Source organism: Cydia splendana, chromosome 3 (assembly GCF_910591565.1).
Source record: "Cydia splendana chromosome 3, ilCydSple1.2, whole genome shotgun sequence".
Lineage (NCBI taxonomy): Eukaryota > Metazoa > Arthropoda > Insecta > Lepidoptera > Tortricidae > Cydia > Cydia splendana.
Window position 1 is genome coordinate 27,589,888 of NC_085962.1, and position 72,089 is coordinate 27,661,976.

The following is a 72,089-nucleotide window of genomic DNA, read 5'->3' on the forward strand; positions in this document are numbered from 1 at the left end:
TTTGTGCAGGCTAAGTATTGTTGTTAGTGTGCCCCAGTGTCGAAAAGACCACTTTCGCAGTAATCGTTTGCTGGCGGATACCTAACGGTGACAACCCAAGCCCAAGCGTTAGCAGTGGCCGTTTGTTTGGCGGATACCTAACGGTGACAACCCAAGCCGCAAACGGGGCGAAAGCCCGGACACATCCGGCGCTAGCCATACCAGCTTGTATTGTACTCACATCTGTCGTTTTCCAGGTCAACCGACGCCGACGCCGCACACACACGCCCTCGCCATGGTCATCAACAGGACGCCTACCAAGACGACGGAGGCCGTTCAGGAGGAGGACACAGCGGTGGCACCGGCTCTGGCGCATGTGGTGGAGCTCCCGGACGTTGACCTGCTCCTGATCGCCGGATTCGCGGGCGAACCAGACAACGATGGTCCAAAGCGTCTGCCCGCGTTTGGAAGCTTTACGGGGTCAACAATGTCAAGCCGCGGCTCGGAAGAGTTCCTTGACGTTGTAGGCTCTATGGAGGATTCTAACGAGTGCTCAGACGCTGAGGACCAGCGAAACTCTGAGTCACCCGTGACCGGAGAGCCGGAGCGGTCAGCCGACTACGGGGACCAAGCACGTGGTGATTTACCACGTGGCGATTTATCGCCGCTTGATTTATCGCCACGTGTTAGGCATTCACCACGTGCCGAGAGCCCGCTGCCGCCCCAGCCGGCCGACAAGTCTCGACTTGTCACGCCGGCCAACTCACCGCAACGCCGCCGCCAGTCGCCTTGCCGGCCGCAGGCCGGCCTCGAGATAACCGAGGGCGCCTGGATAGCGATTTTCGGGAAACTCGACAGAGTAGCTCGGGGGTCGCTAGACAGTTGCGTCCTCGGGCCGCTCGAGGCGGCCCTACTCTCAACCCTGTTGGCGCACTCTGGGGCGCGCCAACAGAAGAGACGGCGGGAAGAGGACAGCCCGCCGGCACAGGAGGAGAAGCGGGAATGTAACCGCATCACTCCTATGTCGCGCGGTCTTAATCAACCCGTCGCCTGCCCACAGGACTCGCAGCAGCAGCAGCCGATGGACACAGCCGTGCCATCCACACCAGCCGCCGGAGGCGCACACCAGCCGCCGCCACGCAAGATGTTGCTACCTACACAGGTAGCAAGCACCGACACGTACGCGGCCGCAACAAAAACCGCACCTAAAGCCTCCGCCTCTCTGCCCGCAGGTCCCAAGAAACAGCCAGCCAACCACAAGCCGCCCCAGATCCTGGTCGAGGACTTCCCAGACTGGCGCCAACACCTGGCCACCATCAACAAGCGCCTAGGGTTCCCGGCCACAACCGAGGCCGCGGCCCCAAACGGCGTCCGATTCTACCCCAGGTCCGGGGTAGAATACATCAGGGTCACCAAGTACCTGAAGGAGCAGCGCAAGCAGCACAAGCTCGAATTTGTCGAGCATCCAGACAAGGCCTCTCTCCCAATGAAGGCCGCTATCCGCGGCCTCCCCTCGTCGACGACGGTGCAAGAGGTCAAAGACGCTTGCGCCGCCAAAGGATACAATGTTTCTCACGCGAAACTTATATCTACAGGTCGAGGACGCGGAGGCAGCCTGTTCTTCGTGCAGCTCGCCGGGACGGAACGAGACAACCCAGGATTCCTGGACCTCACCGACCTGGCAAACATCAACACCAAGGTCTGGGTTGAGCCTTGGAGAGGCAAACCCGGTCCGCCGCAGTGCCACCGGTGCCAGGGCTTCAGGCACTCCTCGCACGGGTGCCACCGGGCAGTCCGGTGCGTCAAGTGCGCACTGGACCACCACTCGAGCGAGTGCACACGGCCCAGGGACCAGCCGGCCACCTGCTGCAACTGCTGGGGGGACCACCCAGCAAACCACAAGCAGTGCCCCGAGTACCTCAGGGAACTGAGGAACTGGCGCGCAGGCACGCGCTCCCACACACGCCGCCCGCCCACACGCCGCGGCCCTAACACTAGGGCTGCGGACAGTCCAAATCTGGTAGAGGAATCTTCCGCAGGTTCCCTAATGGCGCCAGCCAACCAGCCGAGGACCAGAGGACAGCAGCAGCGGAGGCAGCCACAACATGAACTGCAGAGGAAGTCGCAACCGCAGCCCGCAGCGCCCCCCGCGCTCAACACCGAAGCGTTGCACAAGGACGTAGTCGCCGCGGTGCAATCCGCGGTAACTACGGCCTTGAAGCCCACGCTAGACGAGTCGGTACTAGCGATTAAGGCTCTGTCTAAGTCTGGCTAAAAGTCAGACTTAGCCCACCCCCTCTCACCAGCTGCACACTCTTACGGCCTTTCAGAGAAAGAATTAAGAGTTGTATACTGGAATGCGCAGTCATTAAATGGTAAAACTAATGATCTCCGCACTTTTCTCCACAGCCAGGACATCGACGTCATGCTGATCTGCGAGACGCTGCTGAGGCCGTCAACGAAACTCACAGCCAGCGGGTACATTGTGTACCGGCTGGACCAGTCCAACCCCGACACTGGAGTCATCTGGCGAGGCCTCGCCATCCTCATAAAGAGGACCATCATCCACCAACTGGTGGACATCGACCAACCCACGGCACTATCCGCGCTGGGGGTAGATATCAAACTGCAAAGGCATAATCTGCGCTTGTTTGCTATCTACAGGCCCTGCGGACACTGCCGGCCGGCAGAGATGCGCGACGACCTCAAGCGGCTGCTGGTGGACTCCCCCGTGCCGACCATCCTGGCCGGGGACTTCAACGCCGAGCACCCCGCACTCTAAAAAATGAATAAGTGTATCTGTGATTGAGCTAATAAAGTAGGTATGTTATTAATCCTAACAATTGTATACTTTGCATCTATTATTAACTTGTTGGCATAATTATGTAACGTAGGTTAATTCAATCCTTAACAAATTAATTAAAACAGATAAATATGTTAATAGTTATGAACATTTTAATAGTTTATTTCGGGTTAAAGAATTTTTATTTTCTCAAAAAGAAATTTACATTTCACTTATATGAGAAACATTTTTCTATAACATTTGATTAATAGGTATATAAAATTCATATTATTTATACATTGCGTAGATAAAGTATTAAAATTTTACAATATTTAATGTTTGCTTCGACAAACATGCATTATTATAATACGATAATTGAAAGCAATAATAATATAGATTTATTTCTAAGTAGGTACTAATACTATTTCTAAGCATGCAGTATCACTAAAATTACATGTTTTGTAATTAAAGGAATTATCATACATAACTATAAGGTCGAGAGATCCAGAAATTACACATTTAAAAATGAGGTAGGCATAGAATTGCAACCGGCAAGTTACACAAACAAGGTGTACATAGTGGAACAGTAAGACAGTAGGTCAGTTATAAATCAGAAGGCTTTCGTCATTTAGGATATGGTGTTTTAAGTTATTTTTGAATATTTTGAAGGTGCGTGCATTTTTTATAGTATCAGGTAATTTATTATATACCTGTACTCCTGCAAAAGTTATCATTCGTTTACCCTGAGCGCTTTTTATTTGTGGCAGAACAATGTGATCCTTTCGTCGGCTATTGCGTTTGGATATTTGGTGTTTTTTAATAAATGTGATTTGGCTATGAATCATATTAGTTTGGATTTTTTTTATTAGTATACATGTACTGTAGTTATATAGTTGTTTAATATTCATAATTTTTGTTTCCTTATAGATTTGTGTACTGGGTGTTAGATAGTCGTAATGAAAAAGCATTTTTATGATTTTATTTTGTGCAATTTGAAGTGGTTTCAGGTTCGTTTTACATGCATTACCCCAGATTTCAATTAAATACATTAGATGGGGTTTGACAAGAGAGTTGTATATTGTCTGGCGTACTCGATGCGGAAGGCAGTGTACTATATTACGAAGGGAGCCTAACAGCGATGATAGCTTTGATCTTACTTTTTCAATGTGTGTTGTCCAATTTAAAAAGGTGTCTAACGTAAGGCCTAAGTATTTTTCGGTTGTTTTTTGCTGTAGTACTTCTCCATTGATTTTAAGAGGCAAATGTAACGGTATTTGTTTATTTTTCGATTTAAAAATAACGTAAGATGTTTTGGAAGTATTCACTGTAAGAAGATTATAACGAAACCAGGAATATAATTTATCAAGATCTTCTTGTGCTTGAGTAATCAAGTCAGCGATCGAAGCGCCAAAATAAAAGAGACAAGTGTCATCAGCGTAAAGAGATAAGTGACCATTGAGTTCTACCTCATGTATATTGTTAATGATTATTTGATTATTTTGTCTTTGTTGATTTACATAAGATTTGGTAGTTCAATCAACTAAACATACAATATTTAGAACAACGAAGATAAAACATTCAATCCCATTATGATCAAATTATTGTATTAATTACGAAACTAATATTCCATTCTACTAAGAATTATTTGTTAAATCGATTTTCTTAATAATTAAATTAAATAATCGGTTAATCCGATCAATCAAGAGATAAGCGGGGGGAGCGCCTGTACACCCACTCTCCGCCCCGCCCGCGCCCCTCTCGCGGCGTGTGCCACCGTGCGAGCGAGCAGTCGAGTCTCAGTAGCATGCAGTTGCGTTAAGCTCATTCAATTACTTATTCCTCTGGAAAAACCTGGTGTGTACAAAGTTGAGTGCAGTTGTGGTAGTTCGCACATTGGGCAGACCAAACGCACTATTGCCTGCAGAATTAAAGAACACATCGCTGCGGTCAAGAACAATCGGGTACAATAATCACTGGATCGAGTTGCATAGTCCCAAGGTCATTTCGACACCACTATATACCAAGATTGGTAAGAGAAGCCATTGAAATTCACAAATATAAAAATTTCAATCGTGAAGATCGGGTTTTAAACTGTCAAATGTGTGGAATCCTGTGATTTGTTTGTCTAAAAATAACCAGTGAAATCTGAATCAAACTCGCGTAGTGACACTGTGAGTGTAGTGTACTTTCAAAATGTTTAAATTAATAAATAACATCTTATTATAATATTTTTTTGTTTTATTTATTTACCCCTTTTCATTAAACTTTACGGGCCTGATTTAGTTTAATTATGTTTTATCCCTTTCTTTGTTGTTATATTTTATTAACTACTTATTCGTTTAAATTTGATAAATTTCCTTTGTGCTAGTTTTTATACGCGTCGTGCTGAATAAATGCTGGTCCTCGTACTCGTATTATACTCAAGGCATTAGTCTTAAATACTAAGTAGGTAATACAGATTACAGATTTATTCCAGATTTTTTTGAGGATCGGCCTAGACCGGTATGGCTTCACATTTCACAAGCACGCCTCCTCCCGTGTTTGTAAAGCTAAACCGGTCTAGGCCGATCGCCAAAAAGATCCGAAATAAATGTATATCTTAGTATTTAAGACTAATGCCTTGAGTATAACAACGAGGACAATCAGCATTATTCAGCACGGCGCGTAAAAAAACTAGAGATCTGAAAGAAATGTATTAGCATGTATTAGTAAATGAGACAAAGTAAGTCATAGTACAATTGAACAAGAATGGTATTGTACTAAACAAGCTTCATAGTTGAAATGATTAAACAATTAAGATTCAAATTGAACAATATCTTAGTTCAGGCTAATAAAATGCATAAGTCGGTGTAATCATGTTCTTAGTTGATCTTATTTGGGTCAAATAGTTAATACAGTAATTCTTCATGTTAACATTGATTTACATCTTAGTTGAAATGATTAAACAATAGATTCAAATTGACCAATATCTTAGTTCAGGCTAATAAGGTGCATAAGTCGGTGTAATCATGTTCTTAGTTTGGGTCAAATAGTTAATACAGTAATTCTTCACGTTAACATTGATTTACTTCTTAGTTAAACTAACTTGTTTGTTTTAGTTGTTACAGTTACGTATCATGATAATAATTATCAAGCCCTTAGTTAGTATAATTATTTTTCATGTAAATATTGAACAAGATCTTAATTGGTTCAGTTACATAACAATAGTAATAGCAATCAGAATTACCTTGTTTGATGTGTCTAAGTTCTTGTTAGGCTCGTATGGAATCAAGATGCTTGATTACGACTGTGGGCTACTTTCCCACTTACACTTATACCTACTCTTATACCTACACTACACTTAACTAATATTAATACACTTATATAAAACATAATATTAATATATACAAATATTTATTTACATACATTTATTTACATTTACACAATAATAATATACACGTTATATTTACATATCGTCCGTCAATTCTTGACGTTGCCAACAAGTCGGGTGCAATGCACACGCGCACCGCGATAGCATTCCTTTGTTCAGAGCGGCCGGTTCTGAGACCCGCTCCTGTGCCGGCCGGCCATCGCCGATCGCCGCGCCCCGCTTCAGTCTATGCACATTACTGACGCGAAACGCATGTCGCTTGTGACAGTTGTGACCGCTAGACGCATTACGTTCGCTATCGCTTTTGCTTTTGTTGACGCTTTATTTCTATTTCTATATTTCTTCCGTACTGTTACCTTCTGTGTTTCTATCTTCCGAACTTTGGACATTCCTTCTGTGTTGTATATATTATTGACATTATAATATTTATTGGAGAAAGTGGACGTTTGGATTACTGTGGCTGAGATACGTCACGCACCCTATCTACATCCCCATACTGGTGACCCCTGAAGAACACAGTACCACGAGGATTTTATCAGAAAACCGTACGTAGAAGTGTCGAGCAAAATAGACAAAGGAAATACCGTTATGTCGCCCATCACACAAGTACCGGCGGGAGTGCCTGTTCCCACTGCACCATCCGTCACAACTGCGCCGCTCGGTTCCACAACAACAACGACTCCGTCATCCGAAGTTTTTAGAGTCTGAGTACGACTTCCACCTTTTTGGCCGGAGGAACCCGCGATTTGGTTCTCGCAGGTTGAGGGTCAGTTCGACATAGCCGGCATCACCAATGACCTGACAAAATTTCATTATGTCGTCAGCCAGCTGGATCGACAGTTTGCAAAGGAGGTCAGGGATATTATCACCAATCCACCGGCAACTGACAAGTATGTTAAGCTGAAGAGCGAACTCATTAGTCGACTGAGTGATACCACCGAGCGACAGATCCAGCAACTCCTGCATCACGAAGAGCTGGGAGATCGTAAGCCGTCTCAGTTCCTGCGTCACCTGCAGGCTCTGGCAGCTAAGCGCATATCGGACGACGTTTTACGCATGATGTGGACCAACAGATTACCCGCTAGCATCCAAACTGTCCTCGCAGGGCATCCAGATGCTTCGTTGGACATTATCGCAGACCTTGCTGACAGGGTCCACGACATCGGCCCACGCTGCGCTTGTTCGTCGCACGTCGCTTCTGCAGGCTCCGAGCAACCTGGCTCCAGTAGTGACGCCTTGGCAAGGGAGATAGCTGCGCTCAGGAGAGAGGTTCGAGCCTTGAAGATGGACCGTGAAGGAGGAAGATCCCGCTCAAGGAATCCCAGCCGCTCCAGAAGGCAGAGTCGTTCCAGCACCAGGTCCCAGTCCAGTTATAGGAAATTTCCCATCTGCTGGTACCATTCAAGACATGGCGAGAACGCTAGCAAGTGCGTACAACCCTGCGACTACAAGAAGTCGGGAAATGCCATGGGCAGTCGGTAATGGCGACTCCTGACCGCCCTGTCACATCGCGTCGCCTGTTTGTCACCGACAGAAGGTCGAAGCTGCAGTTTTTGGTCGACACCGGTAGCGACCTCTGCGTCTTCCCCAAGTCGTTACTGCACGAGCGTCGAGCACCGACGCGGTACAACCTTTCCGCAGCCAATGGGACACCCATCGAAACTTACGGTTACGCGCATCTTAACCTGGACCTTGGACTTCGATGCGACTTTCCGTGGCGTTTTGTGGTAGCTACGGTTACTAAACCGATTATAGGGGCGGATTTCCTAGCGCACTATAATTTATTTGTAGATTGTGGTGGTAAGAGGCTAGGTCGTATTATAGATAACATCACTAGTTTATATGTTAATGCTGTTTCTGCTGTTAATACTGGTGATATATTTTCTGTGAAGGTCATGAACGGCAGCGATTCCTGCTACCATCAAATATTGTCACAGGAATATCCTGAGATCACACGACCTGCTGGCATACACCGCACTATACCACATAACACTCAACACCACATTCGCACCACTCCAGGTCCCCCGGTATCCTGCGCTCCGAGACGTCTTGCCCCTGACAAGCTGAAGCTGGCGAGGCAGGAGTTTGAAGGTATGTTGGCTAGCGGCACGGCACGACCATCAGAGAGCCCTTGGTCTTCACCACTGCACCTGGCGCCTAAAAAAGATAATGGGTGGCGCCCGTGTGGTGATTACCGTCACCTCAACGCCCGTACCGTCCCTGACAAATACCCCATCAGGCATTTGCATGATTTTACCCACAGCATATCTGGTTGTAACGTCTTTAGTACCATTGACCTCGTAAAGGCTTACAACCAGATACCTGTATGTCCGGAGGACATACCGAAGACGGCCATTACTACACCCTTCGGTATGTTCGAGTTTCCGTTTATGACATTCGGACTCCGGAACGCAAGCCAAACCTTTCAGAGGTTCGTGGACGAGCTGACACGCGGGCTGGACTTCGTCTACTGCTACTTGGACGACTTTTTAGTATTTTCCAGAGACGAGGAGCAGCACAAACAGCACCTACGTGAAGTTTTTACCAGACTCCGAGACTACGGCATGGTTATCAACGTGTCTAAGTGCGTTTTTGGGGCTCCACAGGTAACTTTTTTAGGTTACCTGATTTCTGAGACCGGTACCAAACCCTTAGACACGAAAGTCCAAGTCATACGCGACTTTCCACCACCCAAGGACGTCAAGCAGCTGAGGAAATTTTTGGGTATGGCCAACTTTTACAGGCGATTCCTGCCACATGCCGCCCAAATCCAAGCACCTCTCAACGCACTCCTGGGTGGAGCAGTCAAAGGTTCCAAACCCATCAACCTGACCGGCGATGCTCTGAAGGCTTTCAACGAGACCAAGGAAAGCCTATCCAACGCAGCATTACTTGCTCATCCCGATTGTCGGTCTAAGCTGGCGTTGGTCACAGACGCATCAGACGTGGCACTGGGTGCAGTACTGCAGCAGCAGCTGCAGGACCAGGTATGGCAGCCGTTGGCTTTCTTTTCTCGGAAGCTGAGTCCATCCCAGACCAAATACTCGCCGTATGATCGCGAACTGCTTGCGATCTACGAGGGTATTAAATATTTTCGGCATATGCTAGAGGCGAGGCACTTCACGATTTATACTGACCATAAGCCGATCAGTTTTGCTTTCCATGAGAGGAAACATAACTGTTCGCCTAGGCAGTTTAGACACTTGGACTACATATCCCAGTTCACCACCGACATAAGGCACATATCTGGCAAAGACAATGTCGTGGCCGACACCTTATCTCGGATTGAAGAACTGGCGATACCATTCGATCTTGCCGACCTAGCTAGATCTCAAGTGTCTGATCCCGAGCTTGCACAGTACTTGGCCTCGTCATCCCTGCGCTTGGTAAAAATGCCATTCCCGGGTAGCCCTGAACCCTTGTACTGCGACGTCAGTACGCCGACTCCCCGACCATTCGTTACCAAGCAGTACCGAAAAGCCGTTTTCGACAGTCTCCACTCCTTAAGTCATCCTGGTGCCAACACAAGTGCTAAGATTGTAGCCCAGCGTTTTGTCTGGCCCAGCGTAAGGAAGGACTGCCGAGACTGGGCACGAGCTTGCGTGCCATGTCAACGGTCTAAGGTGAGCCGTCATGTGTCTGCACCTCTAGGCACATTTGAACTCCCTCGGGCTCGCTTTCAACAGGTACATATTGACCTAATCGGTCCCCTCCCTGTTTCACAAGGCTTCCGCTATTGCTTGACGGCCATAGACCGCTTTACGCGATTTACGACCAGAGGTCGTACCAATAGCGGACATCACGGCAGAGACGGTGGCCAATGCATTATTGGCTGGCTGGATATCCAGGTTTGGGTGTCCTGTAGATATTGTCACAGATCGTGGTCGACAATTTGATTCCACACTGTTTCAATATCTATCTAAGGCCATCGGCTTCCAGCATAGACGCACGACCGCGTACCATCCAGCATGCAATGGCATTGTGGAACGCTTCCACAGGCAGCTCAAGGCCGCCATTACATGCCATGCTGACGCCAATTGGTCCGAGGTATTGCCTCAAGTGCTTCTCGGCATACGCAGTGCTTTTAAAGAGGACTTACAAGCGTCCTCAGCCGAAATGCTTTACGGCGAGCCGCTGCGACTTCCAGGCGAATTTTTTGACCCAAGCGTACCCGGTACCACTGATGTCACCGATTTTACCGCACGGTTACGCTCATTCGCCTCGAAGTTGAAGCCTACGCCAGCTTCACGCCACAGCAAGGACAGGATCTTTGTGTTTAAAGAGTTAGCGACAGCTGAATACGTCTTCCTTCGCGAAGACGCTTCACGCGCTCCCCTAACGCCTGTATACTCAGGCCCGCACAAAGTCCTGGAGAGGACTGATAAAGTTTTTAAACTCCTCATTAAAGGCAAACCGGTTACCGTGACCATCGACCGATTAAAACCAGCGCATTACCTGTCCGAGGACTTGAAGCTCGCTGATCAGGGGTCGACCACACCTGCCGCACCAGAAAACATCCTGCGCGGGAGGCAGCATAGTGACCCTTATCCAAGTCAGGCTAACGTACCTAAAACTACTCGTTCGGGAAGGCAAGTACGTTTCCCAGATTATTATCGCCCTTAACCAGGTCTCTGGGGGGGAGTGATGTGGGCTACTTTCCCACTTACACTTATACCTACTCTTATACCTACACTACACTTAACTAATATTAATACACTTATATAAAACATAATATTAATATATACAAATATTTATTTACATACATTTATTTACATTTACACAATAATAATATACACGTTATATTTACATATCGTCCGTCAATTCTTGACGTTGCCAACAAGTCGGGTGCAATGCACACGCGCACCGCGATAGCATTCCTTTGTTCAGAGCGGCCGGTTCTGAGACCCGCTCCTGTGCCGGCCGGCCATCGCCGATCGCCGCGCCCCGCTTCAGTCTATGCACATTACTGACGCGAAACGCATGTCGCTTGTGACCGCTAGACGCATTACGTTCGCTATCGCTTTTGCTTTTGTTGACGCTTTATTTCTATTTCTATATTTCTTCCGTACTGTTACCTTCTGTGTTTCTATCTTCCGAACTTTGGACATTCCTTCTGTGTTGTATATATTATTGACATTATAATATTTATTGGAGAAAGTGGACGTTTGGATTACTGTGGCTGAGATACGTCACGCACCCTATCTACATCCCCATACGACTATCAAGATATTGATTGGGCCAACCAAATTTTTTTTAGAGTGCGCTTGGAATTCGTCCGCCCACTCCCTGCCGGGCAACACCATCTACCAGATCGTGGATGACCTCGATCTGGTAGTGGGCGGGCCATACGAGCCCACACACTACCACGACGCCACCCAACTAACATTAGGCGCTAAATTTAAGGGTTAGAAGAGATTTATATAAGCGCCTATTTACTCTTTAGGGGTTGTTAGTGCTCTAAAAATAGGAGTTATAGCCGGCTATAACCCCGTTCTAACCCCGGATTGGGCACAAATTTTATCACCATAAGATTTATAACAGTGCTACAGTAGGGTTAGCGGATAAAAAAAGAGACATAAGAGCGGTATAGTGGAGCTACAATAGTGTTAATTAATTCTTTAGGAGCTAGATGGGTTGCATATAGGTGACTACAAACTGTTGTAGTAGAAGAGCGCTAAAGTAGTGTTGTAATAGCGTTGATTAAGTACTTAGGATTTAAAAGGGTGCCAAATAAGCGAATACTAACTATTTGAGTAGTAGTGTAGGGCCATATAGATGATACTTTCAGCTTTAGATGGTATATTAGCATTTAAAGTCAATATTTGTAACACTCAAGAAGGTAATTGCACATTTTTTCCTTAGCCTTATCTGCTTTGGTTGCAGATGTTTCCATTTTGTATTATTATTCGTAAGCTTGCTCTGTGACAGCTAGGGCTTGCAATTCGAATATTCGAATATTCGAATATGTCGAATATTCGACCTGTTTTGATATTCGAATATTCGGCCGCTCAGGTTTCGAATATTCGAATATTTTTTATTACTAGGTAAAATCTATTTTCATCCGTTATAGTTACAGTTTCTGTGTATTTTGCCGGGTATTAACAGTGAATGAGGAACCGTAGGTACCCAAATGCGAAGGAAATAATGTTTTTACTGTATTCCTCTCAATAGGCTTCGTGAATACAGTTAAACCTAAGAACCTAACTCAATTTCAAAGGAAACGAAATCAAAAAGTATGTTTTATTACGGTGCGGCTAATGCTTTTTCTAGGTACAAGTAACTTTACGTAAGTTTTAAGATAAAGGGTCATTTTGTTTATTGAGTAAAAGCGTACCTTAAGCGAATATTCGAAGTCTAAACCTTGCCCTTTATCGCAATTCACAAATTTGATCATACCAAACCTACCGAACTAGGTAATCTAACCATGCACCTTTAGCTAACGAATAATCCACCCCGTAGTCAGCCAACTTTTTCCCTTAAATATTCCAATAACAATTATATAACTTATTATATAACAGCCGACCATTAGGAATCAAAACTAAACTTGCCAAGACTAATAAAGTCAATAAAGATTCAAAATACAATGGAATTAAAGGCCATTTTACAGGCTTCTTAACGACAAGAAGTTAATTTAAATCAGAAAATGATTAGTGATTACCTACTAAAATGTTTTCTCTCTTACATACGTGTTTGGATGGTTAAAGTTATATTAATTCACGCAACGACGCATTTATAATAAAAAGTTTTATCAAGAAATATTGAAAATGTCTAATTTTTGCGTTTTAGGTACTTACTTGCTTTTATAAACGTGGGTATTTCAGAGTAGGATGATAAAATCTAGTCAATAAGTGGATTTCTGCAAAATATCATTAATTTTAGCAATATGTGAAAAAAGCTTTTGAATAAAACGATAATAAACCGATTTTTCGTTCCTTTTCTTATTTTTTTAAATATTCGAATAATTATTCGAATATTCGAATATCTCGTCAGAAAAAGTCGAATATTCGAATACCTGAAAGTTTCGAATATTTGCAAGCCCTAGTGACAGCTTGAAGTGAAATGTAATGGCGGATAATTAAAAGCAAATAATTATTTTAGTTCACTGATGCAGGAGTTATCTGCGGATTTATGATGGCGAAATTAATTACACTGTCAAAAACTATATGTATTACTAACAAAATTTTAATGGGCCTCTGATCCTTTGCATATTTATCTGAATATAATATTTTTTTATTTGTGGTCCACCGTATTTAATTTTCGAAAAATTAATCAATATACGTGAAGTCCGGTTTTAAATATAACAATACTAACATTAGGTCAATATTGAGTAAAAGTATCGATTTTTATGAAGTATTTACGTTCTAATTAATAGTTTTTGTTTTGCTTATTGATTCATCGGTCAATTTAACATGGCGCTATAGGCTTAGGTTCTAAGTAAGACTCTAATAACAGTATAAGATGTACTAAGGTATTGAATAACGCTCGTCTGCGACTACATGATCGATAATGGTGACTCATAACTTCTCTTTTCGACTGTAAGTGATACAAGAGAGTTAAGTAGCGATTATGATACACGGAGCTATAAAAGACTTTTTATCGCCTGTTTAGAACCTTAAGTGAAAATTGCAGCTGCTTATCACTCATATAGATATTAAGGTGGTAGAATTCACTTTGAGCTATAACACTAGCGGCTTAAGATACATTATAGCGGCCAAAACGGCTACTGTGGATGTTCAAGTTAATTAATATACGATTTGATGTTTACGCCATCTACTATGTAATCACAATAATTTTAAAGTCTTAATTTTGCATGTGAACCGTTGAACATATCAATATTATGTATTAAAACTCATTACTGCGAATAGATGGCGTTACGGGTCCTAAAAATCATCAAGCATAGTTGTTTACTTGAATAAATTGTCTTGCACTACCTATCTGCAGGAACGCTGCATTTTTAATTCTCCCACACCTCTCATCGACCGGTACAAAAGTGGTCCTTCGAACCGGATATAAGAACTATATTAGTGTGACATTGAAATTAACCTCAAATGCTGTTTACGTTTTTACAAATTTAAATGGATTTAAGAAGAAATTAAAGTGAAAAAACTGTATAATAAGTGATAAATAGACTTGATAAGTGTATACAAACGTTGGTGTGTGTATATCTTCACTATGGAAGACTATATAAAGGAACAAGAAAACGTGTACGCGTTGTTGACGAAAACTATTTCAACTTATAAGAAATCACCGAAACAAAGATTAACTAGTGGTTATGTACAGTTACGGATGGAAATATTGACCGAATATTGGAATCAGTTTCACAACAATCATATGGAAATGTTGAAATTGGTACCTAAACAAGATCGCGGACAGTATGAATATTTCACAAAAGATTATTTTATGGAAGTCGAAGAACAATACATCGAAATACGGTCAAATATGATGGACTTGTTATTGAAGTTAAATTCACGAAACGGAGAAAGTACATTGAGTTCACATAACCCTCCAACTGCCACTAGTGTGAGTGAGGAAGTCCGGTTGCCGAAAATTAATATTCCACAGTATTCGGGCAGTTATCATGAATGGACTTCGTTTCACGATATGTACACATCGCTAATACACAATAAAACCACACTCAATAAAGTGCAAAAAATGCATTATTTGAAAGGTTGTTTATCAGGTGAGGCGGAACAATTACTTAAGCATATACCTGTCAGCGAGAGTAATTACGATATGGCATGGAATATTTTATTAAAAAGATACAACAACAAACGAATTATTGTAAACACTATTTTGGCACGATTAGTGAATCAACGAAAATTGGCTACGGGAACATCGAAAGGGTTACGAGATTTGTTAGACACCACAAGTGAATGTATGAATAAATTGAAAAATCAAGATATACAAGTTGATACATGGGATACACTGGTAATTTATTTAATTGTCAATAAATTAGACTCCGAATCACACAAAGAATGGGAACTTGAGCTCGGGTCCCTAGAGATTAGTGAATTACCAACACTAAACATGTTAAACAAGTTCCTGGAAAAAAGATTTCGTGTTTTAGAAATGATACAAGCTCCGTCGCCGAGTGCACCTGTAAATAAAAGAAGTTTTCATGTAAATAAAAGCGAACAGAAATGCATTTTTTTGTAACCAAGACCACCTATTATACACTTGTAAGGAGTTTACGAAGTTGGCAGTAGATAAGAGAGTGGAATATGTGCAAGGCTGGCGGCTATGTTTTAATTGCTTAGTACCGGGGCATTCAGTCAAGTTCTGCAAACATCGATCATCTTGCCGCCAATGTGGGAGAAAACACCACTCTCTGCTACACAGGACGTGAAGCCCGCAGTCTCAGACCTCTGCGCCGGTTCCGGAGGCATCAGCGCAGATTTTAGAGGAAAAAGAAGATACAAAGGAAGAAAAAGAAGATAAAAATAAAAAGAATATTATATCTCACCTCACTACTGGGAGTCACGCGCGGCTGATGCCAACTGCATTAGTGCAAGTATACGCTGAGAACGGAGAAAAACACTTGATGAGAGCGCTGTTGGACCCATGCTCACAAGAGTCTTTTATAACTGAGGCCGCAACACAAAAGCTTCGTTTACGACGTACCTCAGTCAGTGGGCATGTCACGGGAGTTGAGAAAATGAAGACTACGCTCAAGTATGTAACAGAAGTAGAGTTCTCATCAAGAATCGAGCTTAAGATGAAGATGAAGGCAACTACTTACGTTGTACGTCACATCACCGACATTATGCCGGAGAATGAAGTCAAGATGGAAAACTGGAAGCATGTCGAGAAGTTGTGCCTCGCAGATCCAACATGTCACACTCCAGGTCACATCGACTTGCTTTTAGGAGTCGAAGTTTGGAGCGAAGTTATTAAACCTGGAGTGATCAATGGCCCCTCAGGAACACCTGTAGCACAAGATAGTCACCTGGGGTGGATAGTTTGCGGAAATGTGAGGACAGAGCACACTGCCACAAAAAACATCGTCAGCATGAATCTTAACGTTGATCTTAACAACATGCTGAAGAAGTTCTGGGAGTTAGAAACCATAGAAGAAGAAAGTACTACACTAACCTCAGAGGAAAAGAAGGCAGAAGACATTTATGAGAAGACACACAAAAGAAAAGAAGATGGTCGTTACGTGGTCAGGTTGCCATTTAGAGAAGAACCACCTGTGCTACCACGTGACTCACGAGAGATAGCAGTGAAGAGATGGATGTCGCTAGAAAGAAGATTAGATAAGAATCCAAAATTGAAACAAGATTACAACGACGTCTTACAAGAGTACATAGATCTGCAACACATGACGAAAGTAGATGATGAAGAAAGAGCCGAGAATTGCGTGTACCTACCACATCATGCTGTTGTACGAGACGACAAACAAACCACACGAGTTAGAGTTGTATTTCATGCTTCATGTGCTGGAACTAATGGGGTTACCTTAAACGATGCATTACTCGTAGGTCCTACTCTGCAAGAAGATTTACGTGATATACTGCTGAGATGGAGAACGCACAAAATCGCATATGTCGCAGATATCATAAAAATGTATCGGCAGATTGAAGTTAATGACGCAGATACAAATTATCAAAGAATTGTTTGGAGAAGTGATGCTCAAAAACCGGTAGAAGACTACAAACTACTTACCGTTACCTTCGGGACCTCTTGCGCTCCCTACCTGGCCATCAAAACCTTACGTCAAGTTGCGATAGATGAGGGTCAAGAGTATCCTGAAGCGCAGCGTATAATACTAGAGGATTTCTACATGGATGACGTCCTGTCGGGGCATGAAACAGAAGATGAAGCTAAAAGAAATCAGAAAGAAATCACAGCAATTCTCAAAAAGGGTGGGTTTGAACTTCAAAAGTGGAGTTCAAATAGTGAAGCACTCATGCAAGAGATTGAACCTGTAAAACGATCACCAAAGGCCCAAAGAGAAGTAGATGGAAGAGACCGTATTAAGACTTTGGGTATAATTTGTAACACTAAAGAAGATAAATTACAAATAACGAATAATTTGAAAGACTTACCTGAACAACCAGTCACGAAGAGGAATGTTTTAGCAGATATAGCATCATTATTTGATCCGATGGGTTGGCTGGCGCCTGCGGTAGTCATCGCTAAAACATTCATGCAAAAATTATGGCAGTTAGAGGTGTTGGTTGGGATGAAGAACTCGCAGATGACGTGAAGGAAGAGTGGCTGAAGTTTAGAAAAGAAATTCCTGCATTGACAGAAGTAAAGATAAATCGTTGGATACATACCAATGCAGACAGAAGCTCGATTGAGGTTCATGGATTCGCTGACGCCTCGATGAGCGCTTACGCAGCAGTAATATACGTCCGAGCCATCGACACAGACGGGCAAGTACAAGTATCTCTACTCACGGCTAAAACGAAAACAGCGCCTTTGAAGCAAATATCCATGCCAAGATTAGAGATGTGCGCTGCGGTTCTACTGTGTAGACTTCTGAAACATGTTGTAAGCATATTAAAAGTTGAAAGAGATCAAGTATTTTGCCTGGTCAGATTCACAAGTTGTACTGACTGTCATGGATAAAAGGCGACCCAGGTCGATGGACTCCTTTTGTAAAAAATCGAGTTACTGAAATTAAGAAAATGAATGAGATAAACGGGTGGTATTATGTCAATACTAAACACAATCCAGCAGACCCAGCCTCACGAGGAGTTATGCCAAAAAAGCTCTTGACAAATACACTCTGGTGGAATGGACCGGCATTTCTCAAGGAGCCAGCCATAGAATTTCCGGGAACCGAAGTACCTGAAATAGACTTAGAATGTAAAAAGGTGATAAAAACATTAGTTACTGCAACTAAAGAAAATGAAGAGGATTTAATACTTACCTTGATCGCTAAATACTCGTCGCTCGGGAAACTGGTGAGAATAATCGCATACTGTCGTAGATGGATGCTGCACCTGAAAAGAAAGAGAGAAAATAAAGATCACTTACCAACTTACCTGACGACTGAAGAGAGAGATGAAGCACTTACCATTTGCTTAAGACGATCCCAGGAAATCGAATTTCAAGAAGAAATTGAAGATTTAAAGAGTAAGAGACAGCTGAGAAGAAAAAGTCGATTGTTGTCACTCGCCCCCTTTTTAGATCCAAAGGGTGTGTTGAGAGTAGGCGGCCGACTACGCCATGCTGATTTAGAAGCCCAACAGAAGCACCCCATTATAATCACGAAGGACAATGCTCTGTTACCTCTTCTTCTAGCAGAAGCACACAGCAGCACTCTTCATGGCGGTCCGCAATTGATAGTGATGTATCTTCGATCCAAATACTGGCCGATTAACATGACTAATAAAATAAAGAAATATGTACGCAACTGCATCGTTTGTATCCGGCTCGAAGGACCATCCCGCCTGGAAGCTGGCCGATGGGTCGTATTATAAGAAAACATCCAGGCCCTGATGGCTTAACTCGAACATACGATATACGGACCATTTCTGGTGTTTTACAGAGATCTATAACTAAATTATGTGTTTTGCCTTGTGTAAAGGACTCCGTCCTTTCCGGGGGAGTATGTTCAAGTTAATTAATATACGATTTGATGTTTACGCCATCTACTATGTAATCACAATAATTTTAAAGTCTTAATTTTGCATGTGAACCGTTGAACATATCAATATTATGTATTAAAACTCATTACTGCGAATAGATGGCGTTACGGGTCCTAAAAATCATCAAGCATAGTTGTTTACTTGAATAAATTGTCTTGCACTACCTATCTGCAGGAACGCTGCATTTTTAATTCTCCCACACCTCTCATCGACCGGTACAGTGGATCTTAAAGCTATACATGGACCTCTTAAAGACCTTGATGTCACCAGAGCCTGTAAGCTTAGAATATGTAGCTATTCTACAGCCGTTCTATGTCTTTAGGTGATAAAATAAGTCCTAAGTGTCGCTTAATTGTTTGTTGGGCAATGTGTACAACAGAGGCACCACCATCGACTTTGCGATTTCTCGCGGGGTCAATGCCCTTATGCGGCACCAGGTATTTTACGACCTCACCTCCGACCACAGGCCGGTGCTCCTGACCATCGCAGACCAGCCGACGACGAGACACAGCAAGGGACCCGGACGCCGCTACAACTGGAAGGCTTTTTCGGAAGCCATGGTAAATACTCCCCGCACAGGTCCCATCTCGACCGCAGAAGAGGTCGACGCAGCAGCAACAACGATCACGGAGGACATCAAGGCGGCCCTCACCGAGGCCGGCCGCACGATCCCGCAATCGGACCGTCGCGCACCACTCCCGAGGCCGCTTCAAGCGCTTTTGGAGAAAAAGCGCTGGTACAGGAAACAGTGGCAAAGGACTAGGGCTCAGTCTGTCAAGACTGAGCTCAATCGTCTTGAGCGACTGTTTTTATTTATTGTCACTTAGCAACTATCCTTACAGGTTAACCCTAATACAATAGTGCCTTACTAACTAGGTATGTAAATTATATTAATTATCATAACAACACAAAACATTTAAACAGATTTTTACAAATTCGGACATAGTACATGCAAACAAGTCAGTTTGATCAGCCACTAAATTCAGTGTACGGACTGTGCGACTGAGAGGCGCCTTACGAAGCAGGTTGGTTCTGCCGATCGGCTCCACCAACAGACGCGGTCGCCGCCTCCGCTCCACGTACCCGTCGGGCACACATATATTAATTTGTTGTAGGATCCCCGGGTTGTAAATGCTACCGCGAAGGATCCGCACTAAGTAGCACGCAAGTGCTAGATCTCTACGTGTTTCTAGTTTATTATAACCTACCATGCCTATTACGAACAGTGTGGGATACATCAGCGGATAGAAAGGATACACTCCGTACAGTTTCCAATAGATGTACCTTGCAAACTTATTTTGTATCCTTTCTATCATGAGTTCATGACGTTGTACTTCGACTCATGTGGAGCCCATATTGCAGCATTGCATTCCAGTTGGCTTCGTACTAGGGCATTGTACATAGCCGAAATGGCCTTCACGTTCGTAAAGCCTACTTGAGTTGAGGGACAAACTCAGCGAACACAGAGCTGTAAGCTGGGAAGCCCACATCGACAGCATAACTGATAGTGTTCCCTCTATCCACAGGTTATGCAGACAACTCAGCGCGACGCCCGAGCCGATCCGGCCCCTACAGGACGACACAGACGGGGAGCTGAAGTACGCGGCCAAGGACAGAGCGGAAATACTCGCTCGCAGCCTTGAGCAGCAATTCAGGCCCAACCCCGTCACCGACCCACAACACACAGCGGACATCGTACAACACGTTCGAGATTATCTCAACGTGCCAGTCGAGCCACACGATGATCCACTCTACTTTTCTCCTTCACAGGTCCAGGCGTCCATCAGACGCTACTGCAACCCGAGAAAGGCGCCGGGCCCCGACGAGATCCCGAACATGGCGCTCCGCCACCTGCCGCTAAACACCTTAGCGGCGGTGGCGCGCCTGTTCAACGGGATCCTGCGATCGGGCCACTTCCCCGCCATCTGGAAGACCGGGCGGGTCATAGTCCTTCCCAAGCCGGGAAAGGACAGAAGAAAGCCGGAGAACTACCGGCCCATCACGTTGCTATGCAACCTATCAAAGGTGTTCGAGAGGTTGCTGCTCCGGCACCTCTCGCCACACCTGTCACCCAGGCCGGAGCAATTGGGTTTCAGGTCTCAACACTCCACGACGCTGCAGCTCACCCGTGTACTACACCACATGGGCATGTCGCTCAACAAGAAGGAGTACACAGTCGCGGTCCTCCTAGACATGGAGAAAGCTTTTGATCGAGTTTGGCACGAAGGTCTAATATACAAACTTTCTCTGTCCACAGCCCCCCGCCGCATCGTGAGAGTCATCGCGTCATTTCTGGCAGACCGGCGCTTCCGCGTTCAAGTGGAAGGCGTACTCTCACAGGAACGCCCGATACAGGCAGGCGTCCCCCAGGGGAGCTGCCTGTCGCCCGCATGCTATGTGCGCTACACCGACGACATCCCAGTCGTCGGGCAAGCGCAACTAGCTCTATTCGCAGATGACGCCGCTTACTTTGCTTCCTCTTTCCAGATGCCGCACGCAGTCGCCAAGATCCAGCCGACGCTTGACGCCCTCCCTGACTGGCTCTCCAAATGGAGACTATCGGTCAATGTGGGCAAGACGCAAGCGCTCATCACAGGGCAAGCCATCAACTTGCCCAATCCTCCTTCCCTTCTAGGTCAGCCGCTCACATGGTCGCCCACAGTGAAATACCTGGGGGTGACCATAGACAGGAGACTCAACATGGATCGCCACACCAGAGGCACAGTAAGCCGAGCGAAAGTCGCTCGCATGTGTCTACGCCCAGTCTTTAGTAGTAAGCTTCCTGTACGGACCAAACTCGGTCTGTACAAAGCTTACGTGCGCTCTAGACTAACATACGCTTCACCTGCCTGGCATTCTTTCTGTTCCAGGTCCAACAAGGAGAAGATGGGGCGTCAGGAGACCCTCACACTGCGGAGCATCGTCAAGTGTCCACGCTACGTCAGCAACGCATCCCTCGCCGAGACACTGAAGTGGCGCGGCCTGGAGGAGTTCATCGAGCGTCTCGCGCGGTCCATGTACGACCGCGCGGACAACAGCGGGCACGAGCACCTCAAGAACATCGCGCCACACCACCCCACCAGACCACCGGAACGGTGGGCCCGGGACTTGCCCCGAGCTCTGCTACACCAGTAGCGGAGCCAAGCCAAGTCCCAACTTTCATCGGATGCACCACGCCACACACGCCAGCCTTAGCTGCCGGTCGCCTTCCCTGCGTCCCCGATGCCCGGCCCCGCTCAAACGGTATCACCGGGCTAGGGGTCGCGGGGTTGGATAAACGATCGGTGGCGAAAAAGCTGGCCTACGCCAGCAGCACTGACGTCCTCAAATTGACGTCCACTGACCTCCCCACGCGGTGGGGAGCGACCCGCCACAGCCGTCGCAGCCGAAAGGCGGGCACGGCCTCTCATACCTCTCTATTAATAGAGAGGTATCGAATGATATACATCCATCCGTGCTCGTCGACGTCACCATCCCCCATGATGAGAATCTCGTGAAGGCCGAGAAGGAAAAGTCCAGCAAGTACCTAGACTTAGCTCACGTGATAACCGCCATGTGGGATGTTGACTCGACGATCATTGTTCCTATAGTCGTGTCAGCGAACGGTCTCATAGCAAAAAGTCTCGACCAACACCTAGAGAGACTCTCGCTGGGTGGTTGGATCAAGGGTCAGATGCAGAAGGCGGTAATTTTGGAGACGGCGCGTATAGTACGTCCATTCCTCACTCTGCGGCCCTGACCACCGGCAGCTTGGACCCTGCCCCGCTGCCGGCGGCACCCTAGGTTAGGTTTTTTATAATGTGTTTATATATTATTGTTATGTTTTGTAAGTGTTTTTATATTTTACTTTTATACTCACATTGTAAAATCCTAACCTAAGACCCTAATTGAATAAAGGATATAATTTTATATGGCGTATTAAGCGGGACGCGAGTCGTATTAACCGTGAAATGTAATTTACGACCTCCACTAAATGCATGATCTACTCATACTCAAACAACAAAATATCTGCAAACAAAAGATATACGAGTATAGCGCCAACTGCGCGCCTCTGGGCTGTATGTTATTCTTTGAACGTCATGTGCAGCGATCCAAAATTCACGTACGATCGCAGTGAGCGGGGTAAGCGGGTGGTGCGGGGACAGAGCGCTTAGCTCCATCAAAGACATATGTAACTTCGTACTATCTATTCTTTTTGGCTCCATCCAGATGGGCCTACCTATCGTCTTAATGAGGAGGCAAACTGACATATTATCACGCCAGGTGGCGCCTCCGTAATGTAGTTGCTGTCACTGTCAAATCACATACATTTTATCAAATAAATTGTAAACATTCTCCTTTTTCTCCAAAATACTCCAATATTGTGCGATAAATTGTGGAAATATAGGATCTCCCTTCTTTCCCAAGGACCCGATATGCATAAATCGGTGAGAAAAAGCTTTGAGTATCAAAAACTAAGGCAAATGACAAAGACCGTTTATATAATATAGGCTGCATTTTAAGGAAGATAAATATTTTGGAAAGAGTAAATACACAGGTAAGCTAAGTTTTAGTGAATTAGTACATAATTTAGGGCATAATGACTTGGCCACACATGCTGTACTCCATACGCATCACAAGTTTGTGTACCTATCTGATGTGTCGTAGGGCGGGCGTACCTATATGAAACGCCTTCTTGTACATCCAGGTGATCCAGGTATACACCAAAGCTTAGTTTTCGATCGAGCACTTGTAATATAAGAGGAAAAAATGCAATACAAACTTCGAAAATTTGAATAAACGGTAAAATACACAAGATAACCTCAAATATATTAAGTGATTATGGGTGAATTTCAACAGGTCCAAAATTTACCTAATTTTGGTGGGATTTTTTTATTTTTGAAGTTTATGTCTAAATTATGTATCGATAATTCGTAATTAGTCACAATCGATATTGTGTAGTAATGGCCTTTCATTATACATAGTAGGTTTCGAGATATTATGAATTTAATAACTTGGTTGCCGCCAAAATTATATTTACTGGCCACCATCCCTATTATAGTCTGTATCTTTAGGTATTTCAATAAAAGTAAATACTCATAAGTATCTTCAATATTCCTTTTGACGATAGATCTTGGACCCAGGCTAGCCTACCCATTAGGTTCGGCGGCCTGGGTATCCGCAAAATTTCTTGTGTCGCTCTACCTGCGTTCTTGTCCTCGGTGCATTGTGCTCAAAGCCTTACGTATATAGCGAAAATATTAGATCCTTCCATTGGATCTATGGAGGCTGCACACTGCTCTGAGGCCAAGAACGTTTGGTCTATAACCTGCTTCAACACAGACCCGCCTGCCAATCCCTGTTCGCAGAGGCAATGGGACGAGCCGCTCTGTCAACTAGTACGGAATAATATTTTAAATACGTCTACTAGTTCGGCAGACCGAGCTTGTCTCCTTGCGACTGCGGAGTGGGAGTCGGGTCTGTGGCTGCAGGCGCTACCCTCTCAAAACATTGGGACTTTCCTAGACAACTCTACCTTCCGCCTAGCATGTAGCTTACGTTTAGGGGCATCTACCAATCAGCCACACCGCTGTCAATGTGGCGCCACGGTGGATAATCTGGGCCACCATGGCCTCTCATGTGTTCGAAGCGCTGGAATGATCCCCCGCCATGATGTCATCCGTCAGGCTCTTGTTAGTGCCAAAGTACCTGCAGTCCTCGAGCCCAGCGGTCTGGCCAGGGATGACGGCAAGAGGCCCGACGGAATGACACTGGTACCTTGGAGCATGGGTCGGCCGCTAGTTTGGGACGCTACTTGCGTTGATACCCTGGCACCGTCCCATGTTCCGAGCACCAAAGATTCTGCTGGCGCTGCGGCTTCCTCAGCCGAAAGCCTCAAGCGCCGCAAATATGCCGCTCTGGGAAGCAGCTACATATTTGCGGAGTTTGGTGTCGAAACTTTGAGGCCGTGGGGGCCAAGTGCGCGTCGACTTTACAAAGACTTGTCGGCGCGCCTAATAGAGGCTTCTGGTGACCAGAGGGCTGGCCACTATTTCGCCCAGCGTATTAGTATAGCCATACAGCGGGGAAATACGGCCAGCCTTCTGGGCACCTTGCCCATTGACGGCGATCTAGGCCAATTTTTTTATCTGTAGGTTTTTAAGTTTTATTATGTTTGTTTATTTCTTTCTTTGTTTTTACAAATAAATGAGCGTTAGTATTAAATCACAATCCATAAAAGTAAACGAAATCTACCCTCAAATGGCTCCTTAAGCCAGTTGAGGGTAGATGAAAACATTACACGTCAGTGCAATTACAAAAAGTGAAATATTGTCTTATTGTAATGTATTTATTTTTTACTGGTAATCAATGCACTTCATCGTCATTAATGCTGTGAATACAAAATATAAATATATGACAGCAAATACAAAATTACTTAGTTATGGCTCATAAGTATCAATTTTGGTGGCATTAAGCAATTTTGGTGGTTTTCAAATTACCACCAAAACCACCAAAATTGATGCACCAAAATTAGAACTATTGCATAAAAGTATATTTAAAAGTAAACCGTATCACTCACTGCAGTTTCAAGTAGGGCTCGCGGTCGAGTCCGTGTTTCGTTTACACGTTTCGAATACCCGTTTCCGAATAACAGGTACACAAGGCAATTTTGATAACAATAATACCGTATCTATACAATCGAATGTCCGGGAAAAGTCGAGCAGCACTAATTATAGTACACATTCCTTGATCCTGAGCACACAGTATAATGATCAGTGACATCGAGCAAAGCAGTCACGGTGCTTCTTCCCTTCCTAAAGCCTGACTGTACATCCTCTATATATTCTGTTAGTTGCAAGCACACAACCTTCTCCGACACCTTAGACAGACAGGGCAATAGACTTACTGGTCTAAGATCTTTAAGCTGGGTAGGATTTGCAATCTTAGGGAGGGGTCGTACAATTGCTTGCTTCCAGGCGTCAGGAAAAGAGGAAGTTAGAATAGAAGCATTTATCAATTTTGTTATTATGTCCAAACTGTTAGGTAATGTCATCATGATCATATCTAGATTTATGCCATCACCGCCCATAGCATTTGATTTCAAGCCTTTAATTATTGTAAGAACCATATCGGGGCTGATTGGCTGCAGCTGAAATCGAATTATTAAATCTGTCAAATTCAAAATAGGTCAACTGTGAAATAGATGTTTGTGCAGTACAAGGTAGGTTTACAAAATGTCTATTTATGCATCAGGGTCATTAAAACAGGATGGTAAATCAGGGTCATTTGTAGGGATTAATGTAGATTTAAGATTCTTCCATAAAACTTTAGGGTTTTTTTATTTTATTATTAATATTATACTTAAAATACGCTACTTTCTCATTATATAGGGCTTTATTTACTGTAGACTTTAACTCTTTATAGTACATTTTCTTAGCACTTGTCTTGTTTTTATAATAAATTAATATTAAAATCTCCTAATAAAATAATATTATTATAATTGTGTAAAAAACTAATTGTATCGGAAATGGCATCAAAAAATAGGTCGGTGTTCATCCATGGAGGTCGATACGTTGTCCCCACTACTAGCTTCTTTCCGTTAAGGGTCAATGCAACCCACATTTGTTCCACTAGGCTTTGTTTAGGGTCAACTGGGTGAGATAAAGTGCGAGCACTGACTTCTTGTTTGATGTGAAGGGTTCTCATTTGGGTGCTCAGGAACTCCCGTTATCTCCAGGTCACTTAAGAGCAGATCCTGGTCGCGGTCGGACAGCTCCTGCTTCAGCGCTGCCACAGTACCCGCCAGCTCATTAAATTGTAGTCTGCGCCGCCCGACGCGCGTTCTTGCGACTGCTCCTCCAGTGCCTTCACCCTCTCCTCCACTGCCTCGAAGTGCACCTGATATCCCGTTATGAGCTCGCGCAGCTCCGCCACTTCATACCTGAGGCCTGCAATGTCGTCTCTGGCAGCCCTAAACTCACTTCGAAACAGGCGCAACTCCTCCGCGACGTTGTCGTGTTGCCTCTCAGCAGGTGACGGCGCCTGGACGTCAGCACCCGCATTCCCCGAGTCACTGGTGTTAATGGGTGTGTTGTCCCTGTTGTCCCGCGCTGACTTCGACTTGCAGGATGGGCAAGCCCATGTGGTCGCGACGCGGGGTCATGTTTACACACACCTTGTGATAAGACAACTCGCATTCAGCGCACCTAGCGACACCTGCCGATAAGAGGGGTCTACCACAATTAGCCGCGCAGACAACCATATCTACGTTTAGTAGCAGAGTTCAGTACACTATCTAATTCGTTCGGCACTGTACCACTAGATGGCGCCACTCACAACAAGGGAAAAGTCGATTTAAATTATTAGATTAGATTACTGATCAATTGCGCATACGGAACCAGTAAACTAACTTTCCTGTCTTGCGTAACACACTTTAAAAAACAATCCGAGCACTGTAAATCCTCTAGCTAAATGTTGGCACATTATGTGTATACGACCCCAAGATAGATCTGTAGCTGAACCCTGGCAGTATTTAGTGGAACTCAGGTTTGTCATAGGTCAACATAGGTACACGCTGTGTTGGTCATGTCTCGTCGCGTCGCTGTCAAGAAAAATTTCATATCTTGCAGCAAATGGGCCGTTAATTGCCGACCAAGACTCGAGTGACGATGACGGCGATGTGGCTACCACTTCTCAAGTTGACTACGGATTTGTCGTGTAATAATTTTGTTGTGCTTTGAACATTAATACACTGAGACAAAAAACTAACAAAAACACACTTAGAATTACAAAAATAAAACTTAATCCGGGGACAAGGAGAGTCAACTAATAGGAACAAATTGACTTTTGCAATTTCCATTTAGTAGGAAATACAACTTCTATATTTGTAATTTGAAGTATGCTAGAGTAATTTCAGAAATTTGGTTTTGTTATTCCGAGAGGTGCTTTAGCGATATCGGAGGTGATGACGTCATGGGTGAAAACTAACCGTTTTGTAATTCTAAGCGTGCTTTAGCAATATCGGAGACGATGACGTCATAGGTTTTACTAAACTGTACTGCGATTCCAAGCTAGCTGTTGTTATTCTAGAGATAATGACGTCACAGGCAAAAACTAAACTGTTTGCAATTCCTCCGCCCCTAGCAAACGGGCGCCGCGAGAGCATGTCGCGCGCGTGGTAGCTACCCGTCTCTATTTCTGTCTGTATGAATAAAAAAGCATTTGGTAGTATATCTCTGTACTAAAGAGGCACTATAAAAGCCTGTCGATATATTCTACCCATTCCTTTCTTATTCATACAGTCAGAAAGATACTAGTAGTTATTACGCGCGCAACATGCTCTCGCGGCGCACCTGTGCTAGGGAGGTTGGAATTGCAAACAGTTTAGATTTACCTATGATGTCATTATCACTAGAATAACAACAGCTAGCTCGAAGTTGCAGAACAATATATTCCTGTAGACCCCAACTACACAGTAGGTCGCGGGTTAATATGTCCATGGCCCACAATATATCCTAAATTTATTATTTAACTTAAGTATGTTTTAAACAAAGAAGACACGAGACACGCCCGCCCGACATCCGACACAATACTAACTCTAACCAAATGAACGTAGTGTGACGATTACACAATAAACAGTACGACGCAACTACCCGCTAGCTTCACTCCGTGGAGAAGTGTCATGGCGAGTGGGTGGCTGGCGGAGTGCACGAGTGATAACAGTTGTTTCATTTGATCACCCAGTACACAACGGAGCCTGGACGTCACAGATGGTGACGAGGGTAAAATATTACAAAAAATTACGGAAAGGAAAGGTAACGGTGGCGGAAAAAAAAACAAATCTAAGGTATGGAAATCCTAACCTAATAGCTACCGTATTTGTCCATTTCCTCCCGAGCTGCCGATTGTATTCAGGTAATACAAAATTTTGGGCGAGGTGATATTCTGTGTAACGATTGACGTACGGTTGTACATAATACGAAAATATTAAAACTGCAACGATTTTGTTAGTCGGTACTTACGTAAGTAGGTTATGAAATTCCAAACTCACGTAAGAGGAGTATTAAAGAAACTAATGCAGAATTTAAATATTACTGTAAAAACGTAGATCTAGTACCTATACCTAATTTTATAGTTTTGTTTACAATCAATCTTAATAAAAACAATTATACTTCGCGCCTCGTCCTCGAGATTAGTAACTGAAGATATATATACATGTAGTTACGCCGGTAGGTGTCACCACTCTGCACTTAGTTTGGAGTTATTTTTAAAATTTTTATTTTTTAATAAGTGGGTATGCCTAGAATCCACCTCCTGACCGCCAGCGCTCCGTCCTTTCATACGCTTTCTAGTGCTCGACCACTCAAGTCACTTCTTAAATTAAATAAGTTTCTTGTTCGTGGAGTCTCGCAAAATGCCGAAACGTAAACGTGTTAAGAAATACGAAGACGACATTGATCATCTACTGCATAAAGTTCGAAAATTAAAACGTAAAATACGACATAGTGAAAGTGATTCGTCACACAGTGGTTCCAATGAGGAATTTATACCACAAGAAACAGGTAAGTCTTTTTAATTTTCGCTTGTGCAAATTTTAAAATGACCAAGGTTATTAAACCTAGGTATATGTGCACTCAGATTTATCCATTGGGGATAAATCAAAGTACAAATTGCATCGGTTGGCGTTCAGTTCATTGGGGACTGCTACCTAACTAAATGTCTGATCTATTAAAAAATTAAGATATTGACTGTATAAAACCACAATACGAGTTCATGCTTGTACATACATCAATGCACTCCGATTAGCCGTTGGGGCTAAGTCGACGCATGGTATGACGGTTGGCGTACAATTCATTGGGAATTGTTACCTAACTTTAAGAAGGGATAACATGCGTTATCTGGTTCAGTTCAGATGATTAGAATATTAATAAGTAATAATATTTTTGAGTTTTATGAGTAAAAAATAAAGTCATAGATTTTGTAGGTACTTACTTACTTAATTATAGTACTTAGGTAATAGTTTATATATTTATAATATACCAGTACAGTTTGCCTTAATTGTAGTCGTGAAGAGGTTCATAATTTGTTTTTAAAAAAGTTTTAAATCAAGTATATGAATATGAAAGCAAACTAAGTAGGTATTGCTTTTGTTCTCAGCATCACCGGTTTTACGACCAGATGATTGGTTTCCGGAATACCCGGATTATGAACTGAACTACGGTCCATACAGTCAGAATGACCAATATAATGGCGCTGAGTATCACGGAGACCCTATTGAGGCCAATAATAGTCCTATAGAGGAACCTCAGAATTCTGTTGGAAATTTGATAAAGCCTACTGAGGCTCAGCAAAGCGCTATACAGACCAACACACAGGCCGTGACAAATACAAGCGACAACGCCGTACCCGGCACGAGCTCCAACGCCATAGCCGGCACCAGCTCCAGCGCCATAGCCGGCGCAAGCGCCATAGCCATACCAGGCACAAGCGCGGCCACTGTTGAGCATGCCGATGATAATAAGGTCGCTGACATAATCGATTTGGACGATGATGTATTACAAATTCTGGGAGATGACCCCTCGTCGGCCACAATATATGGCAAAGAGGTACGTGCAGAAATAGCTACCCGTTTTACACATGTAGCCATAGAAGGTATAACTAAAGAAATCCGTAAAGACCTCCTTAGTAAATACCTAATACCTGCTAATTGCGTGAAAATAGGCGCGCCAAAGTTAAACCCTGAGATCAAAGCTGCCATCTCAGAAAATTTTGCTAAACGAGACTGTGATAACCTGTCATAGTATTTACTGTGGCAACACTGAGATTTGGACTGTCATGTAACGGACACATGTAGTATAGCGCTGAATAAACCGTGATTAATTAATTTACTGTTTTATTTGGCTCCAAAATATAATAATGGCGACGAGAAAATAACGTGATACGCGTGTGGACTGAAATACGTCGAAAGTTTCAGTTCAAAAAAGTAAAAACTCTGTGTTAGTGATACTCATGCGAGGTTAACAAAATAACCTCCAAATGTCACTGAGTGAACGCTTTTGGGGTGATATTTCTCTAAATAAGACAAGTTTTGTGCAAAATTTAACCAAAAGTGAACTTTTACAAATATTAGAAGAACTGCATCTGGACCACAAGTGTGAAACAGTAGACGAATTAAGGAAATTGCTAAGGGACGCGATCAAAAGTGGACAACTTATAAAGACTCCAGAAAGTCCAGAAACGCAAGAATTACCAGTCATGGCGGTGAATTACGTGAATTATCACATAGAACCCTTTGATGGACGTGATTTTGACACATTCGAGTTGCAGTTGCAGTGCCTAATTAGCTTGAATAATGTGCCGGAAGATAAGAAAGTGGCTCTGCTGATCACATGATCAAAGGCATCGAGTCCAAGCAAAAGGAAATGGCTTGCGCAATATCTTGCCTTAGCGAAATAATTACATCGCAATTAAATTCGACAGAGAAAAATAACGACCTGTTACAAAAACTTATAGACCTCGGTCGTATTTTGTGCGATTTACAATACGCAGACAGCGTAACCAGACGCAATTTTATACTTTTCTCATTGAAAAAAGATCTCAAAGACCATCTGGTGAATACCAAGATAGACACTTGCCTATTTGGCGAAAACTTGACGGAAACGCTTAAATCAGCGAAAGCCATGATTAAATCCGGCGGAGAGATAAAAGCTCCTGTTCCTAAGCAACCCGTAGCGCAATACAGGAGGGTGAAATCCAGTGTGTCGCGGCCTTTAAACCGCCGAGGCCCAGCGCCGCGCAGGCCGCCGCCGGGCCCGCCGCCGTCGGTTCCGACTCCGAGGGGTCGCGCGCCTGCTCCCCGCGCGCCGCCGCCCCAGCTCCCCCCGGCGCCGCCCGCGCGCTACTACAGGCCGTCGTACGCGCACCAGCCCCCTCCGCGTCACTACTACTAGAAACAGTTAAGTACGCCGGCCGTTTATCACTATTTTATAAACAGTGGGCGCTTATTACTAATGACCGCACCATACTTTCATGGATAGCGGGCTATAAAATCAATTTCTCAAGTACTGTTGTTCAACATTCTTTGCCCTCACTGCCAGAATATTCTGATGTAGAGAAGTCACATTTTGTAGATGCCATTAATAATCTCTTGCAAATAGGTGCTAAGTATATCCGAGTGTAATCCTTGTGACGGCCAATTTGTGTCCAGTATTTTTCTTGTGCCGAAGCCGAACGGAAAAATGCGTTTTATACTCAATCTAAAACAGTTAAATACATTTATTAAAACTGACCATTTCAAGCTCGAGGATTTGCGAACAGCTGTTAAGCTTTTAACTCCGGATTGCTTTATGGCTACGCTCGACTTGAAAGATGCGTATTTTTTAATAAAAATTCACGAGGAATCAAGAAAATACCTACGTTTTATCTATGAAAATAAAATGTACGAGTTCAACGTTTTACCGTTCGGCCTCAACACTGCGCCTTATATTTTTACAAAAATCACAAAACCTATTGTAAAACTACTACGTTCCGCAGGCCTCCTCTCTACCCTGTATCTCGATGATTGGTTACTTTTTGGTCAAAGTTACGAACAATGTCTAGAAAACATAAAATTAACAGCACAATTATTGACTTCATTAGGCTTTATTATCAATCAAGAGAAAAGTATGCTTACGCCTATGACGTCGTGCAAATTCCTAGGAATGATTATCGACTCGCGTCGTTTGCGACTTAGCTTACCTTCTGAAAAACGAACGCGCATAAAATCTGAGTTAGAACTGTTTTTAAAAATTAAACGTTGCAAGATTAGACAGCTAGCAAAACTCACCGGTTTACTAGTCTCCGCATGCCCGGCAATCGAGTACGGATGGTTGTACACGAAGGAACTGGAACGGTGCAAGTTCCTTAACCTACAAGGCCACGATAATTATAATCGTACAATGAGTATACCCGAGTCAATCCTACCTGACATACATTGGTGGTTAATGAATATCGACAATTCCCATAGTTGCATTCGCACAGATAATTACCGAATTCAAATATTTTCTGAGGCCTCAACTACGGGGTGGGGGGCAGCCTGTGGGGGTGATACGGCAAGCGGCCAATGGTCTAGTACTGAACGAGAAAATCATATCAACTATTTAGAGCTGCTTGCCGCATTTATTGCTTTAAAAATTTACGCACGTGATTTGTACAATTGCCAGATACTCCTTCGACTAGATAATACTACCGCGATAGCGTACATTAACCGAATGGGTGGTATACAATACCCTCACCTTACCCAGGTTACGAGGGAGTTCTGGCAATGGTGCGAACAAAGAAAGTTGTTTGTGTTTGCATCCTATATAAGATCCCGCGATAATATCATAGCCGATTACGAATCAAGGAGATCACATCCGGATATAGAATGGGAATTAGCCGATTGGGCTTTTAATCGGATAGTGTACAATTTCGGTTTACCGTTCATTGATTTATTCGCAAGTCGTATAAATAAGAAATGCGCAAAATACATTTCCTGGCACAAAGACCCTGATGCCTATGCGGTAGACTCGTTTACCGTAGCCTGGACAGACATGTTCTTTTACGCTTTCCCACCTTTTTCGGTTGTACTGAAAGCTCTTCGGAAGATTATTTCAGATAAAGCTACGGGTATCATGGTCGTACCTTTGTGGCCAACACAACCATGGTACCCTGTCTTTCAAAGTCTCCTTGCTAGCGAAGTCATAACATTTCAGCCATGTAGCAATGCTTTAATTTCTCATTCCAGTTCCCAACGAATACACAACTCGATTACCCTGGCTGCAGGGATATTGTGCGGGTCGCGCTATCGAGAAGAAGCCTACCACCATCCTCATTAGACATTATGATAGCTTCCCTATCACCAAACACGATAAAACAATATGATGTTTGTCTTAAAAAGTGGTGGCAGTTTTGTAATAATAATTCAGTCGACCTATATGACGCGTCTATTCCAACAGTAGTCTATTTTTTGACCAATCTGTTTAATGAAGGTAGTCAATATGGTACATTAAACTCCTGTAGATCGGCCTTATCTCTAGTCTTAGGTCCGACATTATCAAATGATGACAGGCTTCAGAGATTCTTTAAAGGCGTTTTTCGTCTACGACCTCCGACGCCCAAGTACAATGCAACTTGGGATACCAATCTTGTATTAAATCATTTGAGCGATTGGTTTCCTAACGATAAACTAAACCTTGAAAGGCTTTCAAACAAAACGGTTACATTGCTGGCTCTCACTACTGCTCACAGAGTCCAAACAATCTCAAAAATTAATGTTAAAAACATTGAAATAACTTCTGAATGTATATCTATTAAAATTCCAGATATTTTAAAAACATCAAGACTTGGTTGTAAACAACCTATTATATATCTACCCTTTTTCCGCGAAAACCCTTCCATATGTCCAGCGGAAGCGCTTTCTTGCTACATGAATAAAACAAAGTCCTTACGAAAATCTGACAGCCTGTTCATCGCTACTAAAAAGCCACACAAGCCAGTAGGCTCGCAAACGCTCAGCCGATGGATCAAGCGCACGCTGAGCGAGTGCGGGGTCGACACGGCGGCGTTCAGCGGGCACAGCACGCGGCACGCCGCCGTGTCGCACGCGCAAGCGCGAGGCGTCAGCGTCGACGCCATTCGAAACACCGCAGGGTGGAGCGGACAGTCCAATACTTTTGCAAAGTTTTACCAAAGGCCCATTTTAAATAGCGAAGACTGTCTGTCTCTGGCGCTTTCTGTATTAAATAAATAAATTATGAAAAAGATATCAAATCAAACTTATCCCGTATCGGTTGATTGTATAAAACTGCTAAGCTATTAGGAATATGTTTAGCAAAAAAGGATACTTGATTTTTCAAGGTTAATTACCTTTTTAATTACCGAAAAATTGAAGTAGCTAATAGATATAGGATGAAAATTTTGTATAATTTAATAAACAACTTTTATATATTCCTACAATATCTTATGTAGGCGTTTAATGTGATAATTGTACCAATTAGTATAATGACTAATTGCGACTTCAGTTTACACTTATGTGATTTATTTCTCGTTTATGTAATAAATGATGATTGCAATATAATGGTACTAAAAGTGTTTAAGATTAACATCCTGCCTATAGTACCTGATCCTATAGTTATAGTAACATATCTACAAATCTGTAGAATTTTTGGGTATCACATAAATACAATGACATTTTATAGTATAAATTGTCTAATAATTATAATTATAAATATGTATATGTCATTGATTGATGATTTTTCGAAAAATATTACTCTCAAAGTCTACATGTATATATATCTTCAGTTACTAATCTCGAGGACGAGGCGCGAAGTATAATTAATGATTAAACGAACTTACCTGAAGTGAAGTTCTATCATAATTATACGAAGCGCCTCGTCCGAAGAGATTAGTAACATAGCTCCCTCCCACCCATCGCTTTGCTCATCTCCTTACTATCTTATATAAAATACATCAATCAATGTATGTACTACAATATATGAAAAATATTTCTCTCAACTTAATGAAAGGACGGAGCGCTGGCGGTCAGGAGGTGGATTCTAGGCATACCCACTTATTAAAAAATAAAAATTTTAAAAATAACTCCAAACTAAGTGCAGAGTGGTGACACCTACCGGCGTAACTACATGTATATATATCTTCAGTTACTAATCTCTTCGGACGAGGCGCTTCGTATAATTATGATAGAACTTCACTTCAGGTAAGTTCGTTTAATCATTAATTATGTATATGCACAGTTGATTTTGTCGACTGTTTACATAAGAACAGTGGTTAACTTTACAACTATTATTGAGTAAATAATTGATGGTACGTAGCTCGGGAGGAATGTTTACTAAGCAAAGAAGAAATATACGCGTGCTTATTACACTAACTCTTTGACAATGGCTACTGTGCATGAGCCTGGTTACCAAATGTAAATCCAAAAGTGTAATCAATGCAAGATAGATCAATAATTGGGGTCACTACAAAAAATAATGTACTCATGTTACATTATTCCTATGATGTGGCACCGACGTATTAGCCATGAATTTTTCCATGAAATGACAGAAACGAATATGCTGATGGTTTGCGTGTTACAAATACAGATGGTACATGGTTTATTTTCTGACTCAAAATCGTATATTAGAATTCATATGATATAAAGGGTAAATAATCAAACTACCTTCGCGGAAATCATGATTATTATGAGTTGTGTATTTACCGTTCATACTTAAAATATACCGACTAATTTAGTCGTGTAATTAAATACTAAGATATTTTTACATGAGGGAACGTATAGAGAAACCTGCATATCAAGTCGGTATAGTTGTATACATTTTATGGACCTTATGTCCTAAAAGAAATATTGTTCGGTTAAAATAACCAGTTATAATCAATTGAAATGCTATTTATAGCACGATATGGGTATGAATCGATGTTAACTTGGTGTCGATTTAACATGTATTCATATATACATAGGTATGTGCTGTTTATGATAATAAACAATGCTAACAGGTAACGGACCAGTTAAATTATCAAGGACCGTTACGATGTCATGAGTCAAGAACTATAGATAGCGTACTTAGACTGATGAATGCCGAGGGCTTTGTTATTGTTTTACTGTAGGAGTAGACACGTAAACTCAGCATCAAATGAATTGATTAGTAAGTTGGAGTCGGACTAACAAGAAAAATAAATTGCAAGAAGTAAACTGTACATCACATCTATGCTGCAGTTGGTATAAGTAATAATTAGTAGGTTGAAACGTTCAACTGGTACTAGCAAAACAAATAGTTAGTAGGTTGAAGCTTTCAACCGGTACTAGCAAAACAAATAATTAGTAGGTTGAAACTTTCAACCGGTATTAGCAAAACAAATAATTAGTAGGTTGAAATGTTCAACTGGTACTAGCAAAACAAATAATTAGTAGGTTGCAACTTTCAACCGGTACTAGCAAAACAAATAATTAGTAGGTTGAAACTTTCAACCGGTACTAGCAAAACAAATAATTAGTGGGTTGAAACTTTCAACCGGTACTAGCAAAACAAATAATTGGTAGGTTGAAACTTTCAACCGGTACTAGCAAAGCAAATAATTAGTAGGTTGAAACTTTCAACCGGTACTAGCAAAACAATTAATTGGTAGGTTGAAACTTTCAACCGGTACTAGCAAAACAAATAATTAGTGGGTTGAAATGTTCAACTGGTACTAGCAAAACAAATAATTAGTAGGTTGAAACTTTCAACTGGTACTAACAAAACAAATAGTTAGTAGGTTGAAACTTTCAAACGGTACTAGCAAAACAAATAATTAGTAGGTTGAAACTTTCAACCGGTACTAGCAAAACAAATAATTAGTAGGTTGAAATGTTAAACCGGTACTAGCAAAACAAATAATTAGTAGGTTGAAATGTTCAACTGGTACTAGCAAAACAAATAATTAGTAGGTTGATTGTTCAACTGGTACTAGCAAAACAAATAATTAGTAGGTTGATTGTTCAACTGTTGCTAGAAAAACAAATAATTAGTAGGTTGGAACTTTCAACTGGTACTAGCAAAACAAATAATTAGTGGGTTGGAACTTTCAACTGGTACTAGCAAAATAAATAATTAGTAGGTTGGAAGTCCCAAATGCGAAGGAAATAATGTTTTTACCGTATTCCTCTCAATTGGCTTCGTGAATACAGTTAAACCTAAGAACCTAACTCAATTTCAAAGGAAACGAAATCAAAAAGTATGTTTTATTACGGTGCGGCTAATGCTTTTTCTAGGTACAAGTAACTTTACGTAAGTGTTAAGATAAAGGGTCATTTTGTTTATTGAGTAAAAGCGTACCTTAAGCGAATATTCGAAGTCTAAACCTTGCCCTTTATCGCAATTCACAAATTTGATCATACCAAACCTACCGAACTAGGTAATCTAACCATGCACCTTTAGCTAACGAATGATCCACCCCGTAGTCAGCCAACTTTTTCCCTTAAATATTCCAATACCAATTATATAACTTATTATATAACAGCCGACCATTAGGAATCAAAACTAAACTTGCCAAGACTAATAAAGTCAATAAAGATTCAAAATATAATGGAATTAAAGGCCATTTTACAGGCTTCTTAACGACAAGAAGTTAATTTAAATCAGAAAATGATTAGTGATTACCTACTAAAATGTTTTCTCTCTTACATACGTGTTTGGATGGTTAAAGTTATATTAATTCACGCAACGACGCATTTATAATAAAAAGTTTTATCAAGAAATATTGAAAATGTCTAATTTTTGCGTTTTAGGTACTTACTTGCTTTTATAAACGTGGGTATTTCAGAGTAGGATGATAAAATCTAGTCAATAAGTGGATTTCTGCAAAATATCATTAATTTTAGCAATATGTGAAAAAAGCTTTTGAATAAAACGATAATAAACCGATTTTTCGTTCCTTTTCTTATTTTTTTTAAATATTCGAATAATTATTCGAATATTCGAATATCTCGTCAGAAAAAGTCGAATATTCGAATACCTGAAAGTTTCGAATATTTGCAAGCCCTAATTATGATGTATAAATATGGTTTAAGGCTGAGAAATATTGCAGTCACAAAGTAGTTGCAATGTTTCGACTTTGTGTCGACTCTGTGTAGACACATGACACGCGCTGTCAAAAGTAATAACAAAGTTACTGGATTTGCAAAATGGCTCCTTGTGTTCATTCGTTTTCAGATATTCTCAAAGTGTAAGAGCCATGCCGTGGTCAGAGATGAGGGCATTAATCGACTAACTGTTTATTCAAAAAGTTAATCCTCAAATTTTAATCGCGATTAATTTAGTCGACCTAACATAGATTGAAATTGAATTAATCTGAATATGAATCGAATAAATAATCGATTAAATCTCGATTGAAAGTTGACAGGGGGACATTATTGTACGTAAATGGAATAGGATTCGCATGTAAATATTTCCCACCATTTCGGGGCGGGGACAAATGGGAACACACAATTTTTGGATGTATTCCTATTTATTCCCGTAGGGAACAGATGGAATAAGATTTGCATGTAAATATTTCCCATTTTTTCCCACCTTATCGGGGCGGGGACAAATGGGAACACAATTTTTGGATGTATTTGCATTAAAACATGTATTCCCATTTATTCCCGCAGGGAACAGATGGAATAGGATTTGCATGTAAATATTTCCCATTTTTTCCCACCTTATCGGGGAGGGGACAAATGGGAACACAATTTTTGTATGTATTCCCATTTATCCCCGCAGGGAACAGATGGAATAGGATTTGCATGTAAATATTTCCCATTTTTTCTCACCTTATCGGGGTGGGGACAAATGGGAACACAATTTTTGGATGTTTTCCCATTTATCCCCGCAGGTAACAGATGGAATAGGATTTGCATGTAAATATTGCCCATTTTTCCGACCTTATTGGGGTGGGGGCAATTGGGAACACAATTTTTGGATGTATTCCCATTTATCCCCGCAGGGAACAGATGGAATAGGATTTGAAAGTAAATATTTCCCATTTTTTCCCACCTTATCGGGGTGGGGACAAATGGGAACACACAATTTTCGGATGTAATCCCATTTATCCCCGCAGGGAACAGATGGAATAGGATTTGAAAGTAAATATTTCCCATTTTTTCCCACCTTATCGGGGTGGGGACAAATGGGAACACACAATTTTCGGATGTAATCCCATTTATCCCCGCAGGGAACAGATGGAATAGGATTTGCATGTAAATATTTCCCATTTTTTCCCACCTTATCGGGGTGGGGACAAATGGGAACACACAATTATCTGATGTATTCCCATTTGTCCCCGCCAGGAACAGATAGAATAGTATATAAATATTTTTTTCACACAATTTTCAGATGTATTCCCAGTTGTCTACGACGGGAACTGAGGGATAGGCGCTGCATATAATACGTACCCATTTGTCTCCGCATCACGTAGGGCAGGAACAAATAGGAATACACCAGTAATGAGTGTATTCCCATTTGTTCCCGCGAGAAACATATCAGACATCTTGGAATCCAAAATGGTCATCATCTTCAATGGTCTTTATTTCTGTAAATATTATGTAAACCTGTGTTGTGTACAATAAAGTGATTACTACTACTACTACTACTACTTTTCGAATTCTGCACTCCCTAAAACCTATAAAACGATATCCATGACGACTTTTATGACAAAGTGCACGGCAGACATCTTGGATTTCAAACTGGTCATCATTTTCGAAATCGGCACTTCCTAAAACCTAGAAAACGATATTCATGACGACTTTTATGACAAAATATGTAGCCGCCATCTTGGATTATAAAATGATCATCATTTTCGAAATCTGCTCTCCCTAAAACCTATAAATCGACATCCGTGACGACGCAAATTATCTTTATTTTCAGATCCATCCAATTGCTACAGAATACAAAGGACAAAAAAAGAAGCAAGGAGGTAATGAGACAAGCAAAAATACGATGATTCCTCGACGCAATTGGGTGATTCTTAAATTGTGTCCAGATTTTTTTGTCATAAAAGTTTTTATTTTTCACATATAACTCACAAGTTCCGTGACATTTCGACCTTGTAATTTTTAGAGCACCGTACAAAACTTTGTTCACGGTGCTCTTATGGGATCACTTCGGTCTTGCAAATCGGTTAACTGCTTATTTCTTATTTAAGGGGGAAATTTAGGGGGTTGAGAGGGGTAGGCTGAAATTTTTTTTATTTGTAAGAATCGTGTGGGGTACCATTAGAAAGCTTGCAAAAAATTGAGTCGACGGACTGATTTTGACTTCATTTTAGAGTGCAATAGTTTCGATAAAAAATGCATTTAAAGTTGCAAGTTTTCATACAAAAAATTTCACCTCTGTCCTGGCGATTTTCGCGAAAACTATAGCTAACAGGCAGCTGACCAGTCAATATCCAACTAATACAAGCATGGAGACGGCGGGAAAATTATCAGGTTAACTCTATCTTTATTCGTTTTTAAACTGCAGCTTGATCTTTGGTTGCTTAGGGCTACCTAATTGATGCTTACACTGGTCATTTCATATTAGGCAGTAGTTTTAGCGAGAAAGATCCTTAGTTAAAACTTTGGCATTGAAATTTATGACTTATGTCTTTGACACAAAGTTTAATTCTGCTTGCTTATTTTTGTGGGATATTTAATTTTATCTGAATAGCCTACTATAAGTATGAGAGAGATCTACAAAATACAACCTTATTATATTGCAAATAAGTTTAAATTTCGAACGGGCTTTCCAACCAATGGACTAGGTATCTCAAAAATCTGAAAAATTCAAATTAAGAATTCCGTTCTTTACTGTCGTTGTGTTTTGTTTTTCACAATAGGACACATAGAGTTAGTAAAGCGTATAGAGATAATAAAGTCATTTAATACTATTTATTAACAGCTATGGCCTCATCTACCTATAGATTTTACTAAGTACCATTACATTTATGTATTAATTTTATTCAGTATGTATATTTTTAAACGGATCGGTGAGAGCAGCAACCAGATACCGTTCTGTTACTAAAAAAATAATTTTGGAAGACCTGTATAGTATATGACAGTTAAAATTCACAGTTTTCGGAAACAAAGGTAAAGTTGACGAAATAAAAAGTAAGCCGATCTTGATCAAACTTGTTTGAGAGATCGGCTAACTTTATATTTCGTCAACCTTACAGCCAGTGACAAAAATGTCAGTAAAGATTTAGTACTCATGAATCCCAGTTCTACTAAAATATATTTTCTTTTAAAAACTGATTTACAATAAGTCCAAAATTGTGCGGTAAGGTAGGTTTATATTCAAATTGTACTAAAACTTAGACATTTATTATTACTTATTGCTGTGACTTATATGAAACGTGAGCAAATTGATTAATACTTTACGTTAATTACATTTTGTGTCAGAAACAAGCCAAAACGTCAAAAACCGTTAAATGCCGAATCACAAACTTAATTGAAATATTATTCCTTTTTGAGTCGTGCCTGTCCAGTCTACAAGTTTAAAATACAACAATTGCGACTATATCAAAGATTATCATGAGGTTGTATATATACCTAGTATTTTTGACTGATTTAGTTTTTCATGCTCGAAGTTGCTTGTCAACTCTGACGTAAGTATATTAAATTGTCAACTATTTTGGTGTTTGAAAGAAACAATAATATTGAAAATGTTCAGTTCAGACAAGTGGAAGAATATACTTCAATATGTTATGGATGCTAGCAAGATGTAAAAACAACAGTTTAGCGGAATGTCAGTTTACGAAATGGTTTGTACAAATTACAGAGAAATTCATAATAGTTTGTTTCTACTAGAAATGTGCCTTCACCAAACGTTTTAGATAAACGGTAGGCCTATATTACAGGGTGGCCCAAAAATACGTTGACAACATTTTTTCTAATTATTTTATTAAGTACTTACATAACTAGTACAAAATAAGTTAAAAATTAAAACTACACTCTTTTTATGCAACATAAATTAATTGTCTTCAAAATAGCCTGTTTTCACGTTGATACATAAACGAAAACGTTTGTTAAAATTTTCACCGAAATGCCGCAGCTCCTCCTTCCCATTCTTTGGTAAGTGTTGCTTTCAGAGCGTTAATATTTTTGTGTTTAATAGCACATGTCCTAGTCTCTAAGATTGACTGCAAACTATAATCCATTGGATTTAGATCAGACGTGTAGGGTGACCAATTTTTTGAACTTATGAATCAGGGAAAATTAGCAGTGGTGCAAAGATAAATTTTCCCGGATTCATAAGTTCAAAAGAGTGGGCACCCTACTCGCCTGATTTAAATCCAATGGATTATAGTTGGTGGTCAATCTTAAAGACAAGGGTCTGTGCTACTAAACACAAAAGTGTAAGCGCTCTAATAGCAACACTTACCAGACTTACTTGACTTCGGTTGGCCGAAATGAGACTATTACGATTTTTCCTCATTACACCTCCAAGATGAGGTTGATTGTTAGTGTTGGAAAGCTGTAATTTGGTATGGATATATAAATCAAACAACCCGACAAGGTGGTAAATAAAATCTCTAAGCTCAAAAAAATATATGTATCTAAGGTAAGCTTTATAACTTCTACATTACCTATACTCTAGCCCACCAGAGGCCTATAATAAAAGTCCAAACTCCAAGGTCCCAAAGCTCCCAGACATTACGTACTTATTTCCTCGTGAATAAAATATATGGGATAAATTAGTATTAAAAGTATCCAAACTTAAAACCACCTAGGGATGTGTGGTACGGTGCTCTGAACACCGTAGTCTTGACTTCGTGCTTGGCCAATTATTTTAAATGTTTTTGTTTATCTATGAGGATCTCACTAGAATAATATAATCAAGGTATGTTTATGCTTGATGATTGAAATAGTAACTCAAAAAATATATATTTGTGTCTTATATTCCTGCCGAAGACTTTTATTTTTCCTTTTCCTTCTACACAAGTTAGGCCAAGTAATAAGAATTTAGGGCTCTCAATTCTATCTTGACTTCTACATCAGTAAAGCTACGAGGCCATGTTTGGTATCTTTTTCGTATAAATTCGCAGTACCAAATTTAGGTATGGTATCACATTGACACCATTCCGAAGTAAAAACATATAAACTTATTAAAATACTTTATTTTGTGTTAGTCGGACTCGCGTATTAAGGGTTCCGTACATTAAGTCCGACTCGCGCTTGACTGCACATTTCTAATAGGTTTTTTTGGGTATAAAATTAATTTGTTTACCTTACATGTCCGTCTTTGGGTCCATAATTTACATATATGTACCAAATTTCAACTTAATTGGTCGAGTAGTTTCCGAGAAAATAGGCTGTGACAGACGGACAGACATACAGACGCACGAGTGATCCTATAAGGGTTCCGTTTTTTCCTTTTGAGGTACGGAACCCTAAAAAGATTTTTTTTTAATTTTGTGGAATGGTGTCAATGTGATACCATAAATGGATTCAGCACCCCAGATTTATACGAAAACGATACCAAACACGGCCTAGCACCTTCACTGATGTAGATATATCAAGATAAATTTGAGAGCCCTAAATAAACTTTCAAGAGCGGATATCTCAAAAACTATTCAACATATCAAAAAATTGACTGAATAAACTTGTAACAAATTAAATTAACTTACATTTTGTATAAGTGGCCATGTCGCTAAGATGCATAGTTTCCGAGATATAATCGAAAAACCGGAAAATGGGACCTTCAAAGCCCCCTCTCTCCCCCCCGCTCAAGGGCTACGGCCGGGAACTTTTGATATGTTCACCTCCTAACTTGTCCAAACCAAGTCAAAAATTGTGATTTTTTGAGCATTCGTTGCCTGACCTAAGTAGCGTAGGTATTGCATTTCTTTAAAAACTTTTCTGTAAAAGGTTGACGGGTGTTGGGTGTTTATATGGTTTTGGTCGATTATTATCATTTGCATCGCCCATGATGACTTACTAGAATTACGAGCACACGAGACACTAATAGTAGTTTGACAAACCTTGGTTTTCAAGAGGTATTTTATATTGACATTTGCTGTCAGATTTAGTCGCAAACCGCACGCAAAGTGCACACAATGTGTCGACACCTTGTTACGGAAATGTGTACACACGGCGACGGCACTTTGTTTCGAAAAAATTCTAGACTTGTGTGGACTCTGTTACGACACATCTGACATTTAGTTACCACTTTGATGATTCTGCGACTGGAATGGTTATATGGGGGGCGGCGATCACCGTAGGCACTTATAAGATTCTCTTTAGCCTGCTGCCATGAAGTAATTTGCTGCTTCACACCCTGCCACCATGTCGCCGCGTTTTCTTTTAGAAGGTACGCCAGACCGCGCAGGACATTTGTATCCGAAACCTGTGCGCATTCACTATAGGCGTCTACTGCGTCAATAAATGCTTCCACATCCCGATATGAGCCCTCCTTTGCCTGCTTTATAGCGATCTTCAGGCTTTTTGCACGCTCTCTATATGTTGCATATAGTTCTGTCTCCCGGGCAGGATCCCGGAGCCTGCGCCTTCGCTGATGACTGTAAATGCGCCTCGCCGCAACACATGACTCTCAGAGTTGCGTGAGCTCCGGAGACCACCAGTAGACCTGACGTTTAGGAGGAAGAGGCTTGGCTCGGGGCATCGCTGCATCGCAAATGTTCGACATTGCTTCGCCGAGCCATTTCGCCTCCTCGTCTACATCTATTGGATACGCCGGAGTCGGGTTCCATGCCTGGACCTCAGCAGCAAGAACCAATGCCTCCCTGTCTAGGCGTTTTAGTGCCCATTTTGGACCGTCACCTGGCAGTGACTGACTAATTGGACCGCTCAGAGTACCTGGTGTACGGTGAGTAGAGACATGACGTATTGAGTATTAAGGTCAACACGTCATGTGACATTTAAGGTGACATTTAATAAATAGAAAATATATTTAATAAAATAAACAATAATTCTAATTACATTTTCATAAAGGTCACCTAAACGCCACTCACGTAGGCCACTAGTATATAAGCACCAATTTACTCAATAAAGATGTTCAGTATTCAGCAGATTTTCTAGTATTAATTACTACCCGAACGCTCCACATTACATGGCGACCCTGCCAGTGGAACTGCTCAGCAGTTCTGGTATCACCACCTTTGGAATCGTCTAAGTTGCGCCGCCCAGCCATCCAGCCAGCCAGCCAGCCACCCAGACACCCAGCAAGCCAGCTAGCCAGCACCACTAAGCACAGCACAAGACCGCGTCGCGTAGCTACGACCCTGAACAACTATGGAACCGAGCACAGCTTCAGCCCAGTGCGGCAATACAACCACGGTAACAATCATATTAAATACTGAGGGACAGCCAACAAGAACAGCAAAATGGACAAGGAAGCAGCCACATACCCGCCATCGACCTCAACCGCCAACCACGCCAGTACAGCGTACTCAGCAACACCACCAAGCCAACACGTCAAGGAAGAAGAATAAAGGGCGAGACACACGCCACATCCAAGCAACCATAACCACCAATAATACTACAATAGAAGACCAGGATGAAGACTGGACAAAGGTACCTACATCAAACTAAATAATTTTCTTTACACATTTTTTTTTCCTCTCTCTCTCAAAAATTAACATTGAGTATAATCTATTAAAACTAATCAATAATCTTAATAATATATAAACTATTATTTAAACATGCAGATACGTCTGCGACCGATATTCCAAATTCTACTATCTATTAATCTATTAATTATAATTAATTTACGATTACTACTTGATGACGAAAAACAAAACATGAATATATGTAAAAAAATATATATTCACCAGTTAACCACAAGTAATTAATTTTAAAGTAAACAAAAAAAAATATTTTTTTCCCAGTAAAAAAGAAAAAAAAGGTTATATATGTACATATAGATAAAATGAAACATCAACAACTTATTAAAATAAAACAAGTAATAAAACATACATATAGATAAAATTAAATATCAACAACTTATTAAAATAAAACAAGTAATAAAACATACATATAGATAAAATTAAGTATTAACAACTAATTAAAATAAAACAAGTAATAAAGCAAAAACATTTTCTAATATCCATCAATAATTTCAACCAGTGCATCATTCGTTAATTAAAACAAATAAACAAAATTTAAACAAACAATACACATATAACGCGTCGCATGGTTAACTCAAAAAACTTTATACAATCAGCAACATTAAATAACTAACACGGGGGTGCATTCCATTATTTCCATCTTTGCAATTAACTTAAATAAATAAATAAAACCACCTCAACAATAACACTAACATTGACGTCATAATAACATTATTTAGCTTCGTTTAAAACAAAAGAAACCACTAACCCGCCACCACCCATAACTAACAATAACACTAACATTAACATCATAATATCATTACTTAGCTTCGTTTAAAACAAAACAACCCACTAACCTAACATTTCAAAAACCCACTAACCCTCTACTACCCACCACTAACACTAATACTAAGAAACTAACCTAACATTTCCAAACAAAACCCATTTCCCAACATAAAGACAAAACCACTAACAAACTAACCTAACATTAACTTTGACTAACTGACAAACACTAGAATCTACTACCTATTCCACACATTAAACAACATCGCTTATGGTCTTTTTAAATTATTATCCAATTTAACGTTCAAGAAGTTAGCTTTCACACCATTTGGTTTTCAATAGGTAACATATCGCTCCTTGAGAAACACAGTGTCATTAAGCGAAAAACGTGTTTTTTGGGTACAGAGCTTTAAAATTTTCGAAATCTTCAAACGTCTAAAACTGCCGTACTAGAGATAAAAGAAAGAGTTTTTTGCTATATTTTGTTAGATTTTAAACTAATCTTGTGAGTCATTTGAGTAAACTGTGTTTTTTTTGTTTAATTTCTAAGATAATTCAATTAAAAGAAAATTGTAATGTCACTATTCCGTTTAGTTTTGCTTAATGTCACATGACGACTTCGCAATATTGATTCAATTTATGGAACAGTGACACTATATCCAGTTATTTGATATAACTTAACGTTTATTTCAAAGAAAAAGCGCAAATAGAATCATTTTACATGGATGTTAATTAATATTTACTAAAGTAAGCGACTTTCAGTCTTAAAAAATTAGCAAATAAGACTAGTTTTTCTTTAAAACTAGAGTATTCTTAGCTTGTTTTGTTTGGCTATATTTTTACGATCAAAAATTACCAAAGTAAATAAACAAAGGGGAGGATAATAATTGGGGGATGCGATGTAAGAGGCCCGAATGTCATGTAACGGACCCCAGACCAGCCTCTCCTGCACGTGGTCACCCTGTGGAATACCAAACAAGCCTCTGGCGATCCACCAACCCGCACTGAACCAGCATGGTGGGCTTATGGCCCAATCTCATTTGACATGTACGACTCCTCGTTACGGCACTAAGTACCCTGTAAAAGTGGTGCTAAGAATCCCCGGGCGGAAGATACCCACGTCATCATCATCCTGCTAGGCCTTGTTCTCATTTAGGTACTTGGGGTCGGCCTTCCCTGTTCTTTTCCTCCATTCTGCACGATTGAGTGCAACGTCGGCGTCTATATTGAGGTCTTTCAGGTTTCGCTGAACCGTCGTCAGCCAGGTGGCAGGTGGTCTTCGACGTCCTCGCTTCGTCGTTGAAATATCGAGCGCTACCTTAACCATGTAGTCTACAGGACGCCTCTGTACATGACCGTACCACCTCAGACGTTTTTCCGTTAGCTTTTCTGTTATTGGCGCTACTTTGAAACTACCCGACGGAAGATACCCACACGCTTTGTCGTCAAAAAGAAGTGGCAGGACAACATTGTCGGATTATCAAATTACTCCGACAAGGTGGCTGTGTTGACGTTAAGCATATCCCAAATCCCAAAGCTATATACCTACCTTAACCGCAATCAAAGCCTACGCATCAACATCTACACATTGCGATGATAAGATTGAAGAGTATTACGAGATTATGACCCTCTAAATAAATCTACTGATGAAAAGCAGAAAACATGGACCATTGTCCTTGGTGAAGTCAGATCAAGCACACATACATACTTGGACCACATATGGCCTTGGCAGCAGAAACGACCGTAGTTCTAGGTGTATTCCATTTGCCTTTGGTTGAAACATGAACGTAGATAAGTAATTCCTTCTTTCTCAAAAAAACTTCAAAGTCGCTGGACCCGGACTTCGCCTGGCGGAATATCACACACGAAATTGATGACTACTTATATAATAATATTTTCATATGACAAAAGTTTAATTAGATATTTATTTATGTAGGTATTAGGTACATCAATAGGTTTAAATTTAGTTCCGATCACAGACCCGTGAGAGCAAAAATAAAGTTTAAGACTTCAATCCACCGTAAGCAATTAATTCATAAATAGGCAAAATACCTAAACAGAAACACACTCTTATTTGTAACCACGATCAGTTTAACTTAGAAAGTAATTTTAACACCTTACAAGAAGAGATACCACAAATACACATTCAGAAGTTCAAATTCAAAATAACAACATTATAAATACTTTAGAAACAGTCAGTAGCAAAATTAAACCAACCCGGAAAAACAACAAAAAACTCACAAGCGACACATTACGTTATTAGAACTAGCTCTTCTGAAGGAGGTACGAATTCTTCATCATCATAAGTATTAACTTTATTAACAGTTTCAACTAAAACAGTAGTATTAACTTTATTAAAATAGCTTTAAACTTTTTTGTCATTCAAGACACATTGAGACATTTTCTACTGTAAGAGAACAATAGTTTTATGGGTAATTAATAGGTAAGTACCTACCTAGTGATAATAATAATTAATGTGTGTTTTGTGTCACCTTGTCAGAAATAAAATAGTAACATAACAGACATCACAAAAATAACTTGCTAATTTTGATGAATGAAAAAGTATCACACAACACATAAATAATGCTATATTATAATTAATAAATATGGGAATCTTACACATACCAACCTATAGTTCCACAGTTAGATCAATAGGGCTCGTAATGTGGCTATATCTATCTAATTATAAATAGTCGTCTAGTAGGTACCCATAATACAACTCTATTATGAACCTTATAGAAAAAATACAACACAGTGACATTAAACAACGAGTGACATTCCTTAACCACACCGTTATAAGCGTTCTGTACCAGTTGTAATGGCTTTAAGCTTAAAACGACATTTTTCGCATGCCAACTGTCGCTATGGTAAACTAAGCTAGCATATTGACACTACACAGATAATGACGATCGACCTGCTAAAACTTCTGTCAGCTTCTTAAAATCACAATGTCACTTAAAGTAAAAGAACAGTACGTTTTTATTTTTAGTCAGCATTATGGCTTTAGGTTTTAAGCAAAACCGTCATTACAGGTATAATGTCACTTTACTTATTTCAAAACGTTATACTATTCTATTAAATTCAAAAGTACAAGTGTCCTTAAAGGGAAAAGTACGATATTGCTTTAAATTGAGTTTTGATTTTGATACCATATTATAAGTTTAAAGTGACATAGTACGTATAGATACACTATTTCTTATGTAAATTGACGTACTTTCCATTGAATCTCATAGAAAACCGTCACTAAGCAAAAAAATACAATTTACTTCCCTTTAATGACATTGTTCCTATGAGACAGGCACCTATTCCCTCTATTCGCCATAACGACATTAGCGCCCTCTGGCGGTTCTAATAGAGCTAGGGCGATAGGTGTCTTCGTATTGCGTGCGTTACGATCATACGAGCTAGATGGCGTTATTAACTCAAAAACCCCATTTTTTGGATAATGACGTTATGTTTCTCAAGGAGCGATATTTAATATATTTTTGCAAAGCGAGTGCGGAGACCCTGAACTGTATGTAACGATGGTCGGATAAGGACTCTACACTCTCAAGCACCTCCCAACCCTGAATACGACGGGCCAAGGCAGCATTAACAAAGGTTACATCGACAATGGAAAAGGACAAAGGAGATCCTGAGCATCGAGGCAGTGGTTGAGATTCACCTGCACAAATTTTAACGCCATTATTATGTGGTTTCCATTGGCGCTGCCTGCTCACCCTCGACTGCATCAGTGGCGGGTTGGTGGACGGATTGCGAGGGGGCTCGGGAGCCATCGCCATTCTTCTTCCCCTTCTTGTTGGTTTTGGAAGCAGAGCATGTCTTGCTCCCAATTGTGTGTCTTGCCGGTTTATTGGCCGCCGCGCAAACAGCGCAGTGCGGTGCGGCAGAGCACGTGGCCGCCTTATGGCCGGACTGTCCGCAGCGGTAGCACAGGTCGCTGCGGTCCTCTTGAGCCTGACACTGCGCGCGGACATGGCCTGCTTCAAGGCAGCGGAAACAACGCATAGGCTTTTGATCCAGCAGTTGGACCCTTGCCGATACCCATCCAACAATCAGTCGGCCGCTGTCAGTCAACTTTTTAACCACCGTAATTGGGCAGCGGACCCAAATGGAACCTAGGCCTGAGAAGTCCTGGCGGATTTCGCCACACTTTATTTGGTCTATGTGACACCCACCCACTTTGACCACGGCTTTTCTCACATCATCAGGCGTGACAGAGTCATCCAGCCCTGAGATGCGGACTTCAGCGGTTTTTGTAGGCCTGGAGACTTGGACAACCTCGTTATTTAATTTCTCCCTCAATATATCCGCGAGAGCATCTGCTTTCTCGCTGCTGGTCGCCCCGGGGACCTCAATAATGGTAGCCCCTGACTGCTCGTTTGAACCGGACTCCCTCGATCTGTAGTTCCTTTAGGTCGATTTTAGATCTAGCCTCCTTAAGGATGTCCGCGTAGGTAGTTTTAGCTCCCTCAGCTTCCGGCTTCAGCGTGAGGACAATCGCCGCTGAGCGTGGAGGGCGTAGTTTACGTGCCTTCTTGGGGGCTGCTTGCTGCGTTGGAGGACTTGTTGCCTTCTTCTTTGTGCCCTTTTTAACCACCTTTGTCCATGTCTCGTCCACGTTAGCCGGAGCAGGTGGTAATGGACGAGGCTCACGCGGTGCATCCGCAGGTTGAGCAGTCTTTCCCTTCTTCTTCTTGCCCTTTTTTGCTGTCGTTTTCTTCCCCTCATTCCCAGGAGCAGAAGATGGTTGCACACCATTGGGTGCCTTTGATTTATTTAGCCCACTAGGTCCAGCGGTAGGTTGTTCCGTCAGGACTGGGCGAGGTGTTGCAGCCTGCCTGTTGTCCTTCTGATATGCAGGTTGGGCCGTCTTTTTTGTTTTGTCTGCGGCCAGCGGTGGCCGCACAGTTTTAGCTGGAAGGAGCCTGTCCTCTAAGGCTTCCAGGCGGGCGTTCACCATTGTGCCCACGTTCATCATTATCGTGCGCTCGGCCTCCTCTTGGGACACGTTAGATGGTGCCACGAGCGACTGCTGTGAGGCCGGTGTCAACGGGGACGGGGCTGCTCTAGCGAGTCGCAGCTCATTTCTGAGTTCTTCATGTTCCTTTTGAAGGTCCGCTATTTGTGTTTGCAGACGGGAGACAGTCCGCTGTAGCAATTTGGTCTCATCCGTGGTGGTGCGTTCTAGCATCACTTGGGCGAAATCAGTAATCGCAGTGGCCGCATCCTTCAGCTTCCGCTGGTAGGTGCCTTTTAAGTTCCCGGACGTAGCTACCACTTTTTTAACCACGGCCACGCTGTCAAGAACTTGCTTGTTAAGGTCCGACATTAGCTGGCTCTCTACCTCTGTACCAGACGCTACACTTCGCTCCACAGTTGGCCGCATGCGGATGGTCATGCATTCCAGCTCTGCCTCAGCCTTTTCCGCTTCTTGCCGCCGGTATTGCTCATTTGCTGCTTTGTAATCTTCTCGGGTCTGGGCCATACCCGCGTACTTGCCAGATGGTTATGGCGTGACCACGATCCCGCTTTGATGTGGGCTGCGTCTTTTTCTTCTCGGCGGTCCCGTCTGATTCCGACCCAGAACCGCTCAGATTGCGTTTCCGCCTAAACCGTCGGTCACTGTCACTCAGTGAGTCGCAGCTCATGGCCGAGTCTGACTCAATTCGCTCATCTCTATGCCAGTCTATCAAAGCTGACTCTTCTACATTTACCTCGTTTTCACCACCACAGGCTTCCGTCTCTTTTTCTTTTACTGACGCAGTCTGCAACTGCGTGGAGCTACTCTTCGGAGCTGGAGAGTCACAGCGGGTTAAAGACACGCGGATGTCTGGGAGCGATCTCCGGCTCCTCAGTCGACTCCGTAACCCTGTACTCGTTGAGGGCTCCGAAAGTTCACCCTGTGGGGGAGTTACCGTCGTTGGCAACTCCGCCGTGGCTGCTCTAGAATCTTTTGGGGTCAATTCGCTGTCAGAACGACCCTTTTCTTCTCGCGACAGCGAACCGCCACCCCTCAGCCTCAGTGCACCCAAATTACCATTCGAGCACTGTTTAGACACAGTAAAGCACTGTGCACCAACAGCGGGCGGCACCGTGGGATGCGCCCCACCTCCCGACAACAGACGCAATCCGAACGCGGTCACGTTGACACACTCATTATAAAGTTATTGTAAATTTTCCAAAAACGTTATTAAAATTAGTTTGTATCATCAATGGTGTAAATTATTGAAGAGCTCCTCGTAGGAGATTATAAGTACATAAATTTTTGGCGACCGTGCACTGAGACAAAAAACTAACAAAAACACACTTAGAATTACAAAAATAAAACTTAATCCGGGGACAAGGAGAGTCAACTAATAGGAACAAATTGACTTTTGCAATTTCCGTTTAATAGGAAATACAACTTCTATATTTGTAATTTGAAGTATGCTAGAGTAATTTCAGAAATTTGGTTTTGTTATTCCGAGAGGTGCTTTAGCAATATCGGAGGTGATGACGTCATGGGTGAAAACTAACCGTTTAGTAATTCTAAGCGTGCTTTAGCAATATCGGAGACGATGACGTCATAGGTTTTACTAAACTGTACTGCGATTCCAAGCTAGCTGTTGTTATTCTAGAGATAATGACGTCACAGGCAAAAACTAAACTGTTTGCAATTCCTCCGCCCCTAGCAAACGGGCGCCGCGAGAGCATGTCGCGCGCGTGGTAGCTACCCGTCTCTATTTCTGTCTGTATGAATAAAAAAGCATTTGGTAGTATATCTCTGTACTAAAGAGGCACTATAAAAGCCTGTCGAGATATTCTACCCATTCCTTTCTTATTCATACAGTCAGAAAGAGACTAGTAGTTATTACGCGCGCAACATGCTCTCGCGGCGCACCTGTGCTAGGGAGGTTGGAATTGCAAACAGTTTAGATTTACCTTTGATGTCATTATCACTAGAATAACAACAGCTAGCTCGAAGTTGCAGAACAATATATTCCTGTAGACCCCAACTACACAGTAGGTCGCGGGTTAATATGTCCATGGCCCACAATATATCCTAAATTTATTATTGAACTTAAGTATGTTTTAAACAAAGAAGACACGAGACACGCCCGCCCGACATCCGACACAATACTAACTCTAACCAAATGAACGTAGCAAGTAGTAAATTTTACTAAAATCACTAACATTCGTTTCGCTGTGTTGGTATTACAAAACTCGTTTAGTGATTGGTACAACAATGAACATAAACACAACAAGTCTATCTACTAAATACCAGTAAACTTTGTGATGTCGCTATAGTAACAACTGAATTGTTATTTTAAATGGGGTAATGTTATTCCCGCGAACTCGTTTTTTAGATATTACAAAACTATGTAAGTGAGACATTTACTAAAATCATAACTTGAAATCACAGATGCTTTTTTCCAAAAATCACAAACTTTACTAGTAAAAATCGGAGAATTTTAGTAGTAATAAAAATGGATTGTAACAAATTCGAACTTTGTTTAATGCTCCATTTACTAAAGTCTGTTTGCTGAAATTAGATTTAGTATTGCTGAGCTGTTTGTAGAAATAAATAAATTTTACAGAAATAGTGAAACTTCCATGATTACTACTAAAACTTCATTTTTTCCCCCAGTACAGAACTGTTTATTAATTCCTGGTGATGATTGTTCTCTCAGTGTGACAGGACATTGCGCGGAGGCGCAATACCTAAAGACGACGTAACCTGCAACCACGAGGTCCACGAAGAGGAGGCGTGAGGTGGAAGCGAAGCGGACTCCTGCCTGCTGGTCTACATATTTCAGGGGAGTGCCCGTTCCTTCTTTTTCCACTCATTCCAATTCCTTTCCACAGAAAGTCTCATCTGAGCAAGTACCGTTAAGGTTGCATATGACACGTGCACGTGGCCACTTAGGCAACAAGTAGTTTAATTCTAAAGTGCGTCTCATTTCATTTACATTTAAAGTTAATTTAGCGTTCCCTTTATTTAAATAATTAATTCAGATATAAATTTAGTGGAAATTTACCCTTTTTTGTACAAAAGTAAGACATATAAGTAAAAGATCGAACCCCTTTAATTAATTATAGCCATTTAGCTATCAATAAAAATAAATTTGCATCGTAGTTGCATACGTACTTATTGCACTCGCCGACTATTCCAGGTTTTGCGTAAACAAGTCGAGCGGCCGGGCTGTTGCCACGCGGAGAACAAAAGATCGCGCGCATCGGCCACTCCATCGGCGTGATTGCACATTTTTAAGACTATCAACGCTGCACGGGTTTGAAACTTTGAATCTGAACTGCAAGGTTTGCCGGATTAAACGGTATTTATAACATTTTTATTACTAATTGTTCATCACAATGTCTGAAGCAGAGTTAAAAGACTTATTAAAAAAGCGTAGTGTAATTAAGGGTAAAGTAACTGTGTTTAAAAATAAATATGCGGAATTTGAGAGCAAAACAGATATTACTTCTAGTCAAGTTAATGAGCCAGCATTGCGGTTGAGCAGATTTGAAATTGTTTTCAATAATTTTGATGACTTACGCGAAAAGATAGAATCGATAACCAGCGATAACGATCAGCTGAGAGAACATATACAGATTGAAAACGATTTCTTCGATCTTATCAATTGCGCGCAAGAATTTATAGATACGCACAAGCAAAGGTTTGCTGATGCTGACGATGGAAATGTTAGTGGCCGAAATTCAAGCCAGCAAATTAATATTAAATTTCCCCAAATTAAGCTGCCGTCCTTCGATGGAAATTATGGAAAATGGCTTGAGTTTCGAGATACTTTTACGTCTATTGTGCACAATAATAGTTCTTTAAATGAAATAAATAAGTTCTATTATCTGCGCACCTCCCTGGAGGGCAGCGCCGCGCTTGTAATTAAATCTTTGGAAATATCTGCCGCCAACTACGCCGTCGCTTGGAGTTTACTGTGTAATAGGTACGACAACAAGCGTCAGTTGGTTCATAACCATTTGCAGTCCTTATTCCGCATAGAGTCTTTGACAAGGGAGTCAGATAAGTGTTTGCGTAACTTAATTGATAATGTAACAAAGAATTTACGAGCACTCGGGAGCCTCGGCGAGAAAGTAGATTGCTGGGATACGCTTATTGTTTTTCTTTGCTCCTCCAAGCTTGACCCGATCACATTTAGAAAATGGGAGGAAAAACGAAACAGTTTAGAAAACTCGCCGACGCTATCTGAGTTCACTGACTTTCTTCGTAGCAGAGCCGACATACTGGAGTCATTGGCTCGAAGCTGCAATAACGTTGAAAGGCCTGAAAAACAACCTCAAAAGAAATTAGATAAAATTCAAAACACATTTGTCGCAACCGCTTCGAACCCAACGACAACCAGCTCGCCTCAATCGTCGTGCTTGATATGCAAAGGTGACCACCGTATTTACACGTGTAATAAATTTCTCGAAATGACACCAGAAGTAAAAGGTGACGAAATATATAAGTTAAAGGTATGTCCAGTCTGTTTTCGAGGTGGTCATCGCGCATTTCAATGCCGAGCGAATCCATGTAAAGTATGTGGACGTAAACATAATTCGTTATTACATCGAACGTATGTACCAAACGCGCAGGTACCTAGTACCTCTCAGGCTAGTACGTCTCAGGCTAGCACCTCAACAACAGGTGACAGCCCAGTAAAAAATACAGTTCCGATATCATTATGTTCGTCGGCCGCAACACAGGTGTTGTTAGCAACGGCCATGGTAGATATTGTGAACAAAAATAATCAATGCCATCGCGTACGTACGTTACTTGATAATGGAAGTGAATCTTCTTTTATAAAAAAAGTCATTACAGGAAAAGTTAAATCTTCCTTGTGTTGAATATGAGACTGAGGTCTTTGGTATTAATAATAGTACATTACTACAGAGGCCGGGACGAAAGGGGTTGCCGGCCGAAGACATATAGACGGCCGAGCGAAGCGAGGCCGGATAGGTCTGAGCGCGGGCAACCCCATTTCCCGCCGAGGTATGTATAGTGCTTTTCTCAAACATGCAATGAAATAAATAAAATAAAAAATCCACGAAACCCAAGTTTTATTTATAGAAAAAAAATAAAAGTAAACTACACCCAAAATATAACCAACACGTACCTATATCATTATCACGCGTATGTTTTACACGAGTCGTGTATTTTTACTACCCGTATATTTTCATGTATCTTTGATTTTTTCGCCTTGTATCCGTCTGACTGTCGTTTTCGTCACATAAGTTTAGGTACATAGTCTTTCACGTTGATATCATGTTTCACATACATCGTTGCTTTATGCATGGAGTAAATAAGTATAATTTCCACAGTGTTGACGAATTTGTAGTTACATTCATTTAAAATATGCCACCAAACTGTTTCTAATAAACTGTAAGCCATTTTTCTTAGTTTCTCAAATAATAAAATTGCCATAAGCAACCATATACATACTTCGTCTTTGACTTGGCGGCAGAGGCAGCAAGTTATTAAAATAAATTCTGCTTACGCTGCCAATTCCAACACCTACGATTACAATTAATATTAATTTCATTATTTCGTCGGAACTCATATTAAGGTCAAAAAATCAACAACGCACCATAAATCCAATAAAACAGAATGAATATTTTTCAACTTTACCTCCATAACAATTTAAAAAATTTTACTACGCGTGTTTGAGTAGACCTTTTTACCGCTAAAGTTTAGATGAAATATTTTAAATGTTTTTATTTGTGTAGTTAAATTTATAATTTAAAAGTATAAAATTATAGAATGTATTATTTATTAAGTTCATGTTGATTTTATACAAATAAAACTGCAAATTATAGCAAACATTGTTTTTTGTTTTTTTTTTTATAGGCGTAGTGGCAGAGTGTCATTACGAACCATAAAGCAAATACTGCCTCTAGTTTTTTTTAATGGATGAATGCCACGATGCTGTGTCACAAATATCTGTGAAATGAAAATTAAAAAAGAGGACTTTGCCGGCCTAGGCCTGCAAGATGTGTATGAAATTCCATTAACGACCTTTTGTCCTAGCCGCACCTGAAACGTCATACTTCGCAGCCTATTATAAGGAACATAACATCAATATTTCATTGCATATTTGAGAAAATTATCTTTTACAACGATACGACGGTGCACAATAGAAGTGCAATCCAGGGATAGGTCAATGAAAATACCTATAAATTGCTTCGTAGTCGATGATATAGGCAACGAAGTCCCGGAAAACGAGGTCGATATTTCATCATTAAAGATACCTAAAAACGTAGATTTGGCGGATGAGTCATTTTATTGTCCCTCTGAAGTAGAATTGTTACTAGGGGGCGAAGTTTTTTGGGGTCTCCTTATACAATAACAAATAAAGCTAGGAAAAAATAAACCGTTCTTACAGAACTCGCAGTTCGGATGGCTTGTTGTCTGTCCAACCACTTTTATCTCAAATAATAATAATAATGAGCTAGGCAATAAAGTTCATTGTAACTTGTAACTTCAGCCACGAAATCAGCGTCCAGTTAAGGAAGTTCTGGGAACTAGAATAGCTGCCACAGCAGGAGAAGTGGACAGCCGAAGAAGAAGCATGCGAAGCTCATTTCGTCGAAAATACCTACCAATTGCCCGACGGTAGGTTTTGCGTGAGTTTGCCTCTAAAGGAGTCACCCGAGAAATTAGGTGACTCATTTCATATAGCTAAAAAACGATTGCATTACTTAGAAAAACTATTTGAAAGGCAACCTCACGTAAAACAACAATATTGCGATTTTATCCGCGAATATCAAGATTTAGGGCACCTTACGCCAATAGAAAAGCCGCAAGTGGCCAATTTTCTTGCCCACCACCCAATTTTACGCGAAAAATCGTCCACGACACGTTGTCGTGTCGTCTTTGACGCTTCAGCAAAGACGTCGTCGGGTCTGTCGTTGAACGACATTTTAATGGTTGGACCAACAATACAGGATGACATTTTTTCAATTCTCACTCGTTTTCGTCAACATGAATATGTTTTGATCGGAGATACTGAAAAAATGTATCGCCAAATCCTAGTAAACGAAAATTATAGATATTTACAGGTCATTTTATGGCGTGAAAATAGTACGGAACCGATTAAATATCTGCGCCTCGATACCGCCCAACTAGCAAATCTATGTGCTATAAAAGTTGAGAGCACGTTTTTATTTTCGCTTTTTGGTGCTATAAACGGTGTAAAAACAGTCGAGTAAAAGTCATGTAAGCGTTTACTCAACGCGAAAAGGCGCACTTATACAGACTAAAAGTGTTATAAAAATCGAGTAAGCGCTGTATAAGAAGCAAATCGATGCTGTAAGAGTTGAGTAAAAGTGGATAAAAGCACTTCTAGTGTTTTAATAGCAACGATAGTGCTTTTACTCGACTATTTGTTCTATAAACATTAGCAATTTACTATTACTCAGTAAAAGTGTTCTATAAAAGCAGCCGCACTGCTTTTTCTCAGCAAAAATGTTTCGTAAAGGTTCTCGTAAAACTCGGCATTTTAAATGTGTAAGAGTGCAGTAAATGCTTTTATTCAACTAATATGTGCTAAAAACGATCTCAGGTAAGCGATTATATTTCAATTATTTGATTAAGTTTGAGGCCTAATCGTCTTCACGTGTCTAATAAAACAAAAAGGTACTTAAGTATTTTTTACTGCTGTCATCCATGACATTTATTTTTACCGTGATTGTGTACATAAGTTTTTACTGTCTGTAAGTACACGTAATACAGTAAAACCCAGCGCGAAAAATACTTTATTGATAAAACCAAAGGCACTGGTTCATATATATTCATGGGCCGCCTATTTTCTTAAATTTCAATAAAAAAATATTAATAAAAATAAGTAAAAATTTGCTTACACGATCTAGTTTCTGTTATATCTCATTAATTCGACTATAAGTCGAGTAACTGCGTTTACTGCTACACTTATAGCACGTGATGTCGCCATGTTTATGGATTTATAGTCCGATGGCCGACTGCATGAAACCCTACCTGATAAAAAAATTGAAAAATCCTACTCTGTAGGGGTAGCTGACTTTTAGCAGCTTCAACTGCTCTTGGTCGGCCGTGGCTTAACTTGGCAAATTTTGCGCAAATGGCAAAAAAGTGGTACAAATATTCATCAAAAAAACAAAAGTGGTCAGCTACATCCTGTGTTGGCAGGTTCCTGTGTCCGACCGAATTTGTGGTACCAAGTGAGCTACAATTTACCTCATCGAAAAATAGAATGTCACTTGTATGGTAGGATAGCTGCCATTGACTTTTTTTTTAATGCGGACGGACTGAAAACGCTGTCAGGCTAAGGTGAGGCCGACCAAGACATATGTCAACAAATTTAATGTAGGTATTATAATCAGTTGTTTTGATTCTATTTTTCGATGAGGTAAATTGTAGCTGTCACGTGGTACCACAAATTCGGTCGGACACAAGAACCTGCCAACACAGTATGTAGCTGACCAGTTTTGTTTTGCTGTCCTCAAAGGCAGCTATCCTACCATGCAAGTTTCATTATATTATACGATGGGGTTTTTTTTTATGAATTTTTGTGCCACTATTTTGCCATTAGCGCAAAATTTTCCAAATTAAGCCGCGGCCGACCAAGAACAGTTGATGCTACTAAAAGTCAGCTACCCCTACAGAGTAGGATTATTCTATTTTTTTGTCAGGTAGGGTTTCATGCAGTTGGCCACCGGACTATATTGAAACGTCAACATGGCTGACTTGTGCTGTTAATGTAGTTCAAAACTCTTTAAAAGTACTCTAAGCTGAATACATTTTGAATAAAACCTGTAAATACACTTCAGCTCCTATAACAGCGGTTTGAACCCCATTACCCGAATTATGATATAAGCGCGCTGTTACAGCAGCATTGTTGCTAAATGGTTATTTGATTGCTTTTAAGCCTTGAATTTCGATTACTCGATTTTTTACAAAACAATTAAGATTATTCGGTTGTTGCGATTTTGCCCAAGCCAGAGCTACATTTGAATCAGACCATAAGTATACTTTGGTAAATTTACACTTTAAGGCGTTGTTTACTTTTTTAAATAACTGTGCGAGTAGCAGCATCGCTCTAAGTTCGAGTTTAGGTATAGTTTCCTTACGCGCCACCCTTGTTTTTGAGCATAGTAATCGTGTTAAAATATGTCCGTACATATATATCTATAGTGCGTAGGTAGATAGCGCAACCGTATGCAGTTAATGAACTGTCCGAGAATCCGTGCATTTCTAACGTTATGTAATCGCTGATAAGCGCGTACCTAGGTATATGTAGTGAATTGAGCGTAAACAACTTTTTATAGAAGGTTTCCCATTCACTTATAACATCTGTAGGTAAACTTTGGTCCCATTGATATTTATTGTCCCACAACTTTTTAATAATGAATTTAGCAATAATTAGGGTCGGGTTTAGAAGCCCTAGGGGATCAAATATAGCTGAGGCTAGGGATAAAATCTTTCGTTTGGTTAATGGCTTTGATACTGGTTCGTCTTTAAATTGGTACATTAAATCGTCACTTGTACTACACCACGCGAGCCCTAACACCTTATGCGTATCGTGTGCGAGTGAGATGGGTGTTGTTGAGTTAGTGTGTGTGGGATCGGTATTAGTTACAGTTTTCAATATGTTGGCAGAATTCGATTTCCATTTTCGCAGGTGAAAATTCGCTCCTTGCAGGATCTGCTTGAGATGAACAGCTGTTTCTTCGACCTGACGTTCATCGTCGCCTCCGTGGAGCAGGTCATCCATGTAGAAGCTGTCACGTATCGCGGCCGCTGCCTCTGGATACTTCTCCTGGCACTCCTGCGCGAGCTGCTGTAGGCACCGAGTAGCTATATGGGGTGCGCTTTTTAAACCGAAACTTAGAGTTGTAAGTGTGTATGTACGTAAAGGTTCTGTAGGATTTTCGCGCCATAGTATACACTGTAAATGTCGTTGGTCGGGGTTGATATAAATCATTCGGTACATACGTTCGATGTCTGCACTTATTACATATTTATTTTTTCGGAACCTTAGCAATATGTTGGCTAAGTCGTCTTGGTTTATTGTACCCTTGTATTGAATACTATTAAGTGATTTTCCATTGTTAGTTTGAAATGAACAGTCCATCACGACTCTAAGAGGTGTCGTGGGCTTATGGGGGGTTAACACGGCATGATGGGGTAGGTAATTGCAGTGTTCAGTATTTTTTGTCTGAACCATATGTCCTGCATTTTCAAAATCTTTCATGAATTGAACATATTTTTCCTTATATTCGGGATTTCGAGAGAACTTGGATTCTAATGTTTTAAATCGTTTGTAAACTACAGATCGCGATTGACCCAGATCGGTAGGCGGGTCCTTAAAGGGAATAGATACCACAAAGTTACCATCAGACGTTCTGGAGTGCTCATTGAATACCTTCTCGCACTGAACGTATTCATCATTTGGTATCGCCGTTGTAGAATGTTCGCTGTCTGAATTCCAAAAGGTCTGAAGTGCCTGAGTTTGAGTAAAGTTACATCTCACCCTCTGTGGCACGTTGGTTGAGTTGCACGAGTACGGGCCGGATACTATGTAACCTAATTGGGTATTTTGAAGGATTGGTCGGCCGTTACCTAAATAATGCCGCTCGGTACAAAGTAGCTGATAAAAATGCTCAGCTCCTATTAGCAGATCGACTTCCCCACCTTCGTAAAAGAATTCGTCTGCCAGACGGAATCGCCTAGGTATATTGAGTTGTCGAGCGCTAACCGCGTGTTGGGGTAAATTACTTATTGTGGATACAATAAAACAAGACAAATTCTTTGAGTATGAGTCATCGGTTGACCGCATGATTAAGTTGCATGATTGATCTACTTTCGTTATTTTTTCGTTAAATCCTATAATCTCTAGGTTTAATTGTTGTGTTGGTAAATTTAATTTATTGTATGCACTTTTGGTTAAAAAGTTCGATTGCGAGCCATTGTCTAGCAACGCGCGCAAAATAATTGGTTGGTTATCTTTATTAAGTACCTTTACACGGGCGGTGGACAAAATTACACCTTTGTTTTGTGGATTGCTATCGCGCGGAACCCCACCAGAGTTCAATTGTCGTCGGTTAGTAATTAAATTGATTGACTGCGTATCTACAGAAGTCGGCGTCTCTGAAGGAGTATGAAGTGTCGATTGTCGTGGATTAGACTCGGTTGTGTCGGTATGTGTAATGTGTAAGAGCGTATGGTGCTTACCTTTACATGTTCTGCAGTTACTCGCGCGGCAGTTTGGTACGATATGATTCGATCCTAAGCAATTGGAGCAGAGACCTAATCTTTTTACCACACGAATGCGTGTGGCTGCATTCAGAGCCAAAAACTTCGGGCATTGGTTTATGAAATGCGCCTCTTTACAGTTCGGACATTGGTTACGATAGGTACTATTTTTAGGGGTTACCTTACTGTTGGTATGGGACGGAGGGTGCGTGGTTACCATCGCCTTCCGCGACGGGGCCTCGTGGGCCGCGGTCTTCGAGGCCTCGGCTTGACTCACGGCCTCCCTGAGGTCGGCTTGAGTTCGCAAGAATGACTTGAAGTCCTGTAACGTAGGCAATTCACGGGAATTAATTTTTTCCTCCCATTTGGTTTGCAATTTTTTATCGAGTTTGGAACTGAGGAAAAAAACAATTAGCAAATCCCAATCGTTGGTAGGGACCTTTACTGATCTAAGTATGCGCAAATGCTTCGAAATGTTATCATTTAAGGATCTAAGGGCAGTGGCTGTATTAGGTAAAGTGTCAATATTAAACAGAGCTCTGAGATGGCTATAAACGAGTGTCTTAGGGCTATTATATCTCTCGCACAGTAATTGCCACGCTATGGCGTGGCTTTCCTCGGCAAATTCCAATGAGCTGATAACCTCCAGTGCGCTGTCAGTTAAGCAACCCTTTAGGTATTTAAATTTTTGGATAGGTTTTAGATTGGTTTGATTGACGAGTGCGTCGAAAGTGTCTCGAAATTCAATCCAGTCCGTAACCTGTCCATTATAAGACGGTAATTTAATATCTGGGTATTTAATAGAATCGTGCTCACGTGGCTCGCTGACCTCGCGAACGTTGCCTTCGGGGGATGTGGAGGCTCCTGGTCTAGATGCCTGCGCTAAATAACCTTTGCTTAAAGACACACATTCGAAATAAGTGTTCTCAAAGGTCTGTCTTTCCTGTAAATGCTCGTCGAGAGTTTCGCTTAAAGTCTCGATTCTATCTTGAATAATTTCGAACTCTTTGAAAACACTTGTTATTCTAGTTGTACGTAACTCTAAATCGATTATATGATCAGCAGTTAATGAGGCAGGTGTAAGTTTCGACAGATATTTTTTAAATAAGGTTAACTTCCCCTTAATTACTCCTCGTTTTTTAATTAAAGTTTTTAATTGTACATCCCCAACAACTGTGGATTCTGTGGAATCACTGTCCGATGAAGGCATATTTAAATGTAAGATATGATTGTAGAATTGAATAGGTATAACACGTGTACAGTTAGGTTATAAGAACGCGAAAGTTGAAGGATTTTCGAATAATTTAGCCCGTTAATTAATTGCCAGCCACTTACTTGATAATAGAAACCTGCTCTTAGCCTTCTTCCTCTCTTCTCAACCCTTCTCTGAAGCTTGACCTCTGCAGGTGACCTCGTGGCGTCGTCGCTCGCCACGACTCGCTCGTTGTTTGATGAATCGGTGACTTTTCAATTGATTTTGGTTGCTCTCTGCGCATATGTGAAGATCGTGTCGATTGTAGCACCCAGGTTTCCTTCTCCGCTGGCAAAAACGCTTCGATCCCCCACGTGGCGATGCGGGAACACAAAGGCGGTATGGATGCTTACCGCTCGATTTTCCCGTCTCGTTGTTGCTAGGCTCGCATCGCCCAGCTTCTACTCCGTGCGTATTCAATAGAAGTATCTTCTTTAGGGTCGGGGTCACCAGAATGATGGCACGTGGGCGGAGGTCGGAGGATCTTGAGGGAATCGGAGAGAAAACAGCGTGTGCTTCTTATCGTGTCTATTTGGAAAGTGTAAGAGTACATCACAAATTAACTAGCCTAAAATAATTAAAACTAATAACAGCACCACCTATGCACTTTGTAGGGAACTAAGTAGGTAGGTACTTACGTTTATGTAGATCATTATTAAAAAGTATGTAAGAGGTGAGATAGATGGCGCTGTTAAATATACAATTTAACAATTACCAAAAAATGTATACATATTACCAAATAAAGTAAACTGATGCCAAAATTACTAGCCCCTCCCGCTCAACCCCCCGTATCCGCACCGCATACCTACCTAACCTAACCTACTTTTCTAGTAGCATTTCGTTATGCTACTAGAAAAGTAAGTTAAACTGCTATAAGTTAAGTGGGTTAGGTTAGGTTAGCACTGCGACCCTTAAAGAAACGAAATGGTACTATAAAAGTAGGTTAGGTTAGGTTTGAACTGCGACCTTTACAGAAACGAAATGCTACTATAAAAGTGGGTTAGGTTAGGTTAGAACTGCGATCCTCACAGAACCGAAATGCTACTAGAAAAGTGGGTTAGGTTAGGTTTCAACGGCGACCCATACAGAAACGAAATGCTACTAGGAAAGTGGGTTAGGTTAGGTTTGAACTGCGACCCATAAAGAAACGAAATGCTACTAGAAAAGTGGGTTAGGTTAGGTTTGAACTGCGACCCTTACAGAACCAAACTGCTATCAGAAAAGTGGGTTAGGTTAGGTTTGAATTGCGACCCTTACAGAAACCAAATGCGACTAGAAAAATGGGTTAGGTTAGGTTTGAACTGCGACCCTTACAGAAAAGTAATGCTACTGGAAAAGTGGATTAGGTTAGGTTTGAACTGCGACCCTTACAGAAAAGAAATGCTACTGGAAAAATGGGTTAGGTTAGGTTTGAACTACGACCCATACAGAAAATAAATGCTACTAGAAAAGTAGGTTAGGTTAGGTTTGAACTGCGACCCTTAGGGGCTATTCATAAATTACGTCATTTCAAATTAGGGGGGGGGGGGGTCTGGACATCGGATGACGGTAGCATGAAGTAGGAGGAAATGGGGTCATTTGAAGCATGATTTTTGGATGATTATAGGGGGGGGGGGGGGTCAAAAATCGTCAAAAATCGATGACGTAATTTATGGACAGCCCCTTACAGAAAAGAAATGCTATCAGAAAAGTGAGTTAGGTTAGGTTTGAATTGCGACCCTTACAGAAACCAAATGCTACTAGAAAAATGGGTTAGGTTAGGTTTGAACTGCGACCCTTGCAGAAAAGAAATGCTACTAAAAAAGTGGGTTAGGTTAGGTTAGAACTGCGAATGTTACAGAAATAAAATGCTACTAGAAAAAGGTGACGAAGTGGATTAATTAATTTAATAGTATTATATTTAATATTTGCACATTTTTAATATAAACTATTTTTGGGTTTACAATGATTATTTTGGAGTAATTTGCTTTAATAGGATAGCAAATGGAGTTCTAATTTTGGTGGTCATTTACTATTTTTGGGTTTACAATGATTATTTTTGTGTCATTTTCTTTAATAGGATAACAAGATGTAAAAATTTGGTTATCATTTCACATTAAAATGGGGTTTGAAATTTGGTAATCATTTACAATTTTTGGGTTAACAATGATTAGTTTGGTGTCATTTCCTTTAAAATGATAGTAAAATGTAATTAAATTTGTAATCATTTCACATTAAAATGGTGTTATAGTTTTGGTGATCATTGATTATTTTAGGGTGGTAAAATATATTTTTTTGGTATTAAATTTTACTAAATCTGGTGATCAGTCAAATAGCAGCCGTCAAAAACTCCAAGATGGTGCCCAAGCCCATGGACAAAAAAGTCTAGCGATAGTATCCTGTCAAAATTTGACATTAGCAATCCACAGTTAGGTGACAACGAAACCAAACCGACTTAACCGACATACCCCGAGTTCAAAGTTATTATAAACCGTATAGTAGTAATAAAACAAAGTTGATTTTTTATTACTTATTTTTTCGATCGCATGTTTGCGATAGAATGCGATTCGACGAACATGCGATACAATGAACTGATGATTTGGTGTGGATTTGAAATGTCAGATTAGTACGTGTCGAATTCTTGCCCAGATCTTCAACCTTAAATATAATTACTTAAAGTCGTTGTTAGTCGCCTTCGAAAATAATATGAGGGCAGGAAAATATTGATAAACAAAGACAATAGTATATTGTAACACAAGCTTGCTAAACAGGGACGCATACGTAATAACTAGCTGTGCCCGCGGCTCCGCCCGCGTGGAATTCGGTCTGTGTCAGTAAGCGGCTAATTTCTAATCCTAATTCCTCTCCCTCACCCCTGGAGGAGGAACTTGAAGTAAAGTTGACAGATGGATATGCTAGAGGACTGTAGTCCAGATAAAATATGTTACAATTAGGTACCACTAAATAAAATTATACTCCAAAATCAATAGTTTTTTTCGCCCTTATTAAAATTTTACACGTGATTTAAACGACAGAGTAGTAGGTGTATATCGGACGATACAGTAAGGTATACGCGCGCGAGCGAAAGCGAAGCGGCCTGCCTGGCTAGAGCGCCACTCACCGTGGTCTTCTTTAGACTCCTGAGGAACACCACGTGCCCCTTGTAACTTCAATGCGTTGCGAGACTTTCGCGAATGATTCTATCTTTTTCGGGAAGGCATGGTAATGCGTATAAATTGCGAGTCCCAAATCGTTTGACTCCGCAAACGACCAGTGCCGGATTAAGATATTTTGATGCCCAAAGCATTTCTAGACCATGGTGCCCCCTCTCCCTAGGGTCATCAAGATTACATTGAATTTTTTTGGTAAATTGAGTGAAGTTCATTGCCGCATTATAGCTGTGAATGGAAATCAGTCACATCATTTTATCACGAAAATTGACAGTGCCGCAGCAGTACCGTTGCAACAGAGTACCTAATGCTGCTGCAGTCGCCACCCGAATATCACCATTATCATATCGTGGAATGGTATTGAAAACGCGAGCGAAGCGAGCTCGAAAATTTTTCGATAGAAAAACACAATTTGATAGACAGTTGTACATTTTTACTTTTAGTATGGATATCAGTCACATCATTGTATCACGAAAATTGACAGTGCTGCAGCAGTAACGTTGCAACAGAGTAATGCTGCTGCAGTCGCTACCCGAATGTCACCTTTATCATATCTTAGAAGATTGTTAACAGGAACGTGCCAACGAGACCCGAAATGGAGAGTCAGGAAAAGAAATACCCTAGGCAAGCTTGTAGGTTTCAAACGCGGAGCTGTCCCCGTTTCTGAATTAACTAAGATGTGAGAAGCGCTTTAGCTTTAAGAACACCACCGAGGAAGTGAACTATTATAATAACCCTAATGGTTATGGCGTACCTATCTATGTAAGCTGCCGCAGTAACTCTCAAATAAGTTTCATATAGTTTTTCTTGTGCCAATAATGGATAGCATGTGTGTGTACTGTGTAACTGTTTATGGTTTGACAATTTAATGAAGTCACGACCATATTTTATTTATTGTTTTGTTTACAAATCAATTAACTTTCCAGGGTGATATTTAATTGTCCTACGCCGCATGTCGAAGAAAAAGGAAGAGAGAAAATATTTTTCAAGGGTAATAAAGAAGATTCTTACAATTTCTCTATTGTGGTTCTAGATGTTAATATATATTAGGTTTAATAATAAGAAGTCAAATATTGCAAGAATATATAAGGCAAATCAATATACTATTAATTTAAATATTGTTTTTTTTTCACTCCTGTATTTTTTCACTCCTGTACCTGAAAAGAAACAAAAATAAAGTAGGTAGGTACCTCCTAGAAGCCATGATTAGCTCCCCAAGGCCCACTTCATACCTAATGCTGACAGCAACGTATCATAACATGACCGTATCAGGCCCAGTCAAACATGAAGTGAAACATCTAGAACACGGGTATGATCTAGAGGAGTTTCAATATGGTAGACCATATGATAACCATACCTATGTTACGCAGACTATGACATGAGCGTAACGACTCCTTCAAAATATTGTTGGTCGGGTCGGTCCAGTCATGTCACGGTATGGTGTTGGCAGGGGACGGAATGGTTTAGTGGGTGATAACTGATAATAAATATTTCATACAAAGCATGATTTTGAGCCGGACATGATCCTGTTACAGCCACGTATTACATCATTCTGTTACAGTACGATGCAGCGGGCACAGGTCACATGTAGGTATGTTTTGTTGAAGTCAAGGAAGGTTCCAAACGGTATATACCTAAATAGTAAGAGATTGTTGAAATTAGACATCTAACGTGATCCTAAATACTACTACTAAGAATATGGCTTACTTAATAAGTTGGATAGTTTGTTTTGAACATTTGTACCTACCCACCTCATCGGCTTCGTTTATGTACAAGCAAGGGCTCCCACGGAAGAAAGAATGAGCGCGCCTTTTACTTCTTTGTTTTGTGCGGGCTCCGTTGTTAGGTTGATGAAAGTTTTATGTAAGGAAGTCTTAAAAATTCCTAAATATGTACCTATTTACTTAATCGAGTACCTACAAGCTAGCTGTTTAAAATTAAAGTTGTAAACATGATGGGTGTGTTGTGGTACTTGTAGGTATCACCGTGCATAATCGATATAAGAGTGCGTAAAGCGCATTTAGTGATTGTTCCATACTTCCTTATCCCTTAGAGCAGCGGTCGGCAACCTTTTTTTGCGTAGTTTTAGTAGCGTAGTTAACGATGAGTAAGTTGACGCGGGCCGCACTTTGTTAATATTTATGACTTTATCAGACATTGTCGTTTCTCAATATTACATAGCCAGAGAGGCTCGCAGGCCGCAAGTGACAGTTTCACGAGCCGCATGCGGCCCGCGGGCCGCAGGTTGCCGACCGCCGCCTTAGAGCAATAAGTAATTATACAAATTATATTATTACATAATATATGAAACTTGTTTTTAAGTTATAATTATCATGACTTCATGAGTTTAGTTAAAAAAGTACAAGCAAACCACCCGCGAGAGCGAGTCGCGTTTTATATTCGCGTAGACTGCGACTCGCGGATTGACATAAAGACGAGATAATATTTTGTCTCAAAATAGGCAGTTGTGCTACGGATTTTAGTTCAAAGTCGCGATCGTTGTCATTTTCTGACAGTGACACCTGATCGCGAGTGTGTCGCGGCTCTCGCGCGTGAGTTGTGCTGCCAACACGCGACAAGCCGCCAAGTCGCGCCGATCTGTCTCTTCTCGCGCCTGTCGCGGCAAGATGTGCTAGAGCTAGAGGTCCTGGTGAACTTAACGGTAGACGATTTGTGTTTACAAATCGGTTAGCGCTGCAGCCGCTGCCTTTATTTTCTCGCTAGATGATAGTGTTATTGTGTACCGTCAGTGCAGCGCCTCCAGCGCTTAATTATCATGGACAATTCTAGCAATATGGACATCGACGGCGCCGATAACTACGTGTGTGCAGGCTGTGAACTGGCTATAACGGACAATTTATATTTAAGTTGTAGCTCATGCCAACGTAAATATGACCTACACTGCCTCAACATGTCGGTGGAGCGCTTCCAGGCGTTGCAGCAATGCACCAAGGATAGCTGGACGTGCCCCGAGTGCCGAAGACTAGTGCCAAAAATGGACTATGATAACTCCCCTGCGCGGGCGATGTACCATGCATCTCATTCGAGCGACGCTTGGGTGGATTTCAAAATCCTGCGAAAACTTATGGTTCGGTCTTTATAAAAAAAACTAGTAGGTTGTGCGAGTTGCAACTTTTTTATATGTTTTTAAGAACTATTATCTTCATGTTCCTTCAATTACCATCTCCAATAACTTAATAGTTTTTTTTATATAAAATGTTTTATGTGTCTAAAATCATCACCGTCTACCGGAAAAATCTGAACCTTATCGTTTGCAGTGAAAATTATAGCATACCTATCGTACGATTGCGATTTTTCTTTTACTTATATCTTTTCCATGTTGTTGTTTAACACATGGGAAAATATGCAATAATTCCTTCACCGAGAAAGTACATTTAAAAATATTTAAAATTTTGTCACGAATATTCGTCAACACCGTCATGGTAATGTCAATGTGAGCTTATCTCCGTGTATGAACAACGAAATACCGCTAAAGGTCCTTGCCCTATTTTTCACTTTAATATAGAATGCCAAAAATGATTTCACTATAAAGTCACATCATTGAATCGTGAGAAATATTACGAACAAATTTGTAAAATGTAGTTTGTCACAACAGAGCATCATCACCGTTATGCTTTGGTTTAAAAAAGTTACAAATGATATATTAGAAATAATTATTGAAATGAATGGCAAACTACATGAAGTTTATTGTGTAGCATAGACATTAACTACTATTATTCGTATTCTAGAAATAAAAACAAGAAACTCTCAAATCGTCAACACCATACCCATCATCACCGGGAAAAAATGACGACCGGTGATGATTTCATGTGTATGGTGATGACGGTTCTCAGAAACTTTTCTAGTTATTTTGCTATAATTCATTATGAAATTAAGCTGTATGTTTGAAAAACGTTCTCTATGTCTTCTAACACTATATAATGTCTACCTTATAAATGTAGAATAAATGTAGAAGAAGATATGACTATTTTTTTCACACTAGAGATGGTTAGTTTTAAATAACATTTTGACTGAAGTAGGCAAAATTTAGGTCACTTAGAACTTAGAACATACAAATATTTATTTTGTATTATCTAATAATGTAAATCGTGCAACTTAGAGTCTGTAATTGCATGTTAGTCGTGTTAAAACAAAGTATTTAAACAAGCAACATATATTAAGTTTTAAGCGACCATAGGCTACGGTACTGGCTCACTATCGTAATGGCCTTATGTTTTTTGATAATATTATATTAATTGATGTATATAATTACAGCAATTAATAATGATACCATTGGGTAGTCACCGGACCCAATACCTAACATTTTGTAACTTATGACATGCATTACAAGTAGGGGTCTTGCAACTTATAAAACACTGATTATATATTAATGTTTAGCTATTAAACAATATATATATGGATTTAAATCATTATAGCTATTTTTAAAGTTAATTTATAAAACAACAAAAATACAAACTTATGCAATGAATCAAATTATCAAAAAAAAGTAATATACCATAAAAATTAAGCTCACTGGTAAGCCAGTAATTTTATAATATGATATAAACACCAAGTTATGCAGTATATAAAAGAAGATGCGGGTTTAAACTGATAATAAGAGTACAATATTGTTAATATGATTTAACATTGAAAAAACCCAAAAAAATTAATGAATACATAAATTGCCTATTTCGGAATATAAATTATTTAAAATTATACAATAAAAATACTTGTTATATATTTATTTATATGAATAAAATGTATTTTTTATAATTTTCTAAAAATAATTTATGTAGCTAGTCTTATGTTCAAAAACATGTTATTTGTAATGTTTATTAAAGTTCTAAAGCCTTACAATTAAAAAAAGTTTTT

At 40.9% G+C, this 72,089-nt stretch overlaps 1 protein-coding gene and 1 pseudogene across 1 annotated transcript; both read left to right on the plus strand.

Moving 5' to 3' along the window:
• The first annotated feature begins 6,719 nt into the window (after positions 1–6,719).
• LOC134789419 (uncharacterized) lies at positions 6,720–7,613 on the plus strand. Its single transcript, XM_063760026.1, has 2 exons — positions 6,720–6,737; positions 6,891–7,613. Exons 1-2 carry the CDS (start codon positions 6,720–6,722, stop codon positions 7,611–7,613), a joined length of 741 nt encoding a protein of 246 aa, XP_063616096.1.
• A 21,513-nt stretch (positions 7,614–29,126) lies between these two features.
• Positions 29,127–31,662, plus strand: LOC134806716 (uncharacterized; annotated as a pseudogene).
• Positions 31,663–72,089: the final 40,427 nt, after the last annotated feature.